Genomic DNA, 70533 nt, shown 5'->3' with positions numbered 1-70533 from the left:
AGTGAATTAATCCTGGCCTCCCCTCCCCCGGGCTCTCTGTGATGCTAATTCCCTCCGCCTTTGATCCAGCCCAGGCCCCTACCTCTGAGCGGGAGCCGGTGCTGGGCTGGCCTGAGATTAGGGCTGCCTGGGTGAAGCCCCGGGTGCATCCCCAAAGTGGCATACTGGGGTTTCTCCTCTGGGGAGGGGTCTTGGGGATTAGAGCTCTGGTTACTGACCCTGGCATTCACAATGCACTCTCCTCTGCCAAAACTTTCTCATTTTCTCTCCTCTTCCGAGGGGGCCCTGGGGTGCCCATTTTACACAGGAGCACAGGGAGGCCCAGGGTGAAAGGACTCCAGAGGCTTCTGGTCCAGTGAGTAGTGGGTCCAGACCCGGAGCACAGGTTTTCCAGTCTCCAATCTCGCCCTGTTTCCACTGAGGGTCTTTGTTTATTCTGGTGACTAAAAAAAACCCAAAACAAAACCCCAAAAACAAACAACGATATTTATGGAGTAGTCACAACATGCCAGGAACTGTGTCTTAAGGCATCATTCTGTTCATTCCTCACAGCAGCTTTGTCACGGTCCCACTTTCCAGGTAAGGAAACTGCTCCATGTAACTGTTGCAGTGGTGACATCTGGATTCAGACCCAGGACACAAGCTGAGCAGAGTCCCTCACTGTACAGAGAGGACACTGAAACCCAGAGGGGGGAAGGACGAAGCCCACAGAGGTAGTTGGCTGGGCATTTATCTCCTACCTTCCTAGCTACACCTGGAAATGACTGGAATCTTCTATGGACATAGTGGAGCTGGGACAAGAGTCCAGCCCCTACACTGCCCTAGAGTCAAGGTACCTGCGAGGATGCCAAGCATAATCACATAGAGGCGACTCATCCAACCCGGCCTTGGAACAGCCTTGTAAACTTGGGCATAAACACAATTAAAATTTTTATTACATTATATTTCATACATATAAAAGACTATTTGTAAGCCATGAAGCACATTAAATGAGCCCTCACGACCCCTGCACTTAAGAGTATGACAGACACCAGTGAGGATCTGCCCCTCCCAGCCCCTCGCTTCGCAGAGGGAACCCCTACCTGACGTTCATCCATTGCTCCCTTCCTCGCTTTGACACATGGTTTTAGCACAAGTGTGGGATCCCTGGGCTAACTGCACTTTTGAGACATTGAATTATATGTATGCTGCATTCCCAGGGGAAGTGACTTCTTTAAAGGGAAAGAGGAGGAGTTTTGAGGGCCAACTCACACCCATGTGTCTCTTTCCTTCAGGAGCTGCTTTCTGCACTAGCTCCCGGCTCTGGGTCTATTTGCAGTATGGTACCTCATTTTGCCCTCTCCCTCCCGAGATTGCTCTGAAAAGGACACTTCTTCCTGGTGCAGCCAGCAGAGGCAGGGCAGGTACCCGGGCAGCTGGGCATTCCCTGAACAAGGCATGCCACTATGCCTTTGCATAAGCTCTTCCCTCTACCTGGAATGTCCTGCCCACCTAGTCTGCTCAGGAAACCCAGCTCCTTCTAGGTCCCACTCCAAGGTTCCATTTGCTGGGAGGTCTTCCCTGTGATCCCCATCCCCTCAGCCCCCAGCAGAGTTGGATGTGCCCTCCTCTACCCTGTCAGAGTCCTTGGACATCCCTCTGTCAGCCCTTATCCCAGGGCAGATATTCTAGTAGCTCCCAAGAGCAGCCTTTATCCCCAGATCCCAGGCATAGCCGGTGTCAGACCTGACCTGGGCAGATGTTCCCAGAGTGACCAAGATAGAATCTGGGTGAAGGTGACAGCAGATGGATGTCCCTGTTGGACCGCATGGCCTGGACCTCCAAGGTCCTAGCCAGTTTGCTCCAAGGCCCATCTTGACGGGGGATTTGGATGCAAGGCTGGGAGGAGACTATCTGAGGCTTGGGGCTGCTGTTTACCCATCTGCTGTGTTGACGTGTGTGTGCAAGACACGTGTGCAAGCCAGTGGGTACGGCAGCTGGTGGGTGTGGTCACAGGAGTACATACGTCACACATGTGCTTACACACTCGTGCATACACGTAGTCCCCAGTCCACAGGCCCCGAGGAAACAAGCAGGGGCGCTTCCTTTTCCTGTTTTCAACTCCCCCTCCTGAACAAGCCCGTCTTCTCTCGGAGCATCACACCACACACATTTATGGAGTGCCTGCTGTGTGCAAGACCCGAGGGGCTGGGCAGCGCAGGGTAGGGGGCAGCTGGCCCCTGAGAGGACAGGAAGGACAGAGGGGTTGCACACCATCTACCCGTCCTGCTCTCCCCTGTGCAGGAGCCCCAGAAGCCAGGTGCCACTGTCTCCTCTTCCCTTTAGAAGCCCCTGAAGTTCAGAAGCCAGACAGGGGCACCAGTGGAGACAGGTGGACCAGACCAGAAGCTCTGTGCTCAATTCCCGGTCCTGGGTGCTGGATGGTACAGGGCCTGCCAGAAACCCCTGCTTCCCGGGGAAACCTGGTTTTGGGAGGGGCTGCCCAGAATCCCCCCGGTCACTCCGCTTTCCCCCTGGTGGAAAGCACACTTTTTGGGTGGCATTTCCCAGAGCGTCCTGTAGGAGGGCGCCATAACTGTCAGCAGCAGGGACTAAGGGTAGCTCTGAGCTGAGTCAGGACAGCGTGGAACAGGGCCAAGGGTCTGAACTGGAGACCGGGCACTGCCCCCCACAACACTCACACACACATGCGTGCACGTGCACACACAGATACACACGTGCATACACGCACGCACGCATGCACATGCAGAGAGGCGATCGGAGTAGCCTAAGGTGGCACACAGCCAGTGCTGGCCCTCTGCCTCCCAGCCCTGTTTTTGCTCCTTCAACTCAGGCTGCCCTAAAGGGGACCTATGGCTGCCAGTCTGCCAGCTTGCCTCCATCTGAGAACCAGGACCCAGTGGCTGAGGGAGATGACCTTGGGGGCGGTTAGGTGCTCCTTCTACAGCACCATTAGCCTGTTGTTCAGGTGGGAGGGGGACGTGGGTTACCCAGTGTGAATATGGAGGCCAGAGGAAGGGAAAGATCCCTGCCTTTCCTCCCCCTAACGCCCAAACGCAACCCGGAAGGCCCTGCATGAAGGCCTCTTTCCTGTGATGAGGATGCCCTGCGGCCTGGCAATCGGGAACTGGCTCTGGATTCTGAAGGCCCTGCGCACACCCCGGATTCCTCGCTTCTAGCGGCGGGGCTGCGGGCAGGCCGCTTCACCTGGCTGGAGCGCAGTCCTGAACCCGTACCAAGAGGAGGAACACGCTCACTTCCAGGTGTTTGGGGATGGTGGCCCAGGCCAGTGCCCAGGAAATGGCCGACAGGTGGTCAGCGCTTGTTCTTTGTAAGCGGCCCTGCAAGGCCAGGCTGCACTGTGTCCAGACTGCCTGGTCCACAGGACTTGGGTCTGGCCTCCGGAGAACCAAGCTCTGTCTTGGTGTTGCCTCACCAGCTGGGTGAACTTGGGTGCCTCACCCTCCTCAGCCCCGAATGAGCACACCAGTTTGAGGGGCTAGAAAGACCAATCAGATGGGAAGGGCCTTGCAAATGCCCACTTTGGGGATGCTGGGGTGGGGAACAGGCCCCTGGGTGGGACCTTTTCCTCCTGGCCCCCAGCTGGGCTGAGAGCTGCACGTCCCTCACAGAGGCGAGAGGGTGTTCATTTGGGGACCCTCTCTAAGCCCTGTGCCTGCCCTCCCCGCAGGCCCCTGAGCTGCCAGGTTGGAGAGCTCTCCCTTGGGGAGTCTGAGGCCCCTTTGAAGCTGGGAAGTTTGTACTGGAGGGGCAAAGGCAGCCTGGATTCAAAGCATCTCTCCTGGCCCTTAATTACCCTTCTTCACCCATAGGTGGAATTTCCACTCAAAGAGCTAAAGAAAGGCACCCGCTCTGCCGCGGGGGACTGGGTTTCCCTGTGGCCTTTGTGTGACAGCCGCCAGCGGGGTGGTGGCAAGCAGCTTGGGTTTCTGATTTTAATGATTTCCTGAATTCATTCTGTTTCCTACCTCAGGGAAAGGAGCAGAGGTGATCCTTTTGAAAATTCACATAATTGCTTTTATTTGATTTTTATTAAAATGCATTCAGGAATAATGTGATTGCCCCCTTTATTACGTTGTTCATCAATCTGGCATGGGGAATCAGCCTGGAAAAAGAGGTGAGTGCAGGAGCCTGGTGTGTGGTAGGGAGCGGGGGCAGCCCCGCACTGGCCAAGTGGCACTGGGGGAGCCCAGCCCCGGCTGCTCCCGAGCCGGGAGGTGAGATGATGACCCTGCTGGGCCCACTGTGTGGCGAGCTGGAAGATGGAAGGCAGTGCTGAGCGGGGAGTGCTGTGAGCACCCTCTAGATGTCCTCCCCACCCCACCCTCTCCCCCTCTGTGCCTCCTCCTCCCAACCCCGAGTCCCCAGAGGTTGAGAGCCACCGCGGTCTGCCCTCTGCCCTCCCAGCGTCCCTCGCACCCACACTTCCCTCGGCTCCCCCAGTTGCCCGCACCTTTACTGTAGCCTCCTTGCTGGTCTCGCTGGCTCCAGGCTCAGGGCCCTCAGTCCAACTTCCTACTGCCCGCCTGATCACGCCTCTCCTCTGCTCAGGAACTTTGGTGGCTCCCGAGGGCCCCTTTCCTGCCAGGGCCTTTTGCTTTGGGACCTTCACCTGCAGTGGAAAGTACCTTGATCTCTTGTCAGACTCAGTTCCGAAGTTGCTCTGCTTTACACTGGGCAAGTCCCTGCCTCTCCGGGCCTCAGTTGACTGATTAAGGAAACGTGAGCACCAAGGCCTTCGGGATAGGGTCACTGAGAGTGAACCGCGGGGTATGTAACTCACACAGCGTGGTATGGGGGATTGCGGCGGGGGGTGGGGTGGAGAATCACGTGACTTCGCCCGGTGAGAGGTCAGAAGCGCTCAGCAAATGCTTGGGGAGAGAGGAAGGGCAGATTCAGCCCTGGTCCCCACTGAGGCCTCAGACCAGCTGAGGTGGCCACGGGAATGGCGATGGCATTTACTTCTAGCGCTTCTGCCCTCATGGCCCGCGGCCCTTCCCCTCCTCCCAGCAGAGAGTTCTGGAGAGCACCGGGCCCAAGCTTTCAGCCTAGCAGGTAAGAGTGGGGCTCACTGTTCTTCCTGCCTCTCGCTGCCCTTCTGGGGGATGGGGGTTGTGGTTTCTGAGGAGGGTCAGAGATGCGTTTGCTGGGCTTCCTGGAAGCCCTCTCCCCGCTGAGCTTGGCACATGCGCCAGATGCCCTCCCTCCTCCACCCTCAGCATTTCTTATTGCCCTCCTCTAGCAGATGAGGTAACTGAAGCTCAGAGAGGGTAAGTGACTTGTTCAGGGCAGCTCAGCTAGGAAGTGGGGGGGCTCTTGGGCACAAGAAACTAGGATGGGCTTGTGACTTCCCTGCTATCCCTGAAGCTGTTGGTGAGATGCTTTGAGGGGTTGGGTTTGGCAGCTGGGCCGGGCCAGGTGGAGCCACCCTGTGCCCTGGGGTGTGGGTGGACCCTTGGGTGTTGGAGGCAGGCCCTCTCCACTCAGCCTCCAGTCTCCCTGGGGGTGGGGTCTGCCTCTGCTGGGTGGGCTGCACTGGGAGTCAGGTTAGCATGCGGGGCGTGGGCATACGCATCCAGAGCCCCGGTGGGTGCTTTTAATTTCTGTGAAAAGCCCATCTTTACTGGAAAAAAAAAAAAAAGACAAACTTTTGTTGTCTGTTGCCGGTTTTCTTTTTTATGTGTTTGTTTTTATGCAAATCATTTGGCGGTGGATACAGCCGGGGGAATTCAGAGAGTGGAGGCCGTACATTTAGAAATTCAACTGTGTGGCCCCTGAGGGCCAGTTGGGGCCCTACCAGCTAGGCCAGCACTCAGTACAGGGCGCAGCACAATGCTTAGTCCACCATCTGGCCGCTCAGCCTTGGGGAAGCTGTTACCCCCACTGCAATGCCCTTCCCTGTTCTTCTCTGCTTGGAAGACTCCTCCGTGAAGCCCACGCCACACCAAGCCTCCCTGGATGCGCTTGCCCCCCGGTTCTGATACCTGCTCACTGTGCCTGCCTGTCCCAGGGGCTGCCTGGGTTCCCTGGCGCAGGTTCACATTCAGTCTCTGCAATCAGTCTGTGAGTCTGTCTAAGAGGGCAGGCCCAGTCCTCAGTCATGGGAAGGGCCATGCAGGGAGCTGGGAAAGTCCTCTAGTCTCAGCAGAGGAAATCCCAGCCCAGAGGGGCAAAGGGTGACCAACATCTTCCCTAGGACCAAGGGGTTTCCTGGGATGCAGACTTTCAGTGCTAAATTGGGACAGTCTCCATCACCCTAGCTAGGGCTGCTTGCTCAGGGCCCAACAGCAAGCCCAGGCCCTGGACCTCCTGATTCCCAGGCTGGCACCATGTCCTGATGCTGTTGCTATAGACAGTCAGTACCTTCTTTTGGGGGAGGGGGACACTGAGACCCCTTGAGTGTCCAAGAGACTGGCCCAAGGCCATGGGTGAGTGGCTACAGAGCTAGACAAAGCGACCACCGGCCGTTGAGCCTCTGGCTGGTTCCTGCATCCAGGGAAAGCGCTTGCCCCAAGGGAGGGGAGAATGGTTGAGCTTTGTAGTCCTGTGGCCTGAGTGCCACTCCCCGGGCGATCTCAGACCCCACCTCCCAGCTCTGTTCTTGCAGGGCTGAGGAGGGGCTGAGCCTCCCTCTCCCACTGCACCCCAGCCTCCCCTCCCCCCCAGGCCCCAGGCCCTGAAGAGCAGAGCTCCTTATCAGATCTTGGTTCTCTCCTCCGCTCGGCTGCCTCTGCCTGGCCTCCGCCCCCAACCGCCATAGCCCTTTCCTCTCAGAAGCTCCTTTTCCGTCACCAACACACGCAGCCTGCAGAGATGTTGGTTTCTGTTGCTTTAAAAAAAAAGTTTCCTTTTGGTGAGGGCGGTGAGGGGTTGTTTACTGGGCCTGAAAAACCTCACTGTGGGCTGCAGCTGGGGGGTGGATTTGGGCCCGAAGGCTGCACGCACAGCCCTGAGCCTCTGGATCCTGTGCAAAGGCAACAAGTGTGGAATAAACACCTGCTGAGCCCCCAGCTCGGGGCTGGGCTCTGCAGCACCTACTGTGTATTCACACTCCCTCGGGAACCTGTGCATCTGGGCGGGGGGGTTTATTATCCGTTTCCCACAGGAGGCAGCTGAGGCTCAGCAGAGGTGGCTGGGCCCCAGGCCTCTGGATTCGTGGTCCGGACTCTGCCCACCACACCGTGCTGCCTTCAGAGCTCCCCGTTCCAACCTCCTCCTTCCTTACCTGCCTTTCCCCCCGCCCCACAGGCCCCAGGCTCTCCCCAGCTGAGGGACAGAGCTTCCTGAAGCTTCCGTCCTAGCATCGTGGCCCCTCTGTAGGTAGGGCATGAGCTCTAGCCGTGTCACCAGAGCTAGATTTGAATTTCAAGTCCTCCTGCTGTGTGACCTCTGGCAAGTTGTTTAGCCTCTCTGAGCATCAGTTGGCTTAGCCATCAAATGAGAGGAACTTGGAGAAATCCCTGAGAGAGACTGGTGGGCTCTGAAGGCTGTCAGGCAGGGGGCTGGGGTCTCTGTCTGCTTAACAGGGGCCTCAGGAAGTTTCAATTGTCAGCCAGGTCTGGGGAATCGGCAGAGGTGGTGGGGAACTGCTGAAGGTGGGTGAGTGAGGGAGCACCACAGTGAAGACCATGTTCCAGAAGGATCGTGTAGGCATCAGTGTGGGTGAAGACAGCAGGGGAGAGGTAGAGGCTGGGGGGCTGTTGAAGGGGGCTCTGACTTCCTTTTCAGAAAAATAAGGTGATGTTCTCCCTACCCCACACCCCTGCCCGTGCTCAGCCCCTGCAACCAGGAGCAAGAATCATGGAGGCCAGACCATGATGGTGTGCCGGACTCCTGCCCGGGACAGATTCCCCCCAGTGGCCTCCTCCCAGCTTCAGGTGTCATGCCCTGTGGGAGGAGGAACTGGAGGTTTAAGGGGTCCTGAACCCCAGCCCACACCAGCGGCCACGTGTGACATAGGGTGTCCTCCTCCTCCCAACAGCGCCAGTGTCCCTGAGAAGTGTGGGCAGTCTAGGTCCACGTGAGAACCGCAGTTTCCATTTCTCACTGACCTCTTCCCCTGGGTTTCCTAAACCTCTTGCTTCAAGCCTCCTGACACTACCTGAGCCCTTGAGAAAACTCCCTCCAACCCCTCACCTTACAGGTAAAGAAGTCCCCCCAGAGCGGGGCAGCAGCTGGGCCGTCTGTGTACACTTCCCCTGCCGCAACTCCGGCCTCCTCATATCCAGGACATGGGAGGGAAGCTCATGATGCAGGGACCCGAAGGCCGTCTCTTTCTGTGAAGGAAGCGCCTTTTCTGTAAAGTGAAGAGTTCCCCTGACACGTGTCTCCCCGTGAGTGTCACAGGCATTCTTAAAGATGAACGATCCTCCGCCGCCTGTACTAGGTTTCCCTGGGGATAAGCCACAGCTTGGAGGAGCTGAGGAGGCCGGGAAACTTTACTTGAGGGAACTTTACTGTTCCCCCTTCTCCTGAAGTGTGTCGGATGGAGAGTGTGGAGAGTGAGAGCACCTTTATGTGGGTCCATTCAGGCTGCTACAGTAGAATACCATGGACTGGGCGGCTTATAAACAGGACATTTATTTTTCACAGCTCTGGAGGCTGGGAAGTCTAAGATCAAGGTGGTGGCAGATTCAGTGTCTGCTGAGAGCCTGCTTCCAGGTTCATAGACAGCTGTCTTCTCACTGTGTCCTCACATGGTGGAAGGGAGCTCTCTGGGGTCTCTTTTATAAGGGCACTAATCCCACCCATGAGGGCTCCACACTCAGGACCTTATCACCTCCCCAAAGTCCCACCTCCTAATACCATTACCTTGGGGGTTAGGATTTCAACCTATGAATTTCCAGAGGAAGCATTCGGACCATAGCAATCTTGTTCTGGCAAAGGTTCTTTAATGGCAGGAAAGAAGGGTGTTTGAGTTTCACAGCCCTCCTGCGACCATTGTACCCACTTCCGAGACAGGTACACTAAGGCCCAGAGTGAGAGCCTAGAGGTCCTTGCTCATATTCAGAGCCTGACTGTCTGGACTTTTGGTCAAGAAGGAAAGTCTCTCTCTGCTTGCTTCCAAGGCATCGCTGCCCTGCCGCTTCCACTGTCCTCAGTTTCTGGCCAGCACACAATCTCTTGCGCAAGAGGAGGGATGCTGTTCCTTGCTAGCCCTGTGGCTGCTCTTGTAATGCTGGGCTCCTCTGCTGTCCACATGCTCAAGCCTGTAATAAAAATACTTCTCCAGTTAGTTCTAATTTTAACTCGCATTAGGACCGGCATTGCCTATAAGGCTGGCAACCAGATACCCTGGGGGAATGTGCCTGCCTCACCCTCTCTCCTGGTGATAGAGACCTCCAGGCAGGGAACGAGTGCTCACCCTGCTTTGCTGTGTGACCTTCCCCAAGGCTCTTACCCTCTCTGGGCCTCTCCTACATCATCTGCAGCGCCTGCTTTGTGGGATTGCAAGGATCAAAGGATATGAGTACAGGGGATTGGAAGCCCCTTCTGTGGGCCAGCACTGGGCAGCCACCTTCTGTGTGTTTAATTTGTCTTCACAGCAGCCTAAGATGTCTGACACAGAGTGAGCTTCATGGACCACTTACTACCTACCCACCATCTGAGGGGGTTCTGCGCAGGAGGATTTTTATAGATATTATACTGGTATTCCCCTGCTGACCAGGCCTTTGCATCCCTTTACCCGGGAGGTTGGGGGCTATAGCAGAAATGGCTCCAGATCCAAAGCTCTCTCTTGTCATCTCAGACAAGACGCTGTAAGGTGGCCTGGAGGGCCTTCGAGGGACAAGACCCCAAGGAGGATGGGACAGACTGAGAAGGAAGGTGGGTAAAACAGGCCCAGACTCGGGTGGGTGACCAGGCCTCAGCATTTCTGGGAGGCCAATCCCGCACCTAGTCCAGCCTCATGCCCAGCGGAGCAGGAGGCCACAGGACGTCAGGGACACACAACTCAGAGCAAGAGGGCCTCTGCAGTGGCCAGGACTGAGTGGAGATCCAAGGCCCTGCCCTGCTTCCTGGGCAGCATGGGGCCTCCCTCTTCTTGAGGCCGAGGGTAACAGCCTGATAATGATGGAGGTGAGATGGTCAGAATTTAGTTTCTTGAAAGAAAAATCCAGAATGTGATACTTCTTGCAGCTGTACATTTTGGTATAGCATCATGCCCTAGTAATAGTTCTATTAGACCCACTGCAGAGATGAGGAAAGTGCAGCTCAGAGAGTTTATAATTGTCCAAAGACACCTTGCTTGGAACTGGTGGATCAGAGACCAGAACCTTGGTTTGTTGATGTCAAAGCCTCTGCAGCTTTTGCGTTTTTTATGCCTCCTTGACTGGCAAGATCATCCCACTTGGGGGACAGATAGGACAATAAGGCCCACATGGGAAAGTGACACAGCTAGGAAGTGAGGGAGGACTACCCAGTCTGTGCTTAGACACTAAGCTGCCCTCCTCTTGGTCCAAGCTGCCCACGGCCCATCCAGCATCCCTCTTCTTCAGCCTAAGGCCACCCACACCAGGCCTCCAGGTCCTGACAGTGTGGAGAAGTTCTGGCCTCCTCACCTGCTTCCCACAGCCCTTGCTGGCTGCAGAGCCTGCCCTGGACCCACTGAAGCCACGTCTCAATGCCAGATGTTGCAGCAGGCACAGCCCCAGCCCTGCCCAGGCCTGCCATGGGCTCCTCCTCCGCGTGGGCTCTGGGCCTGGGAAGTGATGCCCACTGGCTCAACCTGAGATTCAGTGGGTGGGGTTATGTTTTGGGTCAGCAGATCCAGGATCAATGCTTTTGATTTCTAGCATTTCTTTCTTTTTTTTTTTTTAGAATTTCCATCTCTCTACTTGTATTACCCATCTGTTCATCCATGTGGCCTACTTTTTCCATTAGAGGACTTAGCATACTAATCATAGCTGTTTTAAATTCCTGGTCTGATAATTCCAATATTTCTGCCATATCCGAGTCTGGCTCTAATGCTTGCTCTCTCTTCAAACTATTTTCCCCCTTTTATCACGCTTCTCATTTTTAAAAAATTAATTAATTAATTAATTAATTTTTGGCTGCGTTGGGTCTTTGTTGCTGCCTATGGGCTTTCTCTAGTTGCGGTGAGTGGGGGCTACTCTTCGTTGCGGTGCATGGGCTTCTCGTTGAGGTGGCTTCTCTTGCTGTAGAGCATGGGCTCTAGGTGCGTGGGCTTCAGTAGTTGCAGCACATGGGCTCAGTAGTTGTAGCTCGTGGACTCTAGAGAGCAGGCTCAGTAGTTGTGGCACACGGGCTTAGTTGCTCTGCGGCATGTGGGATCTTCCTGGACCAGGGCTCGAACCCGTGTCCCCTGCATTGGCAGGCGGATTCCTAACCACTGTGCCACCAGGGAAGCCCAAGCAGGACTTTCTAATGATAGAAGTCTCAGGCTTACTCTGTTAACTCTTTTCTGCACAAATGTTTAAAAACTTTCATTTTACCTAATACAAGCATTTAAAGCTATACATTTCCCTCCAGCCAGTCTTTTAGCTGCATACTACAACAATTAATATATTGTGTTATTTTTTCATTCAGTTCAAAATATTTTCTAATTTCCCTTGTGATTTCTGTTGCCCTGGCTTCAACTTGTCTGCAGCATCTTATCTGTTATTAATTCCTTCCTATGAAATTTTTATTTTATAAATTGTATGTTTTAGCTCTAGAAGTTCTGTTTGTTTCTTTTTATGGTTCTCATTCATCTCTTCACTATGCTTTCTCTTAAATCCTTGAATATTTTTATAATTATTTTAATGTCTTTGTCTGCTAATTCCATAATTTCTGTCATCCATGTCTGTTTCTACTGAATTATTTTTCTTCTAGTTGTGGGTTGTATTTTCGTGCTTTCTTGCATGTCTAGGAGTTTTTGTTTGGATGCTGGACATTTTGATGTTCCATGGCTGAGTGTTTGGATTTTGTTGTCTTCTTTAAAGATTATTAAAGATATAACTTTGGCAGGCAGTTAGTTACTTTACTGGTGGATCAAGTTGCTCCTTTTGAGGCTTATTTTTCAGCTTTATTAAGCTGATCAATGAGGCCTCTCTGCTCTGCTCTGGCTGGTTGGCACTCAAAGTCTTTCAGCTCTGTGTGAGCTCTGCAAGTAGTTAAACTCATAGTTCCCTGGTAATAATTTTTCTCTGATAGTTGGACTTTGCCTGGCCTCATCACATCTCACCCCAGACAGGCACAGTTTATAATTCATTCTAAGGCTCAAGAGGACCTCTGTGAAGATTTCTGGAACTTTCTCTGCCTAGCTCCCTCTTCTCTGGTACTCTGCCCATGACTTCCTATATAGGCTTAGCCTCCCTGTTCTCCAGCCTGTCTCACCGGCTCAGTGAGATTGCTGTGCTTTACTTGGATTCTCTTTCTTTGTTCAGTAGCCTGGAACGTGTGTCCAGTTAGACAACTGAGACAATCATAGAGCTTACATCATCTGTTTCCCTTCTCTCGGGAATCACTGACCTCTGCCTCTATGTGAAAATAGGTGTTTCTATGTTTCTTCAGTTTTCTTTTTCGATTTCTTTTTATTTTTTATGGTGCTGGTGCTAGTGCTATTCTGAATACCAGTTACTCTGTCATGGCTAGGAGTGGACAGCATCGACTCCTGTCCAATGTTTATGTTGAGTAGAAGTTAACCAGGAAGAGGTGTGTAGGGGCATCTTAGGAGAAAGAGCTGCATAGGGGGAAGTTGTGAGTTTGGGGCATGTTCAGGGATGGTGTTTGTGGTATGTGTGTGGGGAAGGTTATGCGGGAGCAGACAGATAGGCAGGAATGTATTTGCAAAGGACGTGGAATGACATCTAGGAGTTTGCACATTATCCCAGAGGTCTTGAGGCGGCTATAGCAAGAAATAATTATAAGTACAATAATAATAACACGTAACTGATGTATTTTCATGTGCCAGGCAGGCACTGCTCTAAGCTCTTTCTGTGGATCATCTCATTTACTCCTCTGCCAGCTCATGAAAGATTACAGTGTTACTAGGAATTGCCATGTGCCCTGTGTTTTTCTAAGCACTTTATGCAATCACCTCATTTAGTCCTCACAAGAACACTACTTGGTAGGGAATATAACTATGCCTATTTTATAGATCAGGAAACCGAGGTACTGAGAGGGGAAATGACTGATGGTAACACAGAGAATAACTAGCAATTAGAGGTGGTTTTCTTTTCTGCCAAAATACTCTTTTAACATTATTATAGTAATGTTCATAAAGCTGCCTGTGGGTCATCCAGGTGTCCATGGTACCCCATTGCCTGCAGATAGTGTGAATGCTGGGGCGTGTGGCCACCATGCCTGGTGGACATGGCATTGCCTTGTGGTCAGGTGGTACCTGTGATAGTTTCAAATCACATCCACAAATTCTTTGACACTTTCCATTGGAAGGTGGACTCTAATTCCCCTCCCCTTCTGGCTTTAGTGACTCACTTCTAATGAACAGAACGTGGCAGAAGTGATGCCTAATGACTTCTAAGACTGGTTATAAAAAGACCTCCCTGCTTCTGCCTCACTCATTCTCTATGACACATGCCTTGGGAGTCCCAATCTGTTTTCTGTCCCTATAGTTTTGCCTTTTCTAGAATGTCATATGAATGGAATTATCCAGTGTGTCGTCTGGCTTCCTTTATTTAGTATATTGCTTTTGAGATGCATGCATGTTGCTGTGCATATCGGTAGTTTGGCCCTTTTTATTTCGGCAGTGTTTTGTTAATTCACGCATCTGATATTCATTTGTCCATCCCAGGGCTGGGCATACGTTGGGCGCTCAATAAATGGGTGTTAAGTAGCTGAGGGGTGAATGGAAGCTGAAGGTGGGGACTTTGCAAATCTGTTAAAGCCAGGCTTTGATGGAGGTTGGAGGAAGCAAGGTGATGACGTTTTCCCAAGACTCATTTATCATTCATTAATTCAAGATACTTACTGAGTATCTACTCTGTGCCAACTGTTGTGTTAGGCTGTAACGAATGCTTCCTGCTCCAGAGCTGACTGTTGAGCTGAGAAGACAAATAACTCACCAAGCGGTTAACAGCGAGGGAGATCAGTGCTGGGAGAAAGGAAGACAGAGAAAGGGTGGGAGATGGGGAGGGCAGGGCAAGGGCATGATGGGGTGGACAAGGCTTCCCAGGGAAGTGAAGGCCTGAAGGAGGCGGTGTTTGCTGGACCATGGAGGAGGGAAGGGTGTGCCTGGCAGAAGGAACATGTGTGAGCACACAGAGTACACACAGCACGTTGGAGTAATGAGGCCAGTGTGAATGTGGGGACCGGTCAGATTTAGGGCTGGAGGGGTGGTCCTAGGGCCCATATTTTGCATCAGTGAGTTTGGCTTTTAGTCTAAAGACAAAAGGGATCCACTGAAAGACTTTAAGTTGCAAAGTATTAATCAGGGTCTCTGTACTTCAGAGTGGAGAAAGGGTTGGGTGCATAAATACCCCAAGGGAGAAAGGCCAGTGGGGGTGTTGTAAGTATTCCAGGGAAGGGTGGTGGTGACCTGGCCAAGGGCAATGGGAAACAGAGATTTTAGATCAATTTAGGGGAAACCTGCCAGAATCTGGTGACTGATTTTATGTGGGGAGGAGGCAGAATGAATTGACTAGATCCCAGGTTTAGGACTTGGGCAGCCATGTCCCTGGAAGGGGAGCAAGTAAGGAGGGGGCAGGAGGAGTAGAGATGACGCGTAAACATGGGAACTGTTGAAGTCAAAGATGTCCAAGTGGAAAAGTCCAGGAGGCAGCTGGATATTGTGGCCGGGAGAGGGAATCGGCTGGACATGCAGAATTGAGAGGCCCTGGCACGGAGCAGGGAGCAGATGAGTGTGCCCATAAATGCATGAAGAATGTGGAAGGCCAAGGGCTCAGGACAGGGACCTGAGGAACACCAGGATTTCAAGAGAAGGGCAAGAGGTATCCAAACGAGACTGAGGGAAACGATGTGGGAAATAGAGATGCTGACAAAGGAGGGTTGGAGGAGCCTTGGGTCGAGTGTTGAAAGGCATGGCAGAGGGCACCAGCAGGCATGCTGCCCAAGGGTAGTCAGATAAAGGGCAGGACTCAAGGACGGCCAGTCCCTGGTGACCGACGAGATGACCCCCTTGGAAGAGTGGGGGGAGCAAAAGCCGGAGAGCTGGCTGGTGGTGAGGAGTGGATGGTGGGGACGGACAGGGAGGTCGTTTGCAGCGCGGCGTCTCTGTCTCGTTTTGCGGTTTGGTGGGGACGGGTGAGCCAAGGCTGGAGCTGGTGAGGGATGTGGGATCCAGGGAGGATTTTAGATGAGAGCAGCCTGGATTCGTTTAAGCGCTGATGCAAAGCAGCCAGTAGAGAGGGGTGTTCTGGTTGTCTACTGCTGTGTAATAAACCACCCAAATCGTAATACTTTAAAACAACAACCATTTATTATCTCTCATAATTCTTGGAATAACTGGGCTCTGCTGGCTCATGTGGGGCTTCAGTCACCTGTATGCTTGACTAGAATGATGTCAAGATGGCCCATCACATGGCTGGCAGCTGGTGCTGGCCGTTGGCGGTGAGTTTGGCCTACAGGAACATCATGGTTCTTCTCTGTGTGGCCTTTCCATCTTGGTTGGGATTCTCACAACATAACAGCTGGCTTCCAAGAGTATTCCACGTGCTCCAAAGAAGCTGCAGATATCTTAAGACCCAGTTTTGGAAATTACCCAATGTCACTTCCACCACATTCTATAGGTCAAAGCAAGTTGCAGGCCAGCCTCGAGTCAAGTGGGAGGGGGCAATAGACTCCATCTCTTCTTGTTGGGAGGAGCTGTGAAGAATTTTGGCAATCTTTAACATAACACAGGAAAAGGAAAAGGTGAACCTGTACGGGAATAATTGATGGATCTATCGAGAAAATGGCAGGGCTGGAGGCCCAGGGCGCATGCAGTGGGATTGGCTTTAGGAAGAAGAAGGGCTTGGAATGGGCTTCCAGGAGGGTAGGGCCATCTTATATTTTATGGAGATCTGAGCAGGTCAACCAACCACAAAGTTCTGGGTTGTGCAAACCACTTTGAACTTCCCCTCCCTTTGTAGAATAGCAGAGAGACTCCTAAGAACAACACTTATTATTGAGTGCTACTTTGGCCTTAATCAGTTCTCCCAGTGGCCCTGTTTGGTTATATGAGGTCAAGGTGGTGATGCCCGTTTTACAGGTGGAGTAACTGAGGCTCAGCAAGTCTCTCTCTGTCTTTGAGTTTGTGTGAATGTGTTGATTGCCTGCACATAAAACATGTTTGCTCTCTCCTATCCGAGGAACATGTTGATGTTATAATAACTCCTTAGACGAGGGACCCCATATGGATGTGAAGTGAAATTCTCACCCAGGAGAGGGGAACAGGGAGTGGTGGCACCGGCTCAGTCCCTGGCAACCTGAGGGGGTCTTGGGCTGGAATGGAACCTGGGACTGTGAGGTTCAAACCCCTCAGGACAAGAAGATGGAGGAAGGAAGAGAGGTTGGCTGCAGAAACCTGTACTGGTGACCAGCATTCCCGCCACCCTAATCATACACTCGTGATATTAATAAAAATAATTTATGTCATGTGACTGCTTTTTAACTATCTGCTTTCAAGACTTAAGACCAGGATTATAAAAGGCATGCATTTATAAATTATCAGCCCAGAGCTCATAAGCACATATACATTGGGGAACACTTTGGTAGCACTTTAAATTAATTTATTGTCATTCATTCCAGCTGTCTGTGATGTAAACCTTCAGCTATAAATTTGTACCATCATCTGACACACCATTAACTAAGGTGCTGCCCGAGCCAGAGCACATTGTAAAACATTCAAATACAATTTCTGTAGGGACTTACAGCTCCCCTCTCCTTTCTTTCCTCTCTTCTCTCTTTCCCCTCCCCTCTCTTCCCCTGTCCTCCCCTCTCTTATTAATGACAAGCAATATGGAGAGGAGGCAAACACTTGAGAGTTGTGTTGGCAAAGGAATCAGGGCAGGTAAGACTCACTCTGCCCTGTGGCCGTCCACGGAGCTCATGGGGTTTCATCCCATTTTACAGATGGGACATCAGAGGTCCAGAGAGAGCATGGGTTTGTCTAAGATCACACAGCCAGCAGAGACAATGACCTCCATCCTACCCCAGTGCCTCCTTGGCAGGCAGGCTGAGTCTCTGCTCCTGAGAACTTTGGCCTGGGCATGAGTGACCCCCAGAATTCAGAAGAAACGTAGGAAGAGGGAATAAGATTTCTTTGAGAGGAGTTTCTGGTGGGGCAATCAGAAAAGCTTTCTGGGGATGCCGGACAAAGAGAAGGAAAGAATGGAGGGGGATTAATCCCATGAATACTGTTTTTAAACATTATAAAGGTAGAGAGTGGCTTATTTGGGGGGCCCAGAAGGGCTGAGCTGGCAAATTGGAAAGCAGTCCCAGGGGACAGCTTGGATCCCATGAGGAGGGATTTGGTAATGGCCAGAGCTGGCTGACACTGGAGGGAGCTCCCTGTCACTGGAGGAATGCAACTGGAGGGCTTTGGGAGACATGGAACCGTGTATTCGTTTCTTATTGCTGCTATAACAAAAGACCACAAGAGTCATGGCTTCAAAGAACACAAATTTATTAACTTACAGTTATGGAGGTCAGAACTCAAAAACGGGTCTCATTGGGCTAAAATCAAGGTGTCAGAAGGACTGCGTTTCTTCTGGAGACTTCTAGGGGAGAGTCCAATTCTTTGCCTTTTCCATCTTTTAGAGGCTGCCCGCTTTCCTTGACTCACGGCCCCTTCCTCCATCTTCAAAGCCAGTGACACCAGGCTGTGTCCCTCTAGTGATGCCATCTTGCTGGTTCTCTCTTCTGCTTTCCTCTTCCATTCTATGTACCCTTGTGACTACATCAGGCCCACCCAGATAGTCCTAGAACATCTCCCCATCTCCAGGTCAGCTGATCAGCAACCTCAATTCCATCTGCAACCTAATTCCCCTTTTCATGTGACCAACATATTCCCAGGTTCTGGGGACTAGAATGTGGACATTTTGGGGGAGCATGATTACTCCACCTATCCCAGATGACGGGTAAGACCTCTGAGGTCTCTGTCACCCAGAGAAATTTTCTAATCTGGAACCAGAGGACATTGCATTGCTTCTCTTAAGCAAGATAAGGTATGAGGTAGAAGAAAGAAGGAGAGGAAAAGGAGAAAGAGAGGGCTTCCCTGGTGGCGCAGTGGTTGAGAGTCCACCTGCCGATGCAGGGGACACGGGTTCGTGCCCCGGTCCGGGAAGATCCCACAGGCCGCGGAGCGGCTGGGCCCATGAGCCATGGCCGCTGAGCCTGCGCGTCCGGAGGCTGTGCTCCGCAACGGGAGAGGCCACAACGGGGAGAGGCCCGTGTACCACCAAAAAAAAAAAAAAAAGGAGAAAGAGGAGGCAGGGTTTGGGGGCAGGACAGGAGAGGAACATGGGGCAGGAGGAGGAGTAGCAAAGAAAGCGGAGGAGGATGGAAAATTGATGTTCATCCCATGTCAGACGGCCTCAGCCACTCACTATGTGGCCAGGCTGAGCATCAGGACACTTGAAGTCCAATCCCAGTCCCACCATGAGACCAGAAGCCAGTCTGCTCCCTGCTTTCACTGGCTTCAGTTTCTCCCTTGGTCCTGGCCTTTGATAGTTCTCCCAATTACCCATCTGGAGTGAGCCACGTTGAGGAGGCCACAGGAAGGCTATATTGGGGCCAGGCCAGGATGGTGGGGATGTCCCAGAAGGGCTGCCTGGCAGGATGGAGTTGGCATCCACCCCCAGCACCAACTGGCCATCACTGCTCCTTGAAGGGAGAACTGTGGACCTGAATGGTCCCTGGACTCCAAGCCCCAGCTGCAAGGGCCTGTGTGTTTGCCCTCCTCCGGCTGTCTATCCCCCTCACCTCCCCTGTCCCAACCAGGCCTTCTTGCCCTCATCCCAGGAAGCCCTGGCCATCCTGAGGATCAGTCCCGAGAGAGTTCTGGGGCAGCCTGGGAGGAGCCTTGCTAGGAGCTGCCTGGGGCAGCTGGGTGTTCTTGCCTGACAATCGTTCATCTTCCTCTTACACAGTGAAGTGCAGCGGCTGGGTCTTTCTAAAACCGCATCTGTCCACCTCCCTCATTCCTCTCAAATCCTATGGATAAGGTCCTTAGCTTGGATAAAACAGTATTTACCCCACAGGGCTTTGGACAAAGTGGAGTGACCATCACTCTACATGGCTCCGCGGCACAGGGTCTGGCACGTAACAGGAAGTCAGCGGTGGGTGGTGGCCCTCCCATCGGCGCTGCTCCCGGGCAGGCCAAGTCCATTCATTCTCAAACACGCCTTCCCTCCTGAAGTCTGCCAGGGACCCTGGCCTGATAACCGCAGGTCTGAGCTCCGGGGCTCCTCCTGATGTGACCAGACCGTTGGGGTTAACGTTTCTGTCCCCTGCCTGTCTTGGTGGCCTGGGGTGGCCATGCGGACTGTGATGTCCCTGAGGCAGGGCCTGGGTCTCCTTGGCCTCCCCGGCTCCAGGATCCAGCCCCAGCTGGGCACTTAGTAGGTGCTGGGTCGGGTGTTGGAAGGAATGAGTGGATGCTGAGCTGAGAGGTAATTCACTCAGCAGACATTGCTCAGCCCTGCTCAGTGCCAGGCCTGGTGGGCACCCCTTTCCCAGCCCCCGCCCTCCAGGCGCTCACCGGCCCTCTTTGCCTGTCATGTGCTACTGTGGTGGGTGTGTGGATCACTGGCCAAAGAGGGGGGAGGACAAAGTCTCCGATGGTGGTCCTCGAACCCTCAGCACCCACTCTGCTGGTACTCACGTCTCCTCTTATCTCTGACCGGAGCTCGAAGAGCCAAGAACCAGTTCTATTTGTCAATTATCTGCTCTCTGCGCTGAGAGCAGGGCTGCCTGGACAGATGAAGCCCCAGGGGAGGGGCAGGGGGCCAGGAAACAGACAGGGTGCAGGAATGGAGCCCCCTCATCCGGTGGGCACACACCACGGTGGGCATGCACCCTCACACTCTCACACACAACGATGGGGACATCTCTGGCACACCTATCACCCCTCTCACGTGTACACGCAACCCCACACCCTCAAAAGGCCCTCCTGCGTGCACCTCTAGCGCACACGAACCCATAATCACGCCTGGATCGCTCCCGCAGCGTGTCCCCTACACACATTGCTTCCCACACCCACGGTCACATGCACCCTATGTGGACACACCCTCCCCCAACATCAGCCCGCAGAGCCTGCTCCCATCTGCCCCGCCCACCTCCGCACACTCATCCTCCGCCTTGACAATCACACACAGCTCTGGCACGCACGCGTGTCCATACGCACGTTCTCCACGCACACGCCTTGCCAGCACCCATGCTGAGGGCTTCCTCCATGTTCCCCAAGGCAGAGAGTGGTGCCAGAATGGACTGGCCTTATGGGGTTTCTGAGGGCAGATGGATCATTACCTGGAGCCGGTTGGTTTGGTCTGAATTTTTGGCTGTGGAATCAGGAGACCTGGGTTTGAGTCAGAGGTCTAAATTCACTAACCATGCGGGCGCCTGGATGAGTCCCTTTCCCAGTCCAGACCTTGGTTTCCTCATCTGTGCGATGGGAACAATACCAATCCCAGTGGGTGTTTCCAGGATCCAATCAAGTGCTGTCATGGAAGTGAAAATGTGAACATAGAGAGGGTCCGTGTGTATTATTATTGCTGTTTGCTGCCGTTGTTGATTAATGGGTAATCAATCAAAAAAACCTTTGTTTTTAAATTATTTTTTATTTTTTATATTTTTGTCCGTGCCACGCTGCATGCGGGATCTTAGTGCCCTCACCAGGAATCCAACCCCGGGCCCCCTGCCGTGGAAGTGCACAGTCTTAACCACTGGACCGCCAGGGAAGTCCCAGTAGTTCATTTCTTTTTATTGCTAAGTAGTATTCCATAGTCTGGATGTACTCGAGTTTGTTCAGCCATTCACCTCATGGAGGACATTGGGTTGTTTACAGTTTAGGGCTATCACATAAGACTGCTATGAACATTTGTGTACAAGTCTTTGTATGGACAGTTATTTCCTTTCCTTATGGGTGAAGCAGGAATGGAATGGCTGGATCGTATTGTAGATAGATTTTTTAAAATAATTTTATTTTATTTTATTTTTAAATTTTTGGCTGCATTGGGCTTTCTCTAGTTGAGACAAGAGGGGGCTGCTCTTCATTGTGGTGCGCAGGCTTCTCATTGCGCTGGCTTCTCTTGTTGTGGAGCACAGGCTCTAGGTGCGTGGACTTCAGTGGCTGTGGCACGTGGGCTCAGTAGTTGTGGCACACGGGCTTAGTTGCTCTGTGGCATGTGGGAGCTTCCCAGACCAGGGCTCGAACCCGTGTCCCCTGCATCGGCGGGTGGATTCTCAAGCACTGCGCCACCAAGGAAGTCCCAGTAGATAGACGTTTAACTTTTTTTTAAATTAAATATCTATTTTTAAAAATTTATTATTCATTTATTTACTTAATCTATTTTTGGCTGTGTCAGGTCTTAGTTGCAGCACACGGGATCTTCGTTGAGGCATGTGGGATCTTTTGTTGCGGCGCACGGGCTTCTCTCTAGTTGTGGTGTGCGGGTTTTCTCTTCTCTAGTTGTGGCGTGCAGGCCCCAGGCTGCATGGGCTCTGTAGTTTGTGGCACGCGAGCTCTGGATGAGGTGCGGGCTCAGTAGTTGTGGCACGTGGGCTTAGTTGCCCCGGGTCATGTGGGATCTTAGCTCCCTGACCAGGGATTGAACCCGAGTCCCCTGCATTGTAAGGTGGATTCCTTAGCACGGGACCATCAGGGAAGTCCCAATCGGGGTCCTTTGGAGGACTGGGAGACCCTATCAAGGTGCTTGTGACCAGGAAAACCCAACCTGATCCTGGTAACCTTGAGGGTTCGACACCCTCCACCCCAAATCACTGGGACCCTGCCTGGGTCTAGTGCCTCACCCAGGATGCTCTGAAGCAAGCCTGTCCCCCCGCATGCCCTCAGCTGGCCCACAGCTGCCTCCCGACCACCTCCTCCGTCCACGCCCAGGCCTCCCTGCACCCAAGACGTTGGGGTAGGTTTCCTTGTAAGACTTTCCCGATTCCCAGCGTTATAGCAGAGGGTGACAGCATCGCTCATAGCAGCTCTGCGGGCGGCCTGGGCGGCGGGGCCGATGTGGGAGCACACGGAGGTGTGACTGTGGGGTGTCCGTGTGGGTCTGTGAGGTAGGAATGTAGCCTGCGGATGTGTGGTGTGTGGGCATGGCTGTGCTGTCTGGGAGCGTGGGAGCGTGCGTGTGTGTGTGTGTGTGTGTGTGTGTGTGTGTGTGTGTGTGTGTGTGTGTGCGCGTGTGCGCGCGCGCGCGGTGGGTGTGTGGGTGCTAGTGCTTCTGTGGTGCCGGGGAACGTGAGTGTGGAGATGTGTGTGAGTGTGGAGATGTGTGTATGTGTGTCTGTCTGTGGGTGTGCCTGTCTAGGAGGGTGGCTGCAGTGTGGGTGTGTGTGGGAGCGTTAGGTGTGTGCTGTGGTATGTCTGGGTGCATCTGTCTGTCTGGCCGTGGGCGTGTCTCTCTGGGAGTGTGGCTGCTTTGCGGGGGGGCGTGGACTTCTCTGTGCTTGTGCGGCGTGTGGGGTGAGCGCCCGGGGCGGTGTGAGGGGGGCGCCGGTGTGCGCGCGAGCGGCGGGCGGGCGCGCGCGCGGGCCGGGAGCCAGGGCGCGTCCCCGCGTCCCCGCTTCCCCCCACACAGTGGCTGGGCTGACAGCCGGGCGGAGAAGAAAACTAGACGTCAGGGAAATCAGTCAGAGACAAATCGATTCCCTTCAGAGGTGAGAAAAAGCAGATGCTGCAGCTGCTGGTGGCCCGTTCGGCTCTGAGCCACATCCCTCCCCAGCCGGAGCCCCCTCCCCCAGTGCTCTTGGCTGCCGACGTCCGCCCAACCCCCTCTGCCTTTGTTAGGGGCCCTGCGGCGGGCCTGCTGCCTGGGCTGCCTCCTCCCTTCCCCGGCAGGCAGGCAGGAGCCCGTGCGGGGCCTGAGTGTGTGTGTGTGTGAGAGACTGGGGGTACAGACCTAGTTGTGGGCCTTGTCTGAGGGCAGAGCCCCCTTACGGTCTTCAGAGACGTTGGGCCAGCGACTTGGCTAAGGACATCCAGGGAGCTGGAGGTGGCACTGGCCCTGAATTCAGGCCTGCTGGGTGCCAACCAAGGGGGATTTCGCCCACCTCCTGCTCCCCCGCCCAGGGGCTCTTTGAGCAAAGCCCCCTTTTCCTCCCTCCATCCTGTGTTCAGGGATAGCACAAGAGTTGCTGCCCCTGGGCAGCGCTGGTGCCTCATCCTTCCTCCCGGTGTGCGAGTGGGCCCCCGGCGGGGTGGGGTCTGGGGCTGTGGGGTGGGACCCTGACACCCTGCCTGGCTCTTGCTGGCACCTGGCTGCCCGGTGGCTCCCCCCGCTCCAGGCCCTCCTCTCTGCCACCCTCTTTTCCATTGGGTTGTAACACCCAGAACAAATCAGGAAACAAGGGCAAAGCCTCTTAGAAACAGACCCATCTGGAGTCAGGGCTCTGTTTTCGGTGTCCCGGGCTCTCATGGCCAGCGTCTGCAGCCACCTGCTCGGCAGACCTGCCGAGCTTTTGTTCTGGGCCAGGGCCTGGATTTGGAAGTGAGCAAGACAAGCAGGGCCTGCCTTCAGGGAGCCTCACATCCAGCTGGGAAGACACGCCTTGACTCCAGCTGGGATGAGAAGTAAGGGACCCATCTGGAGTCAGGGCTCTGTTTTCGGTGTCCCGGGCTCTCATGGCCAGCGTCTGCAGCCACCTGCTCGGCAGACCTGCCGAGCTTTTGTTCTGGGCCAGGGCCTGGATTTGGAAGTGAGCAAGACAAGCAGGGCCTGCCTTCAGGGAGCCTCACATCCAGCTGGGATGAGAAGTAAGGGGTGGGGAGAGAGGGAGGGCAGGGTCCCAGCCATAGGCAGCCCTGGTGCCCTCGGCTCCACCCTCCTTTCCAGGAGCCCATGGGCTCCTAGCTTCAGCTCAAGCTGGTTCCTCAGCCACATTGCCCCCTGCCCCCTGCAACTGTCCACTTGCCCACCTCCTCCCCAGCGAGTGCTCTCCCAGGCCCCGCCTCTCTTCCACACTTGACCCCTGGGTAGGACGGATGGCTCTGCCAGACCCACGCTCTATCTTCCTTCCTTTTTAGGACAGTCGGCTTCGTCCAGCATGGATACCCCCTGTTTTAGTATGAAGCTGCTCCGTCGAGCAGAGGGCGGGAGAAGTGGCTGTTCCAGGGGCTTGGTTTCTGGGACGGCTGCACCAACAGACTCCCCCCACCGTGGACCCTGTCCTCTGCCCATGAGGACCTGGTCTCGGCTCCCCGCTCTCAGGCACGTCCTGACCAGTGTCCACCTGCTGCTGGAGCCCTCCATGGCCATCCCTAGCCACACTCTGGAATCCAGAGCCTGTACTGAGAAGCCTGTGTTCCCTGGCTCTCCCAGACCTGGCTGTGAGTCCTGGGCCAGGCACTAAACCTCTCCGGACCTTGTGTTCTACCTAGCTAAAAGGATGAGGAATCAGGCCTTTTTCAGCCCCAGAGGGCCCCAGAGTGGGATCTGCTCGGAGTAACAGCTGTGTTTTTATTACTGCTGGTCGGGGGATGGCTCATGGAATCCTTTCCAAACCCCACCCCTGGCCTAGATTCCCAGTGGCCAGCCAGATGGGAGAGGCCATGGATTGATCTACAAACATTGATTGAACCAATTTGGGGCCAAGCCCACGGGCAGACAGCACCTGGCCTAGTGCCTGGCCCATGAGATGTGTCCAAAAAATTAACAGCGGAGAAAAGGAATGGATGGAGTCGTGAGTGTGGACATTGCTGGCACGTCCCTGGCCCCCAGGAGCTTTCAGTCTCACTGGGATGCATTGCGTTTCTGACTCCAGCTCTGCTTCTGACCTCTCCTGGCCTTCCTGTTTGTCCCTCAGTAACATCGGCAGCTCTGTGACCTTGAAGATCATTTCCTGCTGGGATATTAATACCACCACTAATAATAACAGTAGCCATCGAGGCAGGAGCAAGCAGACTAATATTAGCTGCACCTGTTGAGGGCCCAGCACGTGCCAGGCCCCTGCATGTGTTCTGATGTCAGTCCTCCCCTGAGCCGTGAGCTGGACTTACCATCTCCATGTTGACAACAAGAGGACGGATGCTCTGCATTTGCCCAGGGTTTCAGAGCTAGGATAGAACTCAAGGCTATTTTGGTTGGGCTCTGAGGATGGCAAAGCTCAGAGGTACTCAGCTGACCTCAAGTAAGGGAGGGCTGAATGAAAAGAGGAACATCGTGGGGGCCTGGGGCGAGCCAGTTCCCTGGGCTGTAGGCAAGGCTGGACTGCGCTGTGGAGCCACAGGAGCTGGGGCCCCGTGCAGCAGAAAACCCCCCGGCGCTGCAGTGCTGGCATCACCCTCAGTGGGCCTCCTCCTTCCCAGCTCTCTGCTCTGTCTGTCCCACGCCAACTCCCACATTCCCTTCTTCCTCTCTGTGTGTCTGTGCTGGACCCCTGCTCCTCACGGATGTGGCTGCCTGGTAACTCCACTCTCCACTGGGCCTCTGTCCACGCCTCCTTTCAGGCCCTCTCCCCCAGCTGCCTGCCCAATTCACTTTTTATTTCCCAGTTCAAGGTCAGCTTCCCACCCTGCCAGGTCCCCTGCCCCAGCTGCCCTTTGTCAGGCCCCAGCCCTCGTGCGGTCAGCGGCGGTTGGACAGGCACTTTCCGTTCACCCAGAGGGTCTCAAACTTGGTCTCAGGACCTGTTATGCTCTTAGAAATTACAGAGGACCCCAAAGAGTTTTAGTTTCTGGGGTTGTGTCTATTGATATTTACCACATTCGAAATGAAACTGAGAAATCATAAAAAATATTTATTCTTGAAGAACAATGAGAATAAATCATTACATATCAACCATTAACGTATTTTTCAGGACAAATAACTATTTTCTAAAATGAAAAAATTTAAGAGTGGTACCACTGTATGTTTTCACAGTTCTCGTTAATGGTTTACTGGGACTTGCCTGGTAGCGCAGTGGATAAGACTCTGTACTCCCAATGCAGGGGGCCTGTGTTTGATCCCTGGTCAGAGAACTAGATCCCATATGCATGCTGCAACTAAGAGTTCGCATGCCACAACTAAGAGTTCTAATGCCAACCTTTTTAACCAGACTTTCTTTTCCCATAGCTCCAAATACACCCTTGGCTATTTTTGCATTCTTTTCAGAAATCCTTTTTGGAGCTCTGTAATCTCCTCCTCCTGTAACCACGGCCTCAAAGGACTGTCTGAATTTTTATGACACCACCTGCTATACATACAACAAACTCAAACTTTTAGAAGCTTTTTAAAAATAAACAAATAAGGGACTTTCCTGGTGGCGCCGTGGTTAAGACTCTGTGCTCCCAATTCAGGGGGCCCAGGTTCGATCCCTGCTCAGGGAACTAGATCCCATATGCATGCTGCAACTAAGAGTTCGCATGCCACAACTAAGAGTTCTCATGCTACAACTAAGGAGGCTGCCCACCGCAACTAAGACCTGGCGCAACCAAAATAAATAAATAAATAAATATTTTTAAAAAATGGTTCACTTAAGAGAAGACGGTTGGGTTCTCATGTCTGCTTCTGCATTCAATCTGTTGAAGCCGCTGGACAACTCCACTGTAGGTTTGCAAAAGGAAGAGGGTAAATAAGGCAAATAACACCTTCCAACCTTGCAGAACCTCTGAAAGAATAGGTGTCTTAGGTCGTTCCTGATCTGACCCCTGCACGGGTTCCTCAACCTGACAGATGCCGCAGGAACCCAGCAATCAGCCAAAGGCCGAACACCAGGCCCAAGAGCTCAGTCCTGAGAGCTGTGTGCTGGAGCAGCGGGAACTAGGAGAGCTAGTGGGCCGAGAGCAGCTTCCTGGAAGACATATAAGGTGAATGGAGCCATGGCAGACGGGCATCCTTGGAGAGGCAGAGGGGAGAGGGAGTTTCCTGGGCCCTGGGAAATGATTGGGCACATCTTCAAAGTGGAACGGAGAGGCATGTGGCCAAGGCTGGCTGAGACCTTAAGGGCCCTGAGCTCTGAGAAGATGCTTGTTCCCACCCTGCATAACTCAGGAAAAGTTTACTTTCCATAGCAACACTAAGCTTCCTTGTATGTTGAAATTAAATTAGCCCCTTTCTAGTTTTCTGGATTGCAAAACTGGATAAGTGCACAGAGGCAGAACTTGTCTCATTTGGGGAGCCGTGTTGGGTTAGTGCCTGCGCCGTGGGCTCGCTCTACCTCGTGGGTCATGTATGGGCCCTCGGAGTAGGTGATAGGCAGGGTGGGCGGGGATGAGGGACTTAGAAAGGCCTGCCAGCGCTCCCGGAGCACCCAGTGATTCCAGGTACCCGCGGCTGAGGGAGGGTCTGAGCAGCCTAGCCTGCGATCGGTGGAAGGGGGGGCTGTGGTAGAAGCCCTGGAATCCCCAAATCTTGGGTGGGGTGGGAACAGTCATCCCCATGGCTACTGATCTTTCTACTTCCTTGTGAGGTGGTGGACCCTAGAGAGTTGGGGGGAGGAGTACTCTGGAGGGAATGACCCCCACCCAGCAGAGAGCGGGAGGAGGTGGGGCTTGGTTAGGGCAGAGGTCTCGGGGCCATGTGATGGTCTGTGGAACCCCAGCTCTGAACCCGAGCTCTGCCACTTACTCCGGGTCTCAGTTTCCTCATCTGTAAAGCAGGGATGAGGACATCCAGCTCACGTGGTTGTCTGGAGGTGACACGAGAAGGTGAAGGTGAAATGAGATAAAAGGGATAAAGCAGGCAGTACAAAGAATTGGGCCAGCTCCATGAGGCGCGAGCTTCCTTTCACTTCTGTTCGGTGCTATAATCAGATCCTGGTTCACAGGAATTGCTCTATAGATACCTGTTGAATGAAAAAATAAATAAATGAATGCATTGGTGGCTCAGTTAATGCCAGTTCCTTCCCTAGGCAAGGCCTAGGCCAACCACCTCAGGCGGGGAAACTAAGACCCAGAGAGGGGAAGGGACTTGTCTAAGGTGGTGCAGCAAGTTAGTGCCTGAGCTGAATCCTGGATGGAGGCTCTGCTACCATCAGCCACGCAAGGAAGGGTGTCTGTGGGAGGGTCTGGGTCCTCCCCTGTGGCACGTGCTTGCGTGCATGTGTGTGTGTGTGTGCCTGTGTGAGTGTGCATGCAAGCAAGCATGTGTATGTGTGTGCGTGTGCGTGTGCGTGTGTGTCTGGGAAGCCAGGAGACTTGATTCCCTCCTTTCCGGGGTTCTTCCCTCCTGCAGGGAGGCCTGTCGTGGGCGGCTGTTCTGCGTGGCCTCTGCACACCTCACCTATTTACTGGGATTTTTTGTGCAGCCTGAACTCCCTGCAGGGAGGTGTTCTCATTCTGGACGTAAGCCCTGTTTGCAACGAAGCCATCACAGCTTTGAAGAGAGCCCAGGCCGGCTGCTCCAATACGGGACGGAGACCGGAGCAGAATATTGGAAGTGGTGGGAGGTGGTGGTAGTGTCACATCGCCCTTTGCGTCCCAGGGCTGGGAGGGGCAGATTTCGCCTCCCTCCTGCAGAAATGCCCCAAGCCAGGGACGCCACCCTGGACACCGACTTGGCATCCAAAGACTGTTGAAGTCAGTGGCTCTGCTCTGCTCCAGCCCTTCTCAGAGCATGGCCCAGGGAGCGGCAGCAACAGCATCAACTGGCAGCTGGTTAGAAATGCAGACTCTGGGCCCCACCTCAGACCTACAGCGTCCAAACCTCTGGAGGTGGGGCCCAGGAATCTGCATTTTACACGCATCCTCCTTGGATGCTTATAAAAGTTTAAAAATCACTGCTTTACACACTTGCTCAACAAAAATATGACATCCAGCAAGGCTGGGATTAAAAGAGGGTGGGTGTTTCCTGGTTAGACTTAGAAACCTATTGAAACTGTTCGGTTGTCTGTTCGGTTGTCTGTTTGTTGGTCTGTCCATCCATCCATCAGCCCATTTTTTATCTGGTAGACATTCAGTTGCACCTAGAAGTTGAAATGGGAAAGGTTGCCCCCACCCTGCCCCCTCCAGCTTGCAGTGAAGCTCTGCTGTGAGACTGAGGAAGTGGGCTTCTGTCGCCTTGATTCTCCAGGTGGTCCAGTGCTTCTGCGGGGCAGTCGCTTGTTTGAATCTGAGCCTAATGAAGTCACCCTAATGCAAAGTGTACAAGAGGGAAGGGGGCGGACACGATTTTTATTTGGCATCTATCGTGTGCTGGGCATTTCACCCTCCCAAGCTCCCTTCCCACTGGGTAGTATTATTCTCATTTTACAGAGGAGGAAACTGAGGCTCAAAGAGGTGAAGGGACTTAACTAAGGCTGCAGAACTTGAGATATGATAGAGTCAGAATGTGAACCCAGTTCCTCCTGCCACCAGAGGCTGTGCCCTTTCTTCTGTTCCATGTTGCCAGGATCTTGGAGGACCTTAGGATCAACAGCTAGAAGCTGAAGGGCAGTCTGATTTGGGATGTGCTTCTAACCATCTGTACTGTCTGGAGGTCAGCCAGATGCCTGTAAGGTAGTGAGCTCCTTGTCACTGGAGCTGTGCAAGCAGAGACCAGGAAATCCGGTGGCCATGGTGGTGGTCGTGTGTGTGTATGTGTGTGTATATAGGGCACGACTGAGACCGGGAACTTTGAGGGCCTTTTGCCCTTCTAGGTAGGCCTGCTCAGGCCTGCTCTGGGGTCAATGTCCCCATGGATGGAGGCTCTGCTGCCAGCTGCTCATTATCCGTGGCTCCTCTAAGGGGACCCTGCCAGATCCCAAACAGGAAACCTGTCGAGAAAGCTGTAATTAGAGCCGCGAGCCACAGGCCCAAGAGGTGCCTGCTGCAGCTTCAAGTGCAGACATGCTACCCTGGTGAAGTTCCTGGGCAAGAACCCCATGAGTCAGGCACTCAGATCCTCTCCCTGCATGTGACACCCCCCCACACACAACCCGATTCTCCCTGGAAGGAGACCAGTGTTCCCTGGGAGCCTACTGGGTGTCTGGGTTTCACATATGTTCTCTCTTCCATTCCTCCCCAGAAACCTGGAAGCGAGGCAGCATTCACCATGATGCAGTCAGGAGCCCAAGGCCCTGAGAGGTCACATGACTCACTCAAGGTCATCCTGCCGTAGCAGAGATGCGACGAGCCCTGCCTTTGTGAGTACCTGGTCTAACCTTGTCATCATTCTGGGGGAGGCTTCGAGTCAAAGGTGGAGTGCAAGAGGTCAGTAGCACAGGTAGAGGAGGCCTAGATGGTCCTGGCTGGGTCCTGGGTCCGTCCTGACTGAATGTGACTTCCTTCAGCTTCTGTGAATGTGCCACAGAGGGGTGGGTCCCTGCCATGCTCCCCTATCAGGCTGCTGGGCCACCCATGGCAACTGTGGTGGTTTAAAAACATGGCCACAAATTCTTCAACACTCCTCTTATTGAGAAATAACCTCTATGTCCCCTCCCCTTTAGTCTGAGCAAACTTGTGACTGCTTCACTCCACAGAGAATGGCAGAAGTGATGCTAAGTCAGTAAAGACCATGCAGCTTTCCTTTTGTTCACTGGAGCTCATTTGCTCCTGGAGCCCTGAGCCACCATGTAAGAAATAAGAAGAATCACTGACCTGAGGCTGCCATGTTGTGAGGAAGCCCAAGTCACATGGACAGTCCGTGTCTAGACACCCTGGTTAACAGTCCCAGCTGAGCCCAGCCATCTAGCCTCTCCAGCTGTTTGCGTTTTCCCAGCTGAGGCCTCAGACCAATCATCCCTGCTATGCTCTGTCTGAACCCCTGGCCCATAGAATCTGGAAGCAGGGTAAATTGTTTTGTGCCACTGTTTTTGGGTGATTTGTTATGCAGCGATAGATAACCAGTACAGCTATGCCAGCTGGGACGTACCATGCAGTCATCTCAGAGGTCCCACCCAGACCATCTTTTCCTCATGGCCCCTGGGCAGCTGGCTGGGTTCACACTCTCCATGCAAATCATTGCTCCAAGGGAAGGACACAGGATTGGTGTGGGGGGGCTCTGTATCTCCTGGGGGTTGCATCTGCTCAGCTTCCTCTGCCCACTCCTTTCTCAGAAATAAGTTCCGAAATCCGGATCTGCCTCAGGCCCTCTTGTGTGTGATTAAGAGTCCTGATCCCCACTTTACCTCTTCTTAGCTCTGATGTCTTGGGCAAGCTACTTAACGCAGTTTCTTTAGTCTGTAAGATGGGGGTGATAATTACGTTCGTCAGAGGGTTATTGTCAGCAGTGCCGTGCACATAGCAAGCACGCTGATTGGTGTGGCTCATTATTATCCTTGAAGTCACCCTCTTCCTGGCCCCTTGTGCCATCTCCAGGTGCACAGGACTTTACAGTTTACAAGGTACCCTCTAGTTCCCCCAGCAACCCTGTGGGGCAGGTCAGTATTATTGCCATTGAACAGATGAGAAAACTGCAAATCTCGGATGTGGCTCGTGTCCATGCCCTCAGATATAGGCCCTTTGTCCTCCTCTTGTTGAGCTTCTTCTGGAATTTTCCTCTTTGTTCCCCCCTAGGGCTCCTGGCTGACTTGCCTGGTCTCCTCTTTACTTTTGCTCTCTCCTGCCTCTGGACTTCTGGAGTCTCAGCCTGTGTGGCTTTGGATAACTTCCCCTTTCTGTGTCTCAGCTTCCCCCTCCATAAGATGAGGGAGTTGGGCTGGCTGATGTCGAAGGGCACTTTCAGCTCTAAAACAATCGAGTTCGTTTTCATAGCCGGGAGTGGCTTGTTCTCAGGACTGCCTGCTGCTCCTCTCCAAGCTGAGTCTGTCTTGGCTGTGAACAAACCAAGAGGGCCTGATATCCATGATTCCTGGGCATCAGAGCCAAGCTCTGAGAATGGGGGAAGGGGCAGCACCCATGAGTTGGAAGGACCCAGAGAGGATGCTGGGGCATTTGTTCCCAGCTTGGCCACACTTGTAGTTCTGCCTGAGATTGATCCTGACAGTGGCTGGGTGAGGGACCCAATCCAACCAGGCCTGGCCTCTGGGGCCCCTCCTAAGGCTGTTCTCAGTGACGTCTCTGGGCAATGATGGGTTCTTTGGTATCCTGATTTCTGGTGGTCTAGCCATTGCTTCTTCACCTGCCAGGTATTTCCCAGGACCACCTCAGACCTCACTTCCTCCAGGCAGTCTTCCCTGATGTGCAACATTAGGCCTTTTCTCTGTCCTCCCATAGTGACCTGGGCTTCCTATCAGGACCCTTGCTGAATTGTGGTCTGTAACTGCCTGTTCACTTACAGATTCTCCTCCAAGACCTTGAGCCCTAGGAGGCCAGGGTTCAAGTCTGTCCTGCTCACCTCTGCTTCTCTAATGCCCTGTACAATGCTGGCACTACTTAGGTGCTCAGTAAGTATAGGTGGCGTGAAAGAATTTTAGCTAAATAAATAAATAGCAACCAATGCTCTTAGCAGTAATAGCAATAATGCTCCCTGCTTAAAACATCCCAGCCTCATCTGCCTGTACCTTAAGCTAGGCCAGGAGAGGATGGCTTCCATAGGATATTATTTTGGTCCCTGTAGGATTACTTCTCTTGAATTGTCTCTTTGTATGATGTCACTCCCCAGAAAACATCTCCATGAGATTTGTTTCATGTCTATTCGTAGAATTTTATAATGAAGACTGCCAGGAAATATTCCTGCTCTATAATCAGAAGCAGTTATGATTTTCCTAAATATCAGGCTTTATTTATATATTTATATTTTATTTCATGGAATCGTGTAACTCAGCAGGTTTCCCCTTTTGCAACTGCTACCAGGAAGCTCAGATCGACAATCTGGATCCTTTGAAACAACGTTTAGAACTTTGTAGTCCTCATTTCTGAACTGGTCATATTTCTGTCTCATTTAATGTCCTTTCCTCTGTTTTGCCTCTGTACTTTCTTATCAATTTCTAATTTATGTTTTATTGCAGTACTTTAGGTATCCTTGTAAATCCCTTATGGGTTTGTGTATGTTTTTTTTTTTTTTTTTTTTTTTGCGGTACGCGGGCCTCTCACTGTTGTGGCCTCTCCCGTTGCGGAGCACAGGCTCCGGATGCGCAAGAACAATTTTTTTTTTTTTTTTTTTGCGGTACGCGGGCCTCTCACTGTTGTGGCCTCTCCCGTTGCGGAGCACAGGCTCCGGATGCGCAGGCTCAGCGGCCATGGCTCACGGGCCCAGCCGCTCCGCGGCATGTGGGATCTTCCCGGACCGGGGCATGAACCCGTGTCCCCTGCATCGGCAGGCGGACTCTCAACCACTGTGCCACCAGGGCAGCCCAAGGGTTTGTGTATGTTTTAAATCATTTTTCCTGGGACAAGGCAAGAGATAACCAAGTGCATACACATGGTACTCCTGAGCACATTGATCCCAGATTGACCCAGGATTCAGTTACAGGCTGAAGAGTGCTGGTGCTGGGTCTGCTCTCGGCCACACAGGCCTGTCTCCCTCCGGGCTCTGGCCACACGGACTCCTGGCAGCCTGGTCCATGTTCTGTGGGCCGTGGCCTGCCAGGCCTTGTATGGGGTGGATGTCCCCTGACAAGAACAGGGCTTTTTCCTGAGCTGTTGGCCTCACTGCCCTGCTGCTGCTTCCTGACCAGCCTCATCTCTGTGGTTCCTCACCCCCTGCCTCATCCCCCTTCTGTGATGATGCTTAATACTGCTCCCGAGAAACTGGCTTGGCAGCCTTCACAGCTAAGACTCGACCTTGTCCCTTGGATGTAGCCTGATTCCAGTTGCCACGGGCAATCACACTCACCATCAGTCAGGCCAGGGCGACTGACTTCCAGACCATGAGAACACACCCTGGACAGCTTGAGTCAGCACCAGGGATGGGGGAGCTAATAGTAAAAAAGCATAAAGTTAAGTGTTATCATTTTATCTTTGGAGATGAACATTTACCCCCAGAGGGAGCAAAGGAGGGTAGTATGAACCTGTTTGACAAATGGAGAAACTGAGGTTCAAAAGGATGTGATTTTCCCAAGGTCACACAGGAAGTCAAAGGACCAGAGGGCTTTGCCTTCCAGACTGGGGCTGGGTCCACTCTACCTCCTTCCATCGCCGAGGTAGGGGCCTGAGTCTCCAGTGGAGATTGGGCTGAGGGGGTCTCCAATCACTCACTCCCTGGCAAGGAGACCCCTCTGAGGGTCACAGCCCTCTGAGAACCCCATTCCCAGCCAGAGCCATCAATTGCCGACAGGGCATAGGGCCTGCGAAGTTCCCTTCATTTCCTCTGCAGAGCTGCCTGGTTGTGGAGATTCAGCCCACGTGATCTGATGATCTGCCTGCTGGGTGCAGAAATGAGGAAGGGGAGGTGGGGTGCTGAGGCCTCTGCCTCAGGAAGCTTCATTTTGGTCTCTGCCAGAATTCAGAGCCCGGCCGTCTGATCGAGTGAGGCTGCCACACGTTTTCCCTAGAGCCATACCCTCTATATCCTTTTTACGAGGCTGTAGTGTTCAGAGCTGGTCATTTTGGAAGTAGGGGAGCCGGGGAATTCTAAGTCTCCTATATGGGCATCAAGACAGCTGGTGTGGGCCCTCCTTCTCTGAGTGACTGCCAACAGGTCCCTTGACTCTGGGGGTCAGAGTTTTGTCATCTGTTAAATAGGATCCAGAGTCTTTGCCCACCTCTCTCTCAGTGGTGTTGTGATAACCAGAACCTATTTGTTCTAGAATGTTTCCCCACCTCACATTTGAGATGCTGTGCAGAAACAGTTCCCCAGGGGACTCTGTGTACCTCCTTGCCGCCCACTCGCGTTGCTGGAGGAAAAAAAACCCCTCCGAAAAACAAAAGACATCAGCGCATCAGAATGCATGGAGTGGATGATGGTGTTTGGATTCTCTTCCCGTATCAGAGCTGTATTCATGCAACGAGAATTTGTTAAGGTTTTGTTCAGTTTACAAATATTTGTCGAGTTCCTGCTTCGTGCTCAGGCCCCTGCTCCATGTTGGAGCTGCAGAGGTGATAAAGCACTCTGGGGGTGGGCATGTGGGGAGAGCCGCACCCGGCTCTGAGTCCTGGCTCTGGTCGCCACCTCCTCGGTGACCTTGGGCAAGTCACTTCACCTCTCTGAGCTTGTCCCCTCTGTGAGCTGGAGATAATGCTAGCCACCTTCCTCATAATGTTGTAAGGATCAAGTGAGGGAATGCGATGTTCTTATTAGCAGTGACTGAAACACCAAGTGTGGTTATTGTTTTATCGGGAGTGTTGGGAAGACATGGGTCCTGCTCCCGTGGCAGCGTGGTTCGGGAAGTTATTAGTTATGGTAACGGGAGATTTGGGCTGGGGGGAGCGGACATAAAATGCTGTTAATGCACAGGGGAGCGGGGGTGGGATTTGTGGCCTTGGTGATGATTTCCTAGCAAGCAGCTGTGAGCCCTGCCCAGGACTGTGAATGGAAGGCACACATGGGATTTAGAACAGACCCTTCTACATTCCTGGGGAGACAAATCTTGTGTATGCTAGCTCTCTTACTCAGATGCTGCCCTCAAATTATCCTGTTAGCATTTTCAGGAAAATTACAACCATGTGCATCTTGGAACGGGGCTCAGGGGAGGGGGAGGGTGGTAGTGGTGGTGGGTGTCTTAGTTGGGCTGGCTGCTCTAACGAATACCACACACTGGTGGCTTAAACAGCAAACATTTATTTCTCACAGTTCTAGAGGCTGGAAGGCCAAGATCAGGGTGCTGGCTGATTCTGTGTCTCGTGAGAGCCCACTGCCTACTTTGCTCTGTCCACACATGGCAGAGACCATTTCTCTAGTGCTTCCTCTTATAAGGGCACTAATTTCATCAAGAGGGTTCCACCCTCATGACCTAATTCTCTTTCAAAGACCTTACCTCCAAATACCATCACTTTGGGGGTTAAGGCTTCAACATATGATGTTTAGGGGGACACAAACATGCAGCCCATGGCAGAGGGTTAATTCTTTGAAGGTGTCATGGTACTGGTAGTGTTGGCTGTGTGGTGGGGAGAGAGTTCCAGGTGAGGGGAGGGCAAGGGGTGTGCAGGTGCCTGGTATGTGTAGGGCAGAGTGAGGAGGCCTGTCCCTCCAGGCCCTCCTGCCACCCGCTTCTTTCCCCTGCCAAGTCAGAGTATGCAGCGGGTCCACTGGTCAAGGACAGAGTGCCCAGGTAAGGGGGGTGTTCTGGTTCTCTGGCAGCGTGGGCAGGGCTGAGTCAGAATGGGGCGTGGGGAACACAGGTTCGAGATGCAAAAGGCTATTGAGGCAGCTGGGGCAAGTCTGCAGGTCAGTGGAACTAACTTTCGGTGTAAGAATGGGTTTTCAGATTCTGCCAGGTTGGATGGGTCCTAAAAGCCCTGCCCTATATGAGCCATCTGTGCTGCTGGGTTTTCTCCATTTCCCCCTCACATTCCTTTTCCACCCTTCTCCTCCCTGTTCTGTGCTCTGGGAACATGGTCCCTATGGACCAAAGTAAACAATTGACATAACTAACTACTCCAAACATTGTGGCCTAAAACACCCACCATTTGATTACGTTCATTGATTCCATTAGTTGGGAATTTGGAAAGTACACAGTAGGGACAGCTTGTCTCCACCCCACAGTGTCTGGGACCTCGGTCTGGAAGCCTCTAAGGCTGGGGATAGAATTATCTGAAATCTGAAGACTCACTCACTCACCTGTGTGACAATTGATACTGACTGTGGCCCGGGACCTCCGATGTGGTAGTCCACAGGAAAATCTGTGTGTGGCCTCTCCACGTGGCTGCTTGGGCTTCCTCACAGCACGGTGGCTCACTTCAAAGCGTGAGCATCCCAAAGAGGGCCAGGTGGAAGCTGCATCGTTTTTTATGACCTAAGAGGTATCACATAGTGTCACTTCTGCTGTAATCACAGCTGTGCCCAGATTCATGGAGTGTTAAAGTCCTACTATAAGAAGAGTGTGTGCGAGGGGAGCTATTGAAGCAGCCATTTGGAAAATGGCATCTGCCTCAGGATAAATCAGCAGGAGATCAGATTCATTGATTCCCTTACTCTCTGGTCCCATCCACAAACATTCCGTAGCTTCCTCCCGGCTGGACCGTGAGTCGGTAATGACCGTGTTCCTCTAGCAAACGCCACAGCTCCTGTTGGTCTGTCTTTTCCTTCATGGCAGCTCCCAACCTACGGGCATTTCTGGAATCATTCTAGGGGAGGCAGCAGCTCCCACTGTTGCTAACCCTGGGGTGCTTCACCAGTCCTTTGTGCTTTCCTTTAACCCTGCTTACACTTTTTAAAAGCCCCTTCATTAAACTCTCTTCAGTCACCTTCTTGAGTGATAATTTCTGCCAGAACTGTCACTGATACACCACATGTCATAGAAGGAAGCTGAGGCTCAGGGTGCCTCCCACAGTGAGTGCCAGGAGGGGCAGGATTTGAGCCCTGAACTCCTGTCCTTTTCCAGGCACCTCTTTTCCTTTTTCAGGCACCTCTAGTGATGTGTAGTAAGGGAGAGCTCATCTGAGCAGCAGGGCCAGCCGAGCCCTGGAACCCCATTCTGCTGGGGCCCTCAAGCACCCCATCTTTGCCTGCTGGGCTCAGCTCGAGGCCTGGTGTAGCCTTGTTTGTGGCATCCCCAGGCCGGGGGAGTCCCCAGGCCCCGCCAAGCCCCTGGCCCTCCCTGGGTCAACTAGCAACAGAGGGCCCAGCAGGGTGAGAGACATGTTCTCCCAGTTGCTCACAGGCACTGGGGCGTCAGGGCCAGGAAGGAAATTGCGTCACAGCTGGACTCTCAAGCCAGGGAAGTGAAGGGGCTTGCCCGTGGTTGCAGAGCGAGAATTCCCAGCCTCGTGCCAGCCCTGCACACCCTCCAGTCTAGGTCCCTAGAGTTTTTAAAGAGCTTTCATTCCTCACTAGATGAGTGATATCAGCAGTGTTGATGATGATGATGTTGATGATGTTGACGATGGTGATGGTGACAGCAAGTTTGCTGAGTAATTCCCACGAGCCGGGCACTTGACCTACACCATCTCATTTAAACTTCCTCCTTTTTAAGAGGACACGACATTTCTGGGGCCCCTCCTCTCAGGACTGTGCAAGTTCGGTGGCTCCTGGGGTGAGCTCCTCTCTCACTGCTGTACCCCTGCTCACAACATCTCTGTAAAGCAGGTCGTGTCTCAAGGGATGGCACCACACTGCAGGGCAAAGTAACTTGCTCCGGGTCTCACGATTAGTAGGAGGCAGAGCTGGGGTTTGAACCCGGCTCTGTCTGACTCTAAGCCCATGTTTTCATTATGTCCTTCCCACCCAGGAATGAACAGACTCAAATGGATCAGGTGATTTGCCTCGGGCCACAGTGGTGTGGGGACAGGGATGCCCTTGAGCCCAGGTCTTCTTTCTCAGCAATGCCTTCGTGTGAGCGAGAGTCTGAATTTTCTCTTGGCAGTCCTACTGGTGCTATCTCAGGCTGGGGGGCAGTTAAAGGAAGATGAGGGGTGCAGGGCAATACCATGAAGGTGTCAGTTCCTTGAGGACAGGGCTCTTCTGTCTTAGTCACAACCCAACTCCCCAGCTCAGAGCCTGGGTACAGCCTAGGGTACTGACACAGGGGCAGCTTGTTGACTGAATCGGTGAAAGAATGAATGAGTGAATGAGTGAGCCCTGAAGATGAGAGGTGACCCAGTTAGGAGGCCAGCGACTAAAGGTCCCGGGGGCAGATGACTGCCTTTCACCAGGATGGCTTCCTGTTTATTTATTCCGGGGAAAATAATAAAAATACCAAGCTGACGATGAAGCAAGGCTGTGTGCTAATTCTATTCCCAGATCAAATCACGGTGCGGGGAATGCGTTATCATCGGCGTGCTTACCTTGGGGGAACAGAGACAGAGACAATAAAATTAACATTTTATTAAATGAGACAATCTCCCTAAAAGGAAGCCTTACATTAGACTTTGGGCCTTAAATAATATTAGTGTCAAGAGCTGACAGACATTTTGCACGTGATATTGGGGAGCAAACCGTCTCGGAGTGCGTGGCTTTAGTGGGGGTCGCTGGACTGGAGTGACCAAGCAGTGGCAGGCGAAGCATCTCCCAGGCCCAGTGGCCACTAGACAAAGCAGTTCAGGCCCCACTTTTCTCTCAGGCCAGCAGGTGCCTCCTTCCTGGTGATGTGGCAGCGGGACCCTCTGCAGCCCCACAGGGAGAGGGTTGTGCATTCCTGTCTGGGTACAATGACCCTGAAACTCAGCAGGCCCCAAATGGAGGCAAACGGTTGTTTCCCAGATGGGATTCCCACACCCCTCCCTGAAAAACGTGCCCAGGCTGCCCTGGAACGTTGCACCTGCTCTTTTTGTGCCTGTTACCCTGCCCCATCTCTCCCTCCCTGGGTCTCTGTCTTTCGTAGAGATCTAGAGCTGGCAGCACTCAGCAGTTTAGAGCATGGAGCCATGAAGATCGGGGAGGACTGGGTTCAAATCCTGCTTCACCAACCCTCTGACCTTGGGAATATGACTTCATTTCTTTGGATGTCAGTTTTCTTGTCTATAAAATGGGTTAACTACTTGTGGCCTCATAGGCTTGTTCTGAGGACTAAATGCATTCATCTGTGGACAGCTCCTAGGATGGCGCCTGGTATACAGGAAGTGCCCTGTTCATGTTCTCTTTATTCCTGTCCCTGACCTATCCCTCCTTCTCCTAATGCATCAACCACACACCCACCCCCCAGAAAAGGATGACAGGCTGCTGGAGAGCAAAATTCTCCAACCCATTGTGGGAAAAGAGTATCTCATGGAGACCTTCCTCTGTCCAGATGATAGATCCGTGTGTTCCCAGAGGTCACCCAGTCCAGCCCCTCCTGTTTAAGATGGGGAAATGGAGGCTCCAAATGGGAGCTTCAAATGGGCAGCAAGCTGGCTACTGACCTGGGAGTTGACTCAGTCTGTAGAAGATAGTCCTGGGATCTGCCTGGGGCACACAGATTTCCCGACCCCCAGGCCAGTACACCTGGAGTTCAGAGCCTACCTCTCCTTTTTCTCTCAACTGTGGGATAATTTATCGAGTTATAGTAAAAATAATAGCTCCTATTTTCCAAAGACCTAAGTGTGCTGGGCCCCATGGTGAATTTGACATGATGGACTGTGCTATGTAACCAGTGAGGGCTTACTCCCAGTTGCAGAGGAGTCAACTGAGGCTCAGAGTGGCTACTCGACTGGTCCAAACCGTAGAGCGGGTAAGAGGTGGAGCCAGTGCTAGAAACTCAGGTGGTCTGACTCTGGGGCTGGCTCTGGTACAAGCAGCAGTTCCCAAGGCCAAGAAGCAGAGCACTCCCTGTAGGAAGGCCGGTGGCATGATGGCAGACTTGGACTCTACTTTTTCTCTGCTGACCTTGAAGAAGTCATTTACCCTTTCTGGGACTTCCCTGGTGGCGCAGTGGTTAAGAATCCACCTGCCAAGGCAGGGCACACAGGTTTGATCCCTGGTCTGGGAAGACGCCACATGCCGCGGAGCACCTAAGCCTGCGCGCCACAACTACTGAGCCTGCGTGCTCTAGGGCCCGCGTGCTGCAACTACTGAAGCCCACACGCCTAGAGCCCGTGCTTCGCAACAAGAGAAGCTGCCTCAACGAGAAGCCCGCGCACTGCAACGAAGAGTAGCCCCCATTCGCCGCAGCTAGAGAGAAAGCCCGTGCGCAGCAACGAAGACCCAATGCAGCCAAAAAAAAAAAAAAAGGCAGATACATTCATTAAAAAAAAAAAAATTACCCTTTCTTAGCCTCAGTTATATCACCTGTAAAGTGGAGGTGATAATTCGTAGGGTCATACCTACAGTGGTCATTGTGAAGCCGAGAATCCTGGAATTTCAGGCTGCAGGGACCTTAGGGACCATCCCATCTGGACCCTATTTCATGCCCAGAGAAATTCAACTTGCCCAGAGTTGGGGAGCTGGAAGGGACCGGAACTGGGACTTGATGCTTGGCTGCAGGATGTCATGGCCGTGTGGTGGCTCCTGGTTTCCAGTTCTTCCCAGGAGGGCTTGTGCCTACCCCGCAGCACTGGCTCTGCCCTACTCCTCTGTGGTCCTGTCACTCTCTCTGTACCAGGTGTTTCCCCTGTGACACTGTACCCTCTTCACCACCCCTGCCTGCAGCGCATCGCAACTCAGAGAGGGAACCGGGCAGAGCAGCAGCGTCTGGACTGGTGTTTCGGGAGCTGCGGGCTCTGGTCTATCTCCGAGTTTGATGCAGTGTCTGGATTCTGCAAACCCTTTCCTCTTCCTGGTTCCCGGAGTCAGAAGGGACCATGGTTTTATCTATTAAAAACTAGACAAGTTTATCTTTCTCCAGAGTATATTTCGTGCATATCCCCTCTTCCAGTGGATGCTTCTAGGCATTACACAAAGCAACAATTCATCATCAAATAAGTTTGGGAACTGCTGGGTTAAACAAAGTTAAACAGATTTCTTTTCCTAACGTTACTTTATTTAAATAATTAATTTTATTTCAAAAGAAATGCATACTCACTGTGATCAGCGGGAAGTATAGAGTGCTATAAAGCAGTTGCCAATAGCCACCACCCTCTGTAATTCTCACTTCCCAGGGCAAGCGATGCTAATGGCCTGGGCTGTATCTTTACACATCTCTCTCCGTGTCCATAAAACACATGCACACACACATGCACATACCTAGGCTGTTTAAGAACCTAGTCTTGTTTCCTCCTGAAAGCCTTGTCTCTGCCTTTAACTTGTAATGAGCTCTTGATCTTCAAGACCAGCTATGCGGCATAACTTTTCTAAGTACTGGGCCCTTTTCATCCCTGCAGAGCATCTTGGGGCAAGGCTCTGGGCCAGGCTGGACTAGATGACCTGATACTTGGGCCTCAGTGACTCACAGGCCAGTAGGGGAGGCTCTATGAGGTGGGTGGCTGGTTGGGTGCTGGCCGCTGCCCTGGGAGTTGGCTCAGTCCGCGGAAGCACTGGGCCTGGGTGGGTGAATGCCAGCACGAGGGAGCCTGGCCTTTGCAGCTTCCCTGAGAATGCCCTGGGCAGCTGCTGCCTGCAAGGAGCCGGGCAGGCTGGGTGAGAAGGGGCAGTGCATGTGCTTCTGCCTGTGTCCAAGGAGGAATGAGAGGCCCACTCAGCCACAGAGCCCTCTCCCACCCAGATTCTTCTGGCTTTAGGGTAGATGGACGCTTTGTCCTGGCTACCCTACTCAGAGCTTGCCTGTGCACCGGCAGGTTTATGCTCTGCTCATCATCTTCACCCTGAGGCCCAGGTGATCAGGGACATGCCCGGGGTGACATAGAAATTTGGTGGTAGAGCCAGCCCACACCCTGGGGCCCAGGATCCTCCAGCCTTCTCCAGGTGACGTCAAGTGGGCCACCTCTCTTCCTGGGGAGCCAGGCCCAGGTGCCTGAAGACCTTGGCTTGAGTGCTGGCTCTGCCACCCAAAATGCTGTCAGATGCTAAGGAAGCTCCTAACCTTTGGTCCAGGTCTCCATTTTCCAAGCTGGTGTGCATTGGGCCTTGGCCTTGTCTGGGCTACAAGTCCCTTTGAGAAGGAGCCTGGGCCTGCTCCCCAGAGCCAGGTGCCGATGTCCATACATGCAGAGCATTGTCTAGGGGGTGACGGGGGTTCTCTTGCAACTCTAACACTCTGGTGTCATGGTTCATTTTTGAGGACCTATTGGGTGCATGGTCCAGTGCTGGGTATGGGAGAGGGGCGGGGTGGAGGATGGGAGTGAATATGTACCCTCTGGGAACATTGGGTCTGGCTGAGTGATCAGGATGCAGCCACAGGATGCACACATCCGGGTGAACATCAGAGGAGGCGAGAGTCCTGATGGCCTGCAACGGAGCAGCTCTGTGCCCAGAGTGGTCAGGGAGGGCTCCCTGGAGGCGGCTGAGTCTTGAGGCACAGACAGGATGGTATTCTTGCCGAGGGGCACGGTGCGTACAAAGGCATGGGGGTAGGAGAGGTCAGGTGTCAGGAGCCAGCCCTGGACTGCTTTGTTGGGAAGATGGCTCAGTGCGCCAACAGGGCCCCCCAGCGAGGGGCTGCAGGGCTGGACCTTCACCTCCTCTGTTGGCACAGCTCCGATGACAAGAACCTGGCAGCGGCAGCCGCCAGCCTCCACTCTGCAGAGGGAAGCCCGCCTCTGTCCCCACAGCAGACTCCCACAGGCCAGAGCCAGCTGAGGGATAAACATCTCTAATCGTTAATTACCATGCCTGGTGTGATTTTATGACTTTCCAGATAAATGCTCTCTGAGGGAGTGTCAGCATTACAGACCTCCAGTTCAATGATCTGGGGTAATGATTGAAGGGGTGGGGCCCCAGAGGGCTGGAGGATGGCAGCAAAGCTGCGGGGAGGAGGGTGGGACCCCTCAGGAGGCAGGCCCAGCGTTTCTGGCCTGGCAGCGGCAGGGGCTGGCCCGAGCCGGAGCATCAGGCTGGGGTAAGGCCGCCGGCTCCTCCCTGTGACTCTGCCGAGCTGTCTACCTGCTGGCTGCTTCCTGTGACCCACAGCCCTGGCCAGGCATCGTGGCGCTTTTTGGAGTTGGAGATCCTGACAGCCCTTCCCGACGTCTGTCTGATACCTTAGCCTCGACTGTCCGATAGCTGCTCACCTCCTAGCTCTCACTCAAGACCAGTGGCTCGCTGGAAGTGTGCTCTCCCTTTCTCCGACACAGCCCCACCTGCCTGCTAGCCCACCTCTGCTAAGAAGCCCCCGCGCACTGGGGCCCTTGACCCCTGCTTTCCCTCCATCTTCCCTGAACCAGAGGCATTTCTTTCTTTCTTTCCTTCTTTTCTTGGCCACGCTGCGCAGGCATGTGGGATCTTAGTTCCCCGACCAGGGATTGAACCCATGCCCTCTGCAGTAGAAGCTCGGAGTCTGCCAAGAGCATCTCCGAACCCTCCCGAAGCCTGGCTTGCACTGGGCACGTGGGGAGCCTGCCCCAGTGTTCACTACATCTGTCTTCCTTTTAGGGAGAAGGGCTGCCCCAGGGTAGAAAAGTCCTTCACTGAGCCTGCTCTGTGCCATGTGCTACACACTGGGTGAGGCCCTTTCATGCCTTTGCATAAGGTCAAGGTCAGGACCCTGGAGCCAGACTACCCGGGCTCAACTCTCATTGTTGTCGCCCATGAGCTTGGTGACTTAGGTGAGTAACTCACCTTCTCTGTTTCTTAGCTTCCTCATCTGTAAGTGGAGGTTACATTGGTACCCACTTCATAGGTTTAGTGTGAGGATTAAAGGAGTTCATCCGTGGAAAGTTTTTGTTCCTGTTTCAGCCCACAGACCGTGCTGCTAGTTTGCTGTTGTTAGTGTATTTCGCGACAAGAGGAAGAAAAGGGGCGTGGCCAAGGGTTTAGGTACAAGCTGGCTGCCTGCGTTTGATTCCTGGTGTGCAACTCAGAGTGGGACTTGTGAAAAGTCATTTCATTCTCTGGGCCTGAGTTTCCTCACCTGAAAATGCTAATAATAATAGTAGTAGCTACCTCCTAGGATTCTGGTTCTGATTAAATGAGTTCACGCCCATAAGATTGGTAGCAAAGTGCCTCGTGCTTAGCTGGCTCCCCATAAATAGGATTGTCACTCCTGTTTGACAGATGGGGAAGCAGCCTTGGTGAGGGGAAGGGACTTGCCCAAGAAGGTCGTTTAAACTCAGCTCCATCTGAGTCCCAAGCCAAGCCGTCGTCTTCCTTAGTTCCCTCTTCCTCCCATGGACAAGGGTCACGGTCAGGCCCTTTCGGGTCCCTGAAGCCATTTCTTCTGGTGTTCATAGTTGGAAAACCTCCACCAGCCTCCTCCCGCCCCAGCACAACTTATTAGCTAATTGAACCTTGGTGAATTGAAGTCTCTGAGGGTACCCTTCCTCCAGGAAGCAGGGCCAGCCAAGGCCACACCTCGGCAAGCACAGTGGGTCCCGGGCCAATCAATCCCCTTTACGACCAAGGTCTCCAATTTTCTCCATCTTAGATACCCCCTGCGGAAGCCCGGTGTGTCCACCAGCACCTGATCAGGATGCCAGGTTCACCTCCTTCCCTTCCGATTTCATTCTGCTGCTGCCTGGCTGCCCGGCCACGTGGTGTTTGTCAAGCGCAGGGTCTGTCTCTTGCTGCCTCCCTGCCGTCCACAGAGTGCTGACCAGGAGAGCAGGATCTGCGGCTCGGCGCCGCAGACATCACTCTCCTGTGATGAGGGCAAGTGAGCACCCTTGAAAGGGGAGCGTGCCATTCTTCACTGGGCAGCAGAGTGGGCAAAGCTGCCTCTCGGTGTGGGGGACTCAGCTAGCAGACAGTGGCGGGGGGGGCCCACAGCAGGCCTGGAGGTGGCAGATTTGGTTCCTTTGAGGTCTGAGCCTGGGGGTGTTGGAATAACAGAGGTTCCTGCTGCTGCCGTTGGAGAGAGAAGGTGTGTGATTTCAGCCACATGGCCTAGGTGCACCACGAGGCAGTGCTTAAGAGCAAGGACTTTGGATGAGGCCAGCTTGTGCCCTCGACCAGCTGCCACCACGGCTAATGACAATTAGGTTGAATCTCATCACATATAGGTGCCAAATGTGAGGCTTTAAAATCTGCTCGTTACTTTTTTTTTTGGCTGCTTTGGGTGTTCGTGGCTGCACACGGGCTTTCTCTAGTTGCGGCGAGCGGGGGCTGCTCTTTGCAGTGCGCGGGCTTCTCACAGCGGTGGCTTCTCTTATTGCAGAGCATGGGCTCTGGGTGTGTGGGCTTCAGTAGCTGTGGCTCAGGGGCTTAGTTGCTCCGCGGCATGTGGGATCTTCCCGGACCAGGGCTCAAACCTGTGTCCCCTGCATCGGCAGGCGGACTCTCAACCACTGCACCACCAGGGAAGCCCTGCCCATTACTTTTTACACTCCTGCCTTCAAAAGTGCAGCCTCATTCCCCTCTCCTTGCGCATGGGCTGGACCGTTACTGGCGTTTCCCCTCACCCAGGCCGGGGAGGGACCCTGGGCACCATAGACATTTTTAACAGCAATCATCATTGCCATTCCCTGAACGCCTACTACAGGCCAGGTGCCAGGCTAAGCAGTTTCCTAGAGCCACTCATTTGATCCTCAGACCCAGCAGTGGGGGAGCTACTGCTGTTGACATCCCCTCTCAAGAATGAGGGAACAGGCACAGAGAGGTTAAGCAAATCACTTACAGCATCTGTTGTTTAGTCACAAAGCTGGGTTTGAACGCCCTTCTTAGCCAGCATGTTACCCCACCACAAGGATGCAGCTGCAAAGAGAGTCCTGGGCCAGCTGTCTGGGCACCTGGGTGTCCGTTCTGGCCCATGCCCCGAGCCAGGCCCTCTCCTCTCTGGGTTGGGGAGATGGATGTAGTGTTCCCCACAGGAGGCTGACTGTGCAGCTGAGAGGACCCCTGAATGAGAAAGAACCTGGTGACCTCGGCAGCTCAGAACCCACAGGGGGCTGGTGAAAAGGCAGGAGGAGGAGGTTCCTGAGAGATGGGGGAGGTGGTCAGCCTCCTTCCTGAAAGAGGCTGAGAGAAGCCAGGACTCAGAGCCAGGCAGGAATCGAGACGTGGGCGCACAGGGGCTCTGGAAGCTGACCGGGGAATCCCTGGCTCAACTTTGCACACAGCGGAAATCTTTAACAAAATGCCAGGAAGATACTTTTTGAGCCGGACTGCATGATTTATTTATTTATTTAGGCCGCACCACTCCACATGCGGGATCTTAGTTCCCTGACCAGGCATCGAACCCGTGCCCCCCGCCATGGACGTGTGGAGTCTTAACCACTGGACTGCCAGGGAAGTCCCAGCACTGCTTAATTTACACACAGTTTGCAGAGCCATCTCAGGGAATTCTCACCTCACCCTGGGTGTGCAAGCTTAGTAGTGCCCCACCCCCATCCTAGTCCCCCAGACAGGATCCCGGGGGCCCCACTGGCCTCTTCCTGTCACCCAAGTACCTTCATCTTGTCAGCCACTGGGAGGTCCGTCCTCCTACCGCCCTTGCTTCTGCCTGCTTCCTTCCCACGCCACTGTCCCTGCCCTACTGCCAGCGCCACCTCTGGCCTGCTGGGTCACTGCCGTCGTCTCTGGCTGCTTCTCTCTTCCCCGGGCGCTTCTTCCCTCTAACTATTTCTCTACCTTTCAGACTGAGGGCTCTTCCTAAGCCACAACTGAGCTAATCTTCCTTCCTTGCTTATAATTCCTCAGTGGCTTCCATGGACCTCAAGAGCAAGTCTGAATCCCTGAGCTTGCCTCCTGGAGCCTTTTGTGCCTGGCCACTCTGGACACAAACGCTGAGTCGTGTCATTGAACTAGAAGACTCCTCTGACTAAGGGCCGAGGTGGTAATACGGAAGGCTTTCTGGAGGAAGTGACAGCTAGGCTGGGGGCTAAAGGGTGATTGGGAGTCCATGCCATTGACTACACAGGAGAGGTGCTCCAGGACACCAGTGGCCGAGGACCTTCCTTGAGGCACCCTCCCACCCCCTCAGTCCCCTGTGCCTTTGGATTTCCGAGAGGAAGCAGAACTGTGGGGCCATGCCACCGGTCATGCAGTGTGGACATTCTGGGAAATACCACTGGCCACCGGGTTGGCGTCCGTACAGGAAGGGGGATGCAGGGCTGGATTTGCTGAGCCCAGATAAGCAGCCCTGGAGCTCCCCAGAGCGGAAGCCCCCGTGCACGGGAACCTCATGTGTGCGGGTGATAGGCGTGTTTGGAATGGGCAGGTATTGACTGAAACTGCCACACACGAACAGGAGACGAAGTGGGTGGTGGAGGGCTAGCCTTGGGGAGCCAGAGAGCATCCTGTAGGGTGGAGAAGGGACCGCGATTCTCTCCACAGGGTGTCCAAAGAGATCCCAGGATGGGTGCACAGCTGGAGGGGGGGATCACCAACTACTAAGCAGAGCTGGGCAGGGGATATGCCATGCCTGGGAAGCTGGGGCACCTAAGCTTAGCATTTGTTCAGATAATGTTTCATTAATAATTTGAGATGAATCGATCCCTCTACACGGCAATTTGTCTCAAACCCAGTCCTCGACTCAAGAGGTGAAAGAGCCCCAGGAAAGAACCAGACTTGACATCGATGAAGATGCCGCTGTCCCAGCCCTCCAGCTGTCAGTTGCTACTGATATGTGATGCTGGGCAGCTGCTTCCCCTTTTGAGGACCTCTGTCTTCCCATGTGTGAAATGGGTATCAATAATAATCTTTCTGCCTTCTAAGACAGCTGGAGGATCAAATAGGATAATAGAGATAAGGTTACACAGGTATCTGGTGAGCTATGTACAACCATCGTGGGTGTGGGAGATGAGAAGAAGGCTTGGTCTTGCCCTCACCCATCTCACTGTCTGATAGGCAGGCAGATAAGGAGTCAGACTAGAAAATCCCATGGGAAGGTACTCCTATGGGGGCAGTTCAGGGGGCTCTGGGAGCATACAGCAGAAGCACCTCAACCAAGGAAGGCTTCCTGGAGGAGGTGACTTCTGAGCTGAGACCTGAAAGAAGGAAGGAGGAAGATGCAAGTGGGAAGGGAGAGTGTTCAGTGTGGAGGTCAGGGAGAAGGGGGAATGAAGGCACCTGAATGGCTCTTGCTAGTTCAGCGTCTTTCAGTCATTGCTGTTGTAAATCTGGTAGGAGTTGGTGAGAGTCAGCACGTGACAAATACCGTGTGTCTATGCACAGTGGCGAGGAAAGGGCTCTGGCCTGGAGGACTTGGCTGTGCCCCAAATCTATTTTTTTTTTTAATGAAGTATAGTTAATTTACAATGTTGTGTCAGTTTCAAGCGTATAGCAAAGGTTATACATACAAACGCGTGCGCGCACACACACACACACACACACACACACATTCTTTTTCAGATTCTTTTCCATTATAGGTTATTACAAGATACTGAGTATAGTTCCCTGTCCTATACAGTAGGTCCTTGTTGTTTACCTGTTTTCTATATTGTAGTGTGTATATGTTAATCCCAAACTCCTAATGTATCTCCCTCCAGCCTGTGTCCCCCCCGCCTCTGCTATACCCTTTGGTAACCATAAGTTTGTTTTCTATGTCTGTGAGTCTATTTCTGTTTTGCAAATAAGTTCATTTGTATCATTTTTTAGATTTCACATATTAGTGATATCATGTGATGTTTGTTTTTCTCGGTCTGACTCACTTCACTTAATATGATAATCTCTAGGTCCATCCATGTTGCTGCAAAAGGCATTATTTCATTCTTTTTTATGGCTGAGGCATATTCCATTGTATATATGTACTATATCTTCTTTATCCATTCATCTGTCGATGGACGTTTAGGTTGTTTCTATGCTTTGGCTATTGTAAATAGTGCTGCTATGAACTCTGGAGTGCGTGTATCTTTTTAAAAAATTTTTATAGGAGTATAGTTGATTTATAATGTTGTGTTAGTTTCAGGTGTACAGCAAAGTGAATCTGTTATACATATACATATATCCACCTTTTGGGGATTCTTTTCCCATATAGGCCATTACAGAGTATTGAGTAGCATTCCCTGTGCTATACAGTAGGTCCTTATTAGTTATCTATTTTATATATAGTAGTGTGTATGTGTCAATCCCAATCTTCCAATTTCTCCCTCCCCTCCTTTATCCCCCAGTAACCGTAAGTTTATTTTCTACATCTGTAATTCTATTTTTGTTTTGTAGATAAGTTCATTTGTAGCCTTTTTTTAGATTCCACATATGAACAATATCACATGATATTTGCCTGTCTCTGTGTGACTCACTTCACTCAGTATGATAATCTCCGGGTCCATCCATGTTGCTGCAAATGGCATTGTTTTGTTCTTTTTTTATGGCTGAATAATATTCCATGGTATATATGTACTGTATCTTCTTTAGCCATTCCTCTGTTGATGGACGTTTAGGTTGCTTCCATGTCCTGGATATTGTAAATAGTGCTGCAATGAACATTGGGGTGCATGTATCTTTTTGAAATAAGGTTTTCTCTGGATATATGCCCAGGAGTGGGATTGCAGGATCATAGGTAGTTCTATCTTTAGTTTTTTAAGGAACCTCCATACTGTTCTCCATAGTGGCTGTACCAATTTACATTCCCACCAACAGTGTAGGAGGGCTCCTTTTTCTCCACACCCTCTCCAGCATTTATTATTTGTAGACTTTTTGAGGATGACCATTCTGACTGGTGTGAGGTGATACTTTATTGTAGATTTGATTTGCATTTCTCTAATAATTAGTGATATTGTGCCCCAAATCTTAAATCAGATGCAATAATCAATCTTGGGAGGAATCCCAGAAATTAATACCACTATCAAAGAATGCAACGATGGAGGCCCACATCACATCCCCATGCAATTTACCAATCTTATTCATGCAAACACCAAATGGAACTAGGATGATGGTGAATTACCACCTCTTCTGAGAAGTCTTCATGGACTTCCCCTGGGCTGAGTGAGTTACAACCTGCTGGGGATACCCAGGATACCCAACATGGGCTCCACCGTGGAGACATTTGTACGCCCTCGGGCAGGTTAGCTCAGGGACACTTGGGCCCTCCTGCCTGTCCTTCCATGCTTGGGGCAGCATCACTGGTGGTCCTCGGTCAAAGTTGTTATCCTGAGCGACTGGCTGGCAGTTTTTTGTCTGTGGTAGCCTGGTGAGAAGGTCTAGTGCCTTCCAATCCGCTCTGTGTCTAGAGCCTGGAAAGGTAAGCTCCCCAAAGGGGGGCTTTCAGAGACATTAGCCCACTCTGGGAAAATGAGAATTTCCACATGCAGATATTAGCTAATGGAGACCCTCATTCCTTGTCATAGCATTAATTTTAGGAGATAGTCGTGGTGCACATTAAGATGCTATTTTAGTGCCACACGAATTAGACACCTTTATTAGCCATCGGAGGTCAGAGAGGTAATGAAGTACTTGAGCTAGAAGGGAGAAATCACACTTCACCTTGAGTCTGGTCATTTCCCCCATGTTTCAGCCGTGTCAGCTCATCCGTCAGGCACTGCCCTCGGCCTGATGGAGTCTCAAGCATTCTAGAACAGGGGTGGGCAGGCAGAGGAAGGGTCTGTATGGGTGGTCTGACCCAGGTGCACACTGGGGCCTGACTGATGTGCACATTGTGCAGGAGTGTGGCATAAAAGTGTGTGTTAGGGTTTGCATTTAATCCTAAAATGTTCACCTTCTTTCATGTCTATTTATACTATATTCCTATTTACTAAGTTGGGAGGGGGCTTCTTTAAACAGTGCTTCATCATTAATAAGTCAATGCCTGTTCTGTTTCTGGGATGTTCGTTTTGTGTATTAAAAAACTTAAAAATGAAAAAAACCCAGCTCACCTGTGAGTGTACCCGTGTCTCTGTGTCTGGGCGTGAATGTGTGCGTGTGTGTGCATGTGTGTGAAGAGTGAGTGGATTTCCACGCATATGTGTGTGTGTAGAGACCTTTTTAACTGAGTTGGAGGAAAGCGGACAGGCTGCCTGTGCAGGGATGAGCTCCCCGTTATGGGAACTGCTTGTGAGGTGCCCCAGCCTGGGGGGACAGAGGCCCCCAGAGCTAGCCTGGGCAGCCAGTCTCTCTGGAGGGGCTCTTATAAGGGAGGAAGGACACTGCAGAGGTGGTGGATGGACTCAGCCTTGGGATCCCAGGATTCTGGATCTCTCTGGGCCCGGACTCCCGTTGCTGGGAGACTTTAGACCAGAGACCTCCAGCTGCTTCCCAGGAAATGCGGCAGTTCCGTTCAAGCCCTCTCTGTAGGGCTCGTGTAGGGCTAGCAGGCCCTCAGCTAGCTCTGGGGTCCCCCAGGCCCACTCTGGGGGCCTCTGTTCCCCCAGGCTGGGGCAATCAGACCTGGTCTAGGGTCTCTGCTCTCCTCCCTTGGGGCTGTTGGCTTGGCTGGTGATGCTTCTGGAATGCTCATGTAGTGCCCTTTGAGGCACCCCCTGTCCCCCAGCCTGCCCCTCTCTGATTTCCTCTTGGATGCCAGCTTTCCCGATAAGCCAGCAGATGTGAGGAGTCACCTCCACCCTTATAAGGACTCAGAAAGGCCTGAAGTCTATGACTTGCCTGGGGTTGGGGGGGGCAAGTGCACTCCCGGGGTGCCCTTTGGTGACATGGAACAAGAGCTCTTTCTGGCCACCCCGGGCTGTTGACCCCCACAGTCACCCTGGCCCTCGTGGGCACAGCACTTTACAGTCTACCAAGGACTTTCTCCTCATTTGCACAAGAACCCTCAGAGTCCCAGCGGCAGCCACTACCCATTGGACAGATGAAGGGAGGGTGGCCAGCTGTTGAGCTGCGTGCAGCGAGCGAGGGACAGAGCTGGATCTGGTCTAGAGCCCCTGTGCCCCCCAGGTGGACCTGAACGCCCCATTCCTCTCTCTCTCCTTCTCCTTCAGCCTCTGGATGCTTCGCTGGGCAGAGGCGGAAGGGCCTGTGAGCTAAGTGGGCAGAGTGTGGAGGGGCAGGGAGACTGCCTCTTGGGAGAGCTTTGGAGTCACCCCTTCAGACCTGGCCTGGGTTGGCAGGTCACTTCATCTTTCTGGGCCTTCCTCCCTTCACCGGTAAAATCTCGTCAGAAGGAAACAAGAAGGGCCCAGGTACGTTTCTGGAGCTTAGGAGGCGTGTCTCATAAAGCGGTTCTTGGCCTTTTCCTTCCCCTTAAAACTGAGTGGGTTGGCATAGGCTCGAGTCTGCTTAGCCAGGGAAGTAGGTGGGAGCCAGTGTGCCTGTGAGGATTCTGCCGTGGTCCTCCCCCTTGCCCCTCACTCTGTCACCTTGGGCCCGACTGTTCCCTTCCCATCTGGGCCCCATGGCAAGCCCAGGCGGCCCCTATTGATCAGGGAGAGATGGAGGCTGGAGGAGCACCCCCGGTGGGAAGCTGAGCCTGGTGACTCAGAGCTCCCCCGCTGCCCGCCGTCTGAATTTCTACAGAGCTTAGAGGTCCAGTGAGGGCGCTCATCACTTTCGGCTCTGAGCCCCATGTCCTATCTCCCTGCCTGGACGAGGGGCCATTTGATTCATCACTTTCTCTCCCCAGCCCCTGATGGATGCCTGACACATGGTGGCTGTTTGCAGAATAAGCAAACAAAATCAATTCAGCAGCAAGTGAGGGTCTTGGGGACCCGCTGGAGTCAGTAAGTCCTGGATGGGAACTTATCTAGCCCTCACGCCCTCAAGGAGATGAGGCAGCTGAGTCCTGGGAGCAGAAGTCTCGGGGGCAGGGTGCGGACAGAGGACTCAGTGGGCCAGAATAAGGCTGCCGGCGAAGGGCTCAGAGCTGGGAGCTCAGGGCCCCATGGGCGCGTGGCCTGGGCTTGAGGGTGCGGGAGAAGATGGAGAGCAGCTGGGCCGAGGCTGGGGAGGAGGGGGGAGGGGGTGGGGCAGGGCAGGTGTCTTCCAGGCTGAGAAGAAAGAACATATGGCAGCCCCGACGTGACAGTGTGTAGCCACTTTCAGGACACAGTGGAGAGTTCATTAGATTCTGGAGCTGCCTAGGCCATGGCATGAGGTGTGGGCAGAGACAGGACTAGAACCCCATCTGGCCAGGCTCCTTGTCCAGTGCTCATTCCGTATGCACCCGACCCAAGTCCAAAGGCCTGGACAGCCAGGAGAGGCTGTGGCCAGATGCCTTTCTCCTGGCCTGTCTGCCCACTGCACTCAGGAACAGATGCTAAGGCTCCTCCAGGCCTGGGACCCACCGAGGAGGAGACCTGGTCTCCTGGACACAGCACGTGGGCTTGCAGATGACCTCCGCCCCCAGGCCTCGCAGAGACACCCTACATCCCGAGGCTTTGTTTTCTCGGGGCGGCAGGGCCGAGGAGAGGAGGGAGGCATGGGCGGCCTCCACACGTGGTGGTAAATTTGGGCCATCAATTTGCATTTATTTCCTGCTCAAATGATCCAGGCTGGCTGCTGCTGGGGGTGGGGGTGAGGGGGCTGCTCTTTAGCATTTTAAGTTTGCAGATAATTGGAGGAAAATAACTTCAATAATGAAATCACTGCTGGATCGCATTCTGATACGTGACAAATCAATTCATTTATGACACCTTCTTTGTCACACTGAGCCATTCTGGTACTCAGTGGAAACCTCTTAAATTAATAAAACTGTTAAATCCATAAAATCCTCTGTTCTGAGTAGCACATCACAGCACAAGTTTGAATCATTAAAGGAATAAAACTGATAAATGTGAGCTGGGGAGTGTCTGTGTCTGCAAAGAGGGGCTGGCTTTCAAGACAGATACAATATAATAGTCATAAGCTCCAATGTTTCCTCCCTGTGTGTAACGGGGGAGGGGAGGGTGGGTGAGGCCATCTGCATATTCCAGTGGGTGGGGGCTGGTAAGTACAGGCCTAGCCAGCGTGGGGCAGGCTGCTTTAGTGGTGATTTGTGGGGCTTTAGCCTTTTAAAGAAAATATGATTTAATAGCAAAGAGAAAAATATAAAAAGCCTTTATTGGATCCCGTTGAACCTGACTTAGCTCAACAGGGATTTTTCAAAGTAGCTGTACTTGTCTGAAAGGGGAGGGATGGCAGGGCTCTCACATCGCACACTGACCAGGGAGCGGGAGGCCTGGCGGACAGCGGGAGGGGAAGGGGGGGGTTACAGACCTGTGGGCCCAGGTCAGGCTGAGTGGCCTCCCAGCTTGACTGCTTGGTGGCTGTGTGACCTTGGGCAGGCTGCTGCACTTCTCTGAGTAGACTGGGGTTGGAGATGCTGATCTCATAGGGAGGAATGCATGAGCTGGTGCACGAGCGAGAGCTTTATAAACTGTAAAGTGCAAGGGGCTGGCCAATTAATGTTCATTTGAACACAGTCCCAGCTGGTAAAGATTCCTGCACTTCTTACAGCACAGGGCTGGCTTTGATGTGCTGCGTATGGGTGGAAGGATGTGGTCGTGCTGGAGCGCACTGTCAAGTTGTATGCACATGACCTACATCATGTACCTTACAGCCGGGGACTTCATTTGTGCATGTTCTTGAAATTCGAGAGTTCTCACGTCACTCATTCGGGCTGGATGGGCTCGGGACCAAGCAGCAGGGAGCCCGGTACACAGGGGAAACAGCCAGTGAAGGCTGCTCCTCCCTCCACATCAGTCCAGTTAGGAAAACACCTATAGGAGTGTTCAGGGGGCGCTTCTGTGCCAGGCACTGGGCAAGGGTGGGCAGTGAGAACCACAGCAAGTGAATGAGACCCTGCCTGGCACTTTGGGACCCATGTGGTCTCTTCTCTTGTCCATTTGCCTTTCATGCCAATGAGACTGGAGACTCCCTGAAGCCAAGCTCTGGGCCTTCTCCTTTCCTCCCCTCCTCCAGGCTCTTTTCCTATAAACTGAGGCTCCACACACTCTGGGTTGGATGGCATGTTGAGCCCCTATTCTAGAATGTAGGGTTCATCCAGTGTGACAGCTTTCAAACTTTATTTACCCAAAATAAGAAAAACTTTTTACGTCGCACCTCAGACACACATCTGTGTTATACATACATAACTGGAACAAAATTTTAGGCAACAATACTTACCCTTAATGAATGTTTGGGATTCTATTCTATTCTATTCATTTCATTCATTCTATTCCATTCCATTCCATATTCCATTCTAAGTTTTTAAACTGTTGTCTCATTCCATTAAATTACTTTTATGATCCACTAATGGTTGCGACCAGCAGTTTGAATACTTATGATCTGGTCCACCTCCTCAGTTTTCTGACAAAGGACTTGTCAAAGGCTGCATGGAAATGACTAGCCCCACACCCCCAGGCTGGGAGGTGCCCAAGGCCACAACCTGCCAGGCCATCTGACCTTCACGCCCACTCCTCCCTCTGGCTCAGCCTGAGCTCTGCTGGAGCCCTCCCCTCTGGTCACTCCATGCAGGACTCAGAGACTCCAGATGGAAAAGGGTGGGAGAGCTGTCACCAGTGGCCTTGGCTCACCTTTCTGAAAAGAGAGTGGGAGAGACAAGCCAGCTTACCTGCTCTCTCCACCCCACTGCGATCAAAGGGGTCTGAGGGTGGGGGACCCATGCCCCTAACATAATGAGCCACGTGGGCTCAGCAACCTGACAAGTCTTCACTTCCCCCAAGCATCAGGAGTTCTTGACAGCCGGCAGCTCGAGCGCTAATTGCCAGCCAGGGTGAGGGTGGTAGCCCCGCAATCCATATCAATTATGGGCACTGGCCATGGCTGTGAGACAAAAAGCTTCCTCTGAGGCTGTCAGACCCCGGTGTCATTACTCGGGGCTGCTGGAGGCTGGATAGGAACAATGGCCCCCCGCCGTCCCCTACTGCCTTGGCGGCCTGGCCCTGGGCACCGCTGGCCTGCCAGGCAGGCCCTGACAGGTGTAAGGGCAAACACGCAGGCTGCCTGCCCGCTTTGATGTTTCGTCACCGTGCTTGTCACCCTGGGACTGATGGGCTGCCATCACCTGCCATCACTTCTCTTACAGAGGGAAAGCTTCAGGTCCGGTTTTTCTTTAAATCAAATGTTTTTTTTCCTTGTCGGGAAACTGAAATGGCCCCCCCAAAGCATCATGACGAGTAGCTTTCAAACTAAGAGCTGCTGAGTGGAACTGAGGGCTCACTGGGTGACACTCAGATCCTCCATGCTGTGCTCAGGTTAAATCCGTTTTTCAAGTCAGGCTTTCTAGGACAATATCGGTTCTCAAATTTTTGCATATTTTAACCTGGAGGGCTGGTTAAAACAGAGCCTGTGGGTCCCAAGAGTCAGTTTCCATTCAGCAAGTCTGGGGTGGGGCCATTATTTGCATTTCTAACAAGTTCCCAGTCATGCTGATGCTGCGGTCCCGTGGACCACACTATGGGACCCATTGTCCTAGAAAGTGCTTCTCAGCTTGTGTGTGTGCATTGCATATATCTGGGGGATTTTTTTCAAAATACACATGCTAGAGCATTACCCCAAATGTAGAATCTGAATTTTCAGACCATTGCTGGGGGCTGAGGAGTCAGATAAACCCCAGTGCTCTGGCCCCAAGTTGCTGGAGGAGGTCACAAGAGATGTGGTGCCTCCCTCTAGGGTAGGAAGTGCTTTTTGAACATTTGGAGTTGTTCAGAGAGGCAAGGGATGCCTAGACAAGTAGTGAGCCTCCAGCCCCCGGTGCTAGAGGAGTCCAAGCCCAGTCTGGGCCACCAACCCTCTAGGCTGTGCTAGAAGGGGCCCTGAATGAGATAGAGTTTGGGTGGGCATCTCCAGGGTTTTCCTCCCTCACGGAGACATCTGTGCACAGGGAGTTTGGGGACATAGAGTTTGGGCAGGTCCTGGGTTTAGAAGTCTCTCTCGCATTTCCCAGGATGCCCTGGGGCTCAGTGGTTTAATTTCCCACCACATTTACTCCGTGACCTGACAGTTCTTCAGGCACCATCGCACCCACTCCCCTAATATAGCCTACGTCCCCACCCCTTACCCCTGAGAGAGGCAGGTGGCGGCACCATGTCGGCAGATGAGGAAACTGAGGTCTAGGGAGGTGAAATGACTTGTCCAGGGGCCCACCACACTTCCTTCAGGGCTCCTGGGGGGTGGGATCCTGGCCACACAGCACTGGTGGTGAAGGTGGCAGGGTGGGGACGGGAGCAGCACAGGAGGCCAGCACGATCCTGGCACAGCGGACTGAATGATGGTGCTGTCGAGGAGCCTGGTAAGAGGCCTCTGAGCTGTCTACGGCCTGGGGCTCTGGGGGAATCTAGGGATCAGGGCGTGATCAAGGGGCTTCCTGGGGCTCAAGTCAGTCTGTGTTCTAGGGGTCTGAGTCCGGGGCACTCTGCCTCTCCATAGCCAGCCTTGCCCCTCAGAGTCTCCCACGGCCTTTTCCAGGCTTGTGCCTTGCTGTGGCTTTTTAGAAAAACCAGCTTTATTGAGGTATAATTTACATACCATAAAAGTCATCCGTTGGAAGTGCACAGTTTGATGAGTTTTAATAAATGTACCCAGTGCGCAGCCATCAGGACAATCCAGTTTAGAACATTTCCATCAGTCCAAAAATTTCCCTCATGCCAGCTTTCAGTCACTCCCACCCTCAGCCCCAGGAAACTACCAATCCACTTTCCTTCTCTCTAGTTTTGCCTTTTCTAGAAATTTAGTGTAAATGGAATCATGCAACAAGGAATCTTTTGTTTCTGGCTTCTTTAACTCAGCATAATGTTTCTTAGGTACATTTTTGTTGTTTTGGGGGTCAGTACTTCATTCCTTTTAACCGCTAAGTAGTATTCTCGTGTGTGGCTATCCACCTTTGATTAATCTATTCACCAGATCACGGACATTAGGATTGCTTCCAAGTTTGGGCAATTTCAAATAATGTTGCTATGAACAGTTGCAGATAAGTCTTTATGCAGATATATATTTTCATTTCTCTTGGGTAGATACCTAAGAGTCATATGCTAAGTATATGCTTAACTTTTAAAGAAACTGTCAAACTGTTTTCCAGAGTGGCTGCCCCATTTTGTATCCTCACCAGCAACATAGAAAGGTTTCAGTTTCTCCTCTTCCTCTCCAATGATTGTTATTATCTCTCTTTTTGTTAGAGCCATTCACCTGGGTCTGTAGCAGTGTTGCTAATTTGCATTTCCCTGATAATGAATGATGCTGAGTTTCTCCTTATGGGCTTGTTAGTCATTCGTGTATCTTTGGTGAAGTGTTTATTCAAATCTTTTTCTTTTAATTGGGTTGTTTGTTTTATTATTGAGTTGTAAAAGTTCTTCATATATTCTCCATACAAGTCCTTTATCAGCTATGTAATTTGTCAGCATTTTCTCCCAGTCTGCTGGGCCCGTGAGCCATGGCCGCTGAGCCTGCGCGTCCGGAGCCTGTGCTCCGCAACGGGAGAGGCCACAGCAGAGGGAGGCCCGCATACCACAAATCTTTTTCTTTTAATTGGGTTGTTTGTTTTATTACTGAGTTGCTTGTTAGTCATTCGTGTATCTTTGGTGAAGTGTTTATTCAAATCTTTTTCTTTTAATTGGGTTGTTTGTTTTATTATTGAGTTGTAAAAGTTCTTCATATATTCTCCATACAAGTCCTTTATCAGCTATGTAATTTGTCAGCATTTTCTCCCAGTCTGTTGCTTATCTCCTCATTTTCTTAATAGTCTTTAGAAGTGCAAAAGTTTTAACTTGTAGTGAAGTCCAATTTATCAATTTTCTCTACCATGGATCACATTTTTGGTGTCAGAGCTAAGAAATAAATGTTTGCTTAAATTAAGTCATAAAGGTGGTCTCCTATATTTTTCTAGAAATTGTATAATTTAGCTTATATTTAGATCTATGATCTATTTTGAGCTAATTTTGCGTAGGGTGTAATGTAAGAAGCTAAGATTTTTTCTTTTGCCTTTTTTTTTCCTTTTTTGCATACAAATATCCAATTGTTCCAGCATTATTTGTTGAAAAGACTATCCTTTCCTCATTGAATTGTCTTGGCACTTTGTTGCAAATCAATTGATCATACATGAGTTTATTTCTGGATTTTCTACTCTGTTGCATTGATCTATTCTTCTATCTTTTTAATACAATGCTGTCTTGATTACCATAGCTTTATAGTAAAATTTGAAATCTAGTAGTGTGAGTTTTCCAACTTTGTTCTTGTTTTTCAAAATTGTTTTGGCTACCCTGGGTAATTTTCATTTCCATATAAATTGTAGGATCAGCTTGTCAATTTCTACAAAAAAAGCCTGCTGAGATTTTGATAGAGATTTGATAGGGATTTTAATGGCAATTTGGGGAAACTCTCCATCGTAACAATTTCAAGTCCTCCAATTCATGAGTGTTTACTTAGTTCTTTTATTTAGATCTTCTTTGATTTCTTTTAACATATTTTATAGTTTTCTGTGCACGATTCTTTTATTTCTTTTGTGAAATTTATTCCTAAATACGTCTTTCTTTTTGAATTGTGAATTCTGTTCACAATTGCTATTGTGAATGAGTTGTCTTCCTAGTTTTATTTTCAGGTTGTTCATCAGTAGTAGACAGAAATACAACTGATTTTTGTATATGCATCTTATATGCTGCAGTGGTTTTAAAACCAAAATATCTTGACACTCCTCCCATTGAGAGATGGGAATCTGTGTCCCTACCCTTGAGTCTGGCTCTGGAAGTTCTTGACTAATAAGATATGGCAGAAGTAGCAAGGGCCAGTTCCCAGGCCTTTAGAAGCTAGACGCCTCCGCTTCCTGTCTCTTTGGATACTTGCTCTGAAAACGCAGCCACCATGTTGTGAGGAAGTCCAAGCAGCCTGGAGGGGCCAATTGGATGTCTGTGTGGAGAGGAACCGAGGTCTCCAGTCCTCAGCAGCAGTGACTTGCCAGCCCTGGGCGGGGAATCATCTCGGAATTGGATCCTCCAGCTTCTGGGTGAACTCCTTTAGCTGGTGCAGTGTGGAACAGAGATGAACCTTCCCTGCTAGGCTTTGCCTTACATGCAGATTTGTGAGCAAAATAAATGACCATTGATGATTTGAGCCACTAAGTCTTGGGGATGGTTTGTTTCACAGAACTAGATAACTGGAACATTTTCCTTCTGAGTCTGATTAAGACTCAGGTGGGAAGGAAAGAAGTAAGGGGGAAAGGCAGAGGGAAGGGAAGGATGGAAGAAGGCAGGAGGGTGGGAAGAAGAAAGCAAGGAAGAGGCTAAAATGTGTGATGATTCGAGTGCCTGCTCTGTGCTAGTCATGTGTCTTGATCATTAGAGTCAGACCAGCTCACAAACACCACAGCTCTGCCACAAACACACTGTGAGTGCCTGACATCAGGTAGGCCATTCCTCCCCTTGGGGCCTCATTCTCCCCATCTGTGCAATGGGAGCAGGTGAAGAGAAAGGATGAGCTGGGTAAAGTCGGAGTTGTGTCTAGAGCTGCCCAGTGCTTGGGGTTGCTCTTAAGGGGCATCTGTGGCCGTGGACCCTTAGTCACTTTAAGAATCTGACTGCATCTTTGGAAAACCCATATGCCTGAGGGAAGAGGAGGAGGAGGAGGAGAGGGAAGACAAGGAAGAAAACCAGGAAGAGCCATAATAATTACAGTAATACTTTATATTGTTATGCTTCTTTCTTTTATAAATTATTTTTAATTAAATCTTTTTTTTTTGAGGTAATTGTAATTTACATGCAGTTTAAGAAAAATACAGACGTCCCGTGTGCCCATTACCCAATTTCCCGCATCAGTAACATCTTGTAAAACAATAGCACACTATCACGCCTGGGACTTTGACACTGATGGAGTCGAGAGAGAGAACATTTCCATCACCACAAAGTATGCTTCTTTTTTGAGATAGACTTTCACTCAAGTAAGAAGGTGGGCCCAGGGACACAGCGGGGTTAGGGGGGCATAGGACACAGCAGAGGAAGGGTGGCCCCCTGGGCTTCCGCCCGGCTAGGGACTGGCCAGGTAAGGGCAGAGCAAATGCAGAGCAGAGGCAAAGCCTGCATCCCAGGAGCTAGGGAGGCACTGGCTGAGCCTGGTTGTTCTGTCTCAGAAGAGAGGGCTCTGGCAGGGAGTGGGGTTGGGCTGTGCTGGGCAGAGGAAAACAGGAGGAGGAGATGGGGCCTCTATGGCCTGGAAGGCAGACCTGGAGGAGGCTGATTCCAGGCTCAGGATAAGACCACTTGAGAGCTCATCACTGGAGGTGCATGGGGGAAGCTGCACAGCCCCTGCTGGGACCCCAGGGTGGAACGCAGGCCCCCGTGAAGGCTGGACTAGATGGTTCTTGGAGCTGGCTCCCCGCTCTGATAGGCTGATGTGGCTCTGTGAGGCCAGATCAGAATGTCCCAGGCTCTGCCCTGAAGGATGCACGTGGCCTGGGTGGGCTGCTTTGGCTGCCCCTGCCCCAATCTCCCCTCTTGACACAGCCCTTCTCTGGCCTGGCCTGGCCCACAGAGCCCAGGGCTCCTGTGCTGCCCTGTCCTCCCAGGACCAACGAGTGATCACGAGGCCCAAGTTCATTTGGAGCTGTCTGGAGAGCAAAGATTCGAGTGAGAGAGGCAAGGCTGGGTTGGGGGCACATAGGACTGACAGGTGGCAGCAGGACCTGGCTTGCTTGAGCTGAGGGACAGGCTGGTTCCTCTGCCGCATCTCCCTTCTTGGTGTGCTGAGCTTTGTACGCTGTCCCCATGGCCTGGATCCCCTTGCCTTTTGCTCTTTTCATGCCTGGTTCTTCTAGGCCCTTTAGTTCTAGCCTTACGTGTGGATTTGGACACCTCCTCAGAGAAGCCCTCCCTGATTGCCACAAAAAAGACATCCACCATTGACTCTCTCTTCCTTGAAAGCTCCTCCACCCCCTGCTTGTTTGCTCCCTGGCACTCTCACAGTCTGCCATTGTCTGTTGGCTCATGAGTTCTGGGTCTGGTCTATCTGTCCTGCTGGACTGTCGGCTCTGTGCCGTGGGTCACTGTGGCCTTGTTCTGGGCTGTGCTCCCAGTACCCAGCGCAGCCAGTACCCGATGAATGAGTTACAGGAATGGCTAACACTTGATAGCGTTTATAGGCACTAGGCCCTGTTTTAAACTACCTGTATTAACAGAATAACTCCTCTTAACAACCTATAATATAGTGCTATTAGTATCCTCATTGTAAAACCAAAAGGTTGTGTCCTTCAGCTAGTAATTGGTGAGTCTGGGATTTGAACCCAGGGATTCTGGCACCAAAGTCAATGCTCTCAAGCCCCTGAGGAGTGATGGTCACCTGCCTCTGGCCCCTCCCCTGCTTCGTGGGGGTCCATTGCTCTCCCCAGGAGACATTGTGCATAAAGTCTCCCTCCCTGCTCGCTGCCCTTCATTCTCCTCTCCTGTCTGGACACTCTGACTCCACTGGTCTTGGTGGGTCCTGGCAGGCCTCTCCCCTCCCAGAAGTCCTGTGTGGGAGGTCTCATGGCCTTGGAGGATGCTGAACAGGTGGAGAGAAGGGAGAGGTATTTTAACTGCTTTCTATAAACGTTTATTAACGTACTTGAGTTAGTGGTAGCCTGTCTCTAATTTCAGGAAGCCCTTCACCAATGTGGTGTGTTTGGGGAGCTAGGTCCACGGGGGAATTTACATTTGGGACAAATATATTTGATTGACGTGGAAAAAGCTGTGGGAATTGGGGCAGGAAAGCTTGGGAAAGGCTTCGGATAGGAGCTGACACTCAAGCAGGGCTGTGAAGGATACATAGGAGTTTACAGGGTGGGTAAGAGAGGAAAGACAGCCTGTGCTGTGTTCCCAAGGGAACAGCCAGTAAAAAGTCATGGAGGGGAGAAGGTGTGTTTGAGGAATGTAGAAAAGTCTTACAGGGCTGCTTGTGGGGTGCCAAGCTGGGTGGGGGGCATATAACAAAAACTTGTGACTATCAGGCTATGGAGTTTGGACTCTATCCTGTAGCTCGTTCATTCAGGCATGTCTTTCACTAATATTGATATTTACTGAGCACTAACTACATGTCAGGCTCTGTGTTAGGTCCTGGGCATACCCTGGTGGAAAAAGAGAACATGGTCCCAAACTTTGCAGAGCTTAGATTCTATAACGGACCCACTGAAGATGCTTAAGCAATTAGTGACATGGTAAGACTGGGATCTTGGAAAAATTAAGCATTATGGTAGCTGAAATGGAGGATGGAGGAGAAGGCAGAGGCAGGGGGACTGGTCAGAACCAGGCCCATGTGGAGGGGACGGCGGGGGGGGAACGTGTGATAGATTAAAGACATCTGTGTATTTTTTGCTAATCCTGCCCTCAAGAGGTGCCATCTAATTTTTGACCCTTGCATCTGAGCTGCCTTTAGTGAGTCCCTTGACCAATAGAACGTGGCAGAAGTGATGTTTGGGACCTCTGAGGCTGGTCGCAGCTTCCCTGAGCTCCTTAGGACAGACACTATGTGGGGGCCTTGAGCTGCCATGGAAGAAATCTGATGACCTCAAAGCCCCCATGCTGCAGAGGCCACATGCCGCTGCTCTGGGGACAGTCCCAGCTGAGCTCTGCCTTCCAGGCATCCCCCCCAAGGTGGCAGACATACAAATGAAGCCGACACAGAACCCTGAGTTGGACCCATCCACCATGTGGGTGAGTGACCTTCACCCACACTATGTGGACCAGAAGAGTCACCCAGCTGAGCCCTGCCTGAATTCCTGACTTACAAAATCGTAAAGTATACTAAAATAGTTTGTGTTTTAAGCCACTAAGTTTCAGAGCAGTTTATTACATGGCAACAGAGAAAGTGGAACAGGATGGAAGACAGAGGCCCTCAGGAGGCAAAGCCAGAAGGGCTCACCCCCTAGATGTGAGGAAGAGCACCTGTCCCTACAGGTCGGATGGAGGAATTGAGGCATCCAAGTGAGGGTGGCCAGATTCCACAATTAAAAATACAGGATGCCCAGTTAAATTTCAGATAAACAGTAAATAAGTTTTCAGTATAAGTGTGTCCCAAGTACGGCATGGGATATACTTATACCAAACATTCATCGTTTTTTTTTTAGAAATTTTTTTTATAAAGTGCATTGTTTTTTAAAAAATTAATTAATTTTATTTATTTATTTTTGGCTGCATTGGGTCTTCCTTGCTGCGTGCAGGCTTCCTCTAGTTGCGGCGAGCGGGGGCTACTCTTCGTTGTGGTGCGCAGGCTTCTCATTGCTGTGGCTTCTCTTGTTGCAGAGCACAGGCTCCAGTGGTTGCGGTGCGCGGGCTCAGTAGCCGTGGCGCATGGGCTTAGTTGCTCCGCGGCATAGGGGATCTTCCTGGACCAGGGCTCGAACCCGTCTCCGCTGCATTGGCAGGTGGATTCTTAACCACTGCACCACCAGGGAAGTCCCCAAACATTCACTGTTAATCTGAAACTCAAATGTAACTGGGCATTCTGTACTTCACCCTGATCCAAGTGGGGGAAGTGGTGAGTGAAAATATCTGGAGGTGGCAATCCAGGAAGACGTCAGCCTGAGAGGTAATGGTAGGCGGCGGGACTCTGGGGTCAAATGAGCAGGGCCTCCTGGGATCCTGGCCAGGGAGCCGGCTGCCATGCTGCATGTGGGGAGCCTGTGCTGGGTCCACGATGGAACTGGTGTACGTTGTGGGGCAGCTGTCCTGGCAGCAGCTGGACATGAGCCCCCCTGCTGAAGCCCTGACCTCTGTGTGCTGCTGGTGACCGGGGAGGGGCAAGTGCAGGGTCTATTGCCCCTGATGAGCCCCTCCCTGCAACATGTGAGGAGTGAGCCCGCTAAGAGCTCCCTGCGTGGCTGGGTGCCCAGGCTGCTGGCCCCGTGGGCCCCTCGGAGGTGCCTCCTTCCCTGTCCTATTGGTTCCCCCCCGCGGACTGCTATCTTGGTAAATCCAGGCTTCGCCTCCGTGTCTTCAGAAACGCTGACGCACCGGCTCAGTCTGGGGAGCCATCTGCTTGCGTGCGGGGTGCTCCCCTGAGCAGGGCTGGCCCAAGGCAGCAGAAAGAGTTTGCCCTCCCTCCTGGGGGGCTGGCGGGATGGGGGACTCACAGGACCGGGGAACGGGAGGACCAGCTCCCCAGTCTTTCTCTCTCCCAGGGAGCCAAGCGTTTTCCAGCCTTGGGCTGCAGGAAGCCCCTGGGAGGGACAGGTCACCACTCTGGCCAGTCTCTCCTCAGGAGAGTGGACCCCAGCCCACGTGCGGATCCCGGACCTCCACAACAAACATCTCTAAGGTCTCTCATCTCAGGGGGGAGCAGCCCCTCCTGAGTTGAGTCTGCACACGGGGCTACAGCTGAGCTGGCGGCAGCGTGGTGATCTGGGATGGGTTGGGGAGTCCCACTTAGAGTGATGGCTCTTTCCTGGGGGCGCTGGCTAGGAGGGCTTCAAAGCAACCTCTCTTCACATCCTCCAGTGACCCCACTGCCTGCACACCCTCACCTAGGGCCTGGCTGGCCTTGCCAGCCTACCCCAGTCTGCCTGCTGCCCTTTCTCCCACTGTCACAGACACGCTGCCCCGTCCGGGCAGTGCCGCAGGGACCCCTTCTCTCTGCTGCCCCGCACTGCTCAGAGCCCGTCCCTTTGTCATGAAACCACAGGACCTGCTGTGCGCTGAACACCGAGCTCCACGCTCCAGGGGCCACCGTGAGACCTGGACAAGGCCGCTGGCCTCAGGGAGCCAGGGGATGACCTAAGGAGGCAGGGAGGGGTGGGAGAAAGATGGGCAAACAGAGTCAGAACTGGGAGTCTCCCTTCCAGAATCTAGACGCTGGAGCCGGCCTTGCACAGGGTGTGGCCAGCAAGTGACCACGTGGCTGTGGAAAAGTCCCCTGAGGTCTGAGGTTTCTGAACCCCAGGTGCCTGCTCATCGATTGTGGACAGTGTTACTCTGTCCCCTCTCACTCCACAGACTGTGAGAGTCAAGTGACAGAGCAATTGTGAAAGCAGGGTGGCAACACGTTTCATAGCTGATAGGGATTATTTCTGTCTCGGTCAGAGCACGGCTTTGTGTATTTGTTTGTTTGTTTTGAATATAAAGTGCTGCTCTGCAGAACTGGAGGATAAATTGTTGGATTCCAGCTAGGAGCTTGGGGAAGGCCCATGAGAAAGGGGCATCAGAGGTGGCCCTGAGGCAACAGGAAGAGATTTTAAATGAGGAGGAGAGAAAGGTGGGGCTAGGGAGGGGCGGGAACAGTGTCTCAGGCTCCAGGAATGGAATGTGCAAAGCCACCTTGCAGTGAGAGAGCACAGAGCAGCAGGCTAGGAGGCTGACACCCAGGACCTGTGAAGGAGGGTGGGCAGGGCGGGCAGCCCCGGGATGCTAGAGTGGAGGGGTCACCTGGGGGTCAGCGTTGGGGGGGGGGGCCTCGCACGCCAGCCCGGGGAGTCTGGACTTCATCCACTTGACGGCGGGGAGCCAAGGAAGGCTTTTAGCAGGAGAGAGACACGATCAAAGACACGCCTTGGCTCTTCTTGACACTGTCTCCTCCTCATCCCGCCTTCAAATCCTGCCTCCTTGATGGAGCTTTTCCCAAATATCCCAAGTCCCCCCTACTCGGGACAGCAATGGTGGCAGAGCACAGGTGCGGCAGCCTGCCTGGCACAGAAGCTGTCCTCTTCCTCCCAGGCGCCCGCAGCTCCGTGTAGGCTGCGCACTGCATGTCCTCCACCAAACCTGGCCCACGGTCTGAGCACGTGCACACTGTGCTCCGTGTCTCACTCTGTGATGTTGGCGTGAAACCCTCAATTGCCACCACAAGGAGGATTGACCTACATTTCTGGGGTCAGATCAGCTCGGATGGGCCAAGTCATGTCTCTATTTGATTTTCCTGGATTAGACTCAAGCTTAGTGACTGCAGTGAAAATAGGAGAGTTGTCTTAGCTGGATCTGGTGGCTCTGGCTAATTTTTATTTTTAACAACTAAAGGTGTCTTGTGGCCGGAGGTGAAGCACAAGATGCATAAAGAGGAGGGCAGAGAAGCGGTGGCCTTCAGGGTCCCTGTGGATGAGGATGCAGACTTCTCATGAGTCCCTTGGCGACCTCCAGGTCCCAGCTTTATTCACAGCCTTCAGGAATTCTACTTGCAGAGCTTAAAGGCCCGATGGGGTCCTCTGTTCTATCCTTCACTCTATGAGGCAAAAACTGAGGCCCCAAGTGGGCAAGCACCAGCTAAGATCACACCGGGGGTCAGGGGCAGAACCAAGGGTAGAAATTCACTTCCTGCTCTCCGTGGGGCATTTTTCCAGAGGCCCCGGGCTGGTTCTGGGCGTGAGGACTAAACCAAGTTAAGGAGAGCTTGGAGGGGAGTTGCTGGAGCTGAAGATAGAGCTGGAAGAAAAGGAGAGTCAGAGAGACACACCAAGGGAAAGCTGGGACTGAGTGTCAGGTGGAAGATCTGGCTTAGATTTGGCTCCCAATTATATATTACTTATATTTCAAAAGCTGTGATGGTGTCTCCCGACTTACCAACCCACCCCCTGGCCCCGCAGTGGAAAGGATGGCCAATCTAAGAAAGACAATATGACATTTTTAATATTTTCAAAGGCTGGAGGGAGGAGCTTCCCTTAGCCTCTGCCTGGGGCATCAGCTGGGTACCCACTGTGTGCCTGGCATCATCCTCATCTCCATTTACCCTCTGTGAGCACTTAATAGGCTCTGGGTGCTGAGGATACAGGTATCAAGAAAGACTCATAACTTATGGAGAAGAGGGCCAGCTAACCAGGTACTTCTAATAGAATAATCCTATACCCAGAGCAGAGCCTCTAGCCTTAAACGGAGGAGGGGTAGTGAGAGAAGGCTTCCTGGAAGAGGAGGCACCTGAGATGAGTCTTGAAAGATGAGAGAGAACTAAGCGGACTGCATACGGGGCAGGGTGCTGTCAGCAGATCCAACGGCGTGAACAAAACCAGGCAGCCATGAAGCTGTGTAAAGTGATTACTGCTTTACTCTGTGATAACTAACACACAGCCCAGCTCAAGAGTGAAGGCAGAGGACAATGGAGGGATCGGGGAGGGGACAAGTTCTGGTGCCTGACCCATCCTCCTTAGCAGTTTGAGTTCGTCCTACAGGTGTTTTAAGGTGGAGGGCAGCTTGTTTGGATTTGTGTTTTTTGTTTGTTTGTTTGTTTTTTTAAGATGTTGGGGGTAGGAGTTTATTAATTAATTTATTTATTTTTGCTGTGCTGGGTCTTCGTTTCTGTGCGAGGGCTTTGTCTAGTTGCGGCAAGCGGGGGCCACTCTTGATCGCGGTGCATGGGCCTCTCACTATCGCGGCCTCTCTTGTTGCGGAGCACAGGCTCCAGACGCGCAGGCTCAGGAGTTGTGGCTCACGGGCCCAGTTGCTCCGCGGCATGTGGGATCTTCCCAGACCAGGGCTCGAACCCGTGTCCCCTGCATTGGCAGGCAGACTCTCAACCACTGCGCCACCAGGGAAGCCCTTGGATTTGTGTTTTAAACGATGGCCCTGACAGGAGTGTGGCAGCTGACTCAGAGGGAGCCAAGGCAGGAGGCCTGGGAGACTGTTGCAATCACCCAGGAAGAGAGGATGAGGGCTTGACCTTGGGTGGCGGTAGTGGGGACGCAGGCAGAGGGATGAGTTGAGAAACATTTAGGAGGGCAGGTTGTCAGGACCTAGTGACTGATTGGCTGTGTGGGATGAGGGATGGGTTGGACTCAAGGCTGGCCTTATCAGGGGTTGAGTGGTGTTGCAACCCAAGCCACAAGGAATTCGGGGGCGGGGCAAACTTAGAGACTCAAGACTGATCTCAGGTTGAGACATGGTGACTTTTAGGTGCCCAGGAAGTGTTAAGGTGATGACAGAATCCCAGGAGGCAGCTGGAAACCCAGGGACTGGAGGTCAGGAGAGAGGCCTGAGCTAGACATGTAGATTTGGACTGATGAGCACATGGCAGTGGTGGGAACCGCAGGAGTGGTGAGATGGCCCAGGCAGACAGAGTAGAGGGAGGAGTGGGTCCCTCCCTGCGGACCCTGCACTTTAGGGGGTGGGCGGAGGAAGGGAGGGCCCCGGGAGATGAAGAGATGATAGAGAGGCAGGAGGCCAGCAGAAAAAGTGACATCATGCAGGCCAAGTGAGGAAGGGCTGCAAGAGTGAGGGTGGGTAACTGCGATGACTGCAGCAGAGTCGCTGATGAGAAAAGGACCAAAAAAGGCCCACCAGGGAGAATGAGAATCTGGGAGGGTTTCGTTGGATGGAAGAGCCATGAGCATAGCACATTTGGAGGCTTGGTAGAAGGAGGAAGTCTTAATAGAGGGAGGTCCTGGAGGCCCAGGAGAGATGGGGTCATTGATGGAGGGTCCAGAGTGGGCGGCCCAGCACACAATTGGAACGGTGGCCTGTCAGACAGAAGGGGGACCATCCTTTCCCTCTGATTCTGGACAGAGTTGTGATCAGGATGGGCGTGGAGATTGTGATTGGAGGTGGAACAGGGGCAGCAGGTCACACCTGAAGGCCTTAATGGATTTGATGAAGTTAGGCACCTCCAGGAACTGAGGTGGGTAGAAGGGACAGGGGTCATGAGAAGAGGGGTGAAGGTCAGTGAGGCAAAGAACTGGTGAGGAAAATGGAAGTGGGAAGCTGGCTAAGGCAGGCCAGGGGACTTTGGGGTGACATCGAGGGTTCAGCTGAGGCTGGAGACCTTACAACCGACATGGATCCCAAATCTTCCTGCTTTGGGTTCTCACCAGCCTGAGCGTGAAGTTCACTGGGGTTGGCCCTGGGTGATGTTAGGCTGCACAGATGAAGGGAATGGTGGCGTACAAAGGAATCAAGGGTGCTGGTGAGAGGGCCATTCGGATGACCAAACCACTGGAGCAGCTAGAGAATGTGGGCGGAAGGAAAGAGATGCTGAGGTTAAAATGGAAGAAGAGGAGCAGTTCTGGGTGATGGCCAGGGGGTCATGGGATTGGGGGCTGGGCTTGACTAGGGGAGAAGGTCCCTGGGGAGGGGGAGCTGAAGCTCTGCAGAGCCCAGGTGTTGGATGTCACTTAAACAGATGTCGAAGACCATCGGGCTGTTGGCAGGCCTTGGCAGGGAAAGGAGAGACAGTGATCTGGGGCAGGTGGGCAAGAAGGCACTCAAGGGTGACTGGGAAGGTGGAGGCTGAGAGGCAGGAAGAGAGGGGCAAGGTAGCAGAGTTGGATGGCATGAATCTCAAAGGAGAAAACCCCATCATGTGAGGTTGATGGAATCATGGAAAT

At 52.5% G+C, this 70533-nt stretch overlaps 1 long non-coding RNA gene across 2 annotated transcripts; it reads left to right on the top strand.

Moving 5' to 3' along the window:
• Positions 1–22598: 22598 nt before the first annotated feature.
• Positions 22599–41281, top strand: LOC114484758 (uncharacterized). 2 transcript variants are annotated; one of them, XR_003678015.2, is made up of 3 exons: positions 22599–22815; positions 30078–30195; positions 41115–41281. It is a non-coding gene; the product is annotated as an uncharacterized lncRNA (long non-coding RNA). The 2 variants fall into 2 exon arrangements; XR_003678016.2 differs by having other exon boundaries at positions 41068–41281.
• The last annotated feature ends 29252 nt before the right edge of the window (positions 41282–70533 follow it).

The sequence above is a fragment of the Physeter macrocephalus genome, unplaced genomic scaffold, assembly GCF_002837175.3.
Source record: "Physeter macrocephalus isolate SW-GA unplaced genomic scaffold, ASM283717v5 random_2, whole genome shotgun sequence".
Lineage (NCBI taxonomy): Eukaryota > Metazoa > Chordata > Mammalia > Artiodactyla > Physeteridae > Physeter > Physeter macrocephalus.
The sequence above is the reverse complement of the archived record's forward strand: the minus strand, read 5'-3'. Positions and strand labels throughout refer to the sequence as shown.